The sequence below is a fragment of the Castanea sativa genome, chromosome 9, assembly GCF_040712315.1.
Source record: "Castanea sativa cultivar Marrone di Chiusa Pesio chromosome 9, ASM4071231v1".
In the NCBI taxonomy this organism is placed as follows: Eukaryota; Viridiplantae; Streptophyta; class Magnoliopsida; order Fagales; family Fagaceae; genus Castanea; species Castanea sativa.
In genome coordinates, this window is record NC_134021.1 from 45,364,865 (window position 1) to 45,436,953 (window position 72,089).

At 35.4% G+C, this 72,089-nt stretch overlaps 5 protein-coding genes and 1 pseudogene across 5 annotated transcripts; 4 read left to right on the forward strand and 2 right to left on the reverse strand.

Moving 5' to 3' along the window:
- The first annotated feature begins 5,239 nt into the window (after positions 1–5,239).
- LOC142609305 (rust resistance kinase Lr10-like) lies at positions 5,240–17,362 on the forward strand (annotated as a pseudogene).
- A 1,110-nt stretch (positions 17,363–18,472) lies between these two features.
- On the reverse strand, positions 18,473–22,027 carry LOC142610259 (rust resistance kinase Lr10-like). The gene is made up of 3 exons (XM_075782027.1): positions 21,250–22,027; positions 19,805–19,834; positions 18,473–19,722 (listed from the first exon to the last, which is right to left on the reverse strand). Exons 1-3 carry the CDS (start codon positions 21,941–21,943, stop codon positions 18,611–18,613), a joined length of 1,836 nt encoding a protein of 611 aa, XP_075638142.1. The 5' UTR covers positions 21,944–22,027; the 3' UTR covers positions 18,473–18,610.
- Positions 22,028–23,223: 1,196 nt separating this feature from the next.
- Positions 23,224–29,715, forward strand: LOC142610258 (LEAF RUST 10 DISEASE-RESISTANCE LOCUS RECEPTOR-LIKE PROTEIN KINASE-like 2.3). Its single transcript, XM_075782026.1, has 6 exons — positions 23,224–24,184; positions 24,441–24,482; positions 24,779–24,811; positions 25,116–25,175; positions 28,162–28,188; positions 28,467–29,715. Exons 1-6 carry the CDS (start codon positions 23,392–23,394, stop codon positions 29,582–29,584), a joined length of 2,073 nt encoding a protein of 690 aa, XP_075638141.1. The 5' UTR covers positions 23,224–23,391; the 3' UTR covers positions 29,585–29,715.
- Positions 29,716–54,805: 25,090 nt separating this feature from the next.
- LOC142609306 (uncharacterized) lies at positions 54,806–55,488 on the forward strand. The gene is made up of 2 exons (XM_075780881.1): positions 54,806–54,863; positions 55,175–55,488. The coding sequence occupies exons 1-2, from the start codon at positions 54,806–54,808 to the stop codon at positions 55,486–55,488; spliced, it is 372 nt and encodes a 123-aa protein (XP_075636996.1).
- Positions 55,489–58,002: 2,514 nt separating this feature from the next.
- LOC142609307 (uncharacterized) lies at positions 58,003–58,664 on the forward strand. Its single transcript, XM_075780882.1, has 2 exons — positions 58,003–58,060; positions 58,351–58,664. The coding sequence occupies exons 1-2, from the start codon at positions 58,003–58,005 to the stop codon at positions 58,662–58,664; spliced, it is 372 nt and encodes a 123-aa protein (XP_075636997.1).
- Positions 58,665–62,147: 3,483 nt separating this feature from the next.
- LOC142609308 (ribosomal RNA-processing protein 12-like) lies at positions 62,148–68,760 on the reverse strand. The gene is made up of 8 exons (XM_075780883.1): positions 68,752–68,760; positions 67,873–67,938; positions 65,722–65,832; positions 65,426–65,587; positions 65,214–65,342; positions 65,002–65,103; positions 63,189–63,280; positions 62,148–63,093 (listed from the first exon to the last, which is right to left on the reverse strand). The coding sequence occupies exons 1-8, from the start codon at positions 68,758–68,760 to the stop codon at positions 62,709–62,711; spliced, it is 1,056 nt and encodes a 351-aa protein (XP_075636998.1). The 3' UTR covers positions 62,148–62,708.
- Between the last annotated feature and the right edge of the window lie 3,329 nt (positions 68,761–72,089).

The following is a 72,089-nucleotide window of genomic DNA, read 5'->3' on the forward strand; positions in this document are numbered from 1 at the left end:
TATATATATAAATAAAATAAACTAAAAGGCAGCTTTGTAGCTCAGGATTTATTTTTCCCTATCTGCTGTAACTATCAAATTATCAAAATTAAAAAATTAAAAAAAAGTAAAAAAAAAAAATTAACTTTAAGGAAAACGCTTAAGTTAAAAACTTTTTTTTTTAAAGTTTACAAACTGATAATGTGATGATTGGTTATTCGAAAGTAAAAATAAAAAATAAAAAAATGGTCATTGGTGGACCAAATGAGAAAGAGTAAGAATCTGTTCCATCAATAGCTAGTTTGTTTTCTCAAAAAATAAAATAAAATAAGAAAAAGAAGAAGAAGAAGAAGCTAGTTTGTTCAAAATGTTATTAAAAGAACAGAAAATGCTAACGAATGCCCTTAGGGCATTGATTAATAATCTATTTAAAAAAAAGTTTTTATGAAAAAAAAAACAATTAATATTTTGACAGCTTTTTTCAATTCCCATAAAAGTAGTGTCAAAACTTTTTTAAAATCAATTGTTAACCAATACTCTTCGTTAGCATAACTCTAAAAAAATTAATTTGTGCCAAAATGTAAAAGAAAATTGTTTAGCAACTGTCCAAATCCAATAATTCAACAAGATGACGTATGTGCTTGTTAACATGTATAATGTTGTGGGCTTTAGGCCCAACTAGTTTACTTGTATAGCACTCTTACTTGTACTACACTCATATTTACTCGTACTGCACTCATATGCCTCCTATATAAAGGCATTCATGTATATTCTTTCAGTGAGAAATACAATACTATTGAATTCAGTATTTCTAACATGGTATCAGAGCTAGTGCTCTAACATTTTCTTAGTAGTCTTGTCTTTATTGGTGTAACTCCATTCTCAATATTGCTTCCGCTGTCACAACAACTGCCACAGCCTTTCGCCGTTGAACCTTCGAGTCTTCCAGACATCGTCCTCAGGTTCCAGACCTGTAGCAGCCGCCGTTGAGGAGTTCGAACACTGCAAAGACCATTGCCTTTTTCGGCACCGCCGTGAATATTGCTCTGAAATTTTTTTTGAATGTACCACGAAGATCGTCTTACTCCAATCTACCTTTTCGTGAAAACCTCACAGTCATCGGAGGCTCCACGCGCCCTCACGCGCCGCCCAAAGCTTCTGCACTGAAGATCACACACCCACGCGCCAAATCCCTGCCTCCACGCGCTGCTGACGTCACCGCCACATCACTGTTGACCGTTGACTGTTGACTTTTGACCGTTGACTTTTTTCGGAGTTGACTTTTTTGCAGTCCAAGTTCTCCTTACTTAGTTTTTCGCGTAGATTTCTTTTTTGCAATCCATTTTTGCATATTCTGCTTCTAAATGAAGCATAAGGACAGGTCTTCTTCCTTTTGTAACAATCGTCGCCGACAATCCAGCAAACATTTTTGCAGTTTTTGCAATTTTTGCAAACGTTTTGGCCATAATATTGAGACTTGCTTTCAGCGCAATAAATCAGCTGTTTCAATTTCAGCTGCCACTATTGCTAACATTGAGAGTGTCCAACCAATGGCTCCCGTCTCTGCACAGTGTAAGTCTTCAGGTCGCACTTTCACCATGACCACAGGTGACCTTAAAAACATCATCGCCAATGTCATTCGTATAGTTGATAATGCATCTTATTCCTCTTCTCTCTTAGCTTTATCTGGTATGTCTCCTTCCTCTTGGCTTATGGATTCTGCTTGTTGCAATCACATGACACCTCACTCGTCCTTATTTTCTGAACTTAAACCTGCACCACACCCTCTTACTATTCGCACAGCAAATGGTTCCACAATGTCTAGTCATAATATAGGTTCCGTTTCAACCTCTAACCTCTCCGTTTCTGGGGTCTTTAATGTTCCTGACCTTTCTTACAATTTGTTTTCTGTGGGACAATTAGCTGAGTTGGGTTATCGAATTATATTTGATTATTCTGGGTGTACTGTGCAGGATCCAAGGACGGGACAGGAGCTAGGGACCGGTCCTAGAGTTGGGCGTATGTTTCCCGTGGACAACCTTCGTCTTCCACTTGTTGCTCCTGTTTTTATTGCCGCAGCTGCTGCAGTTTCTTCTATTCCTTCTCTTGCTCTTTGGCATGCTCGACTTGGTCATGCATCTTCTTCCTGTGTACAACAATTGGCTTCTAGAGGTTTGTTAGGTTCAATGTCTACAGAAAATTTTGATTGTGTTTCATGTCAGTTAGGAAAACAACCAGCTTTGCCTTTCAATTCTAGTGAATCTATATCCACTTATATCTTTGACCTTATTCATTCTGATGTTTAGAGACCTTCCTCTATCTCTAGTATTGGTGGATCTCGATATTTTTTTGTCTTTGTTGATGATTACTCTCGCTATAGCTGGATCTTTAATATGAGACATCGTTCTGAATTATTGCAAGTGTATTCTAATTTTGCAAAAATGGTTGAAACTCAATTTTCTAAACGTATCAAAATTTTTCGATCTGATAATGCTCTTGAGTACACTCAATATGCTTTCCAATCTGTTTTGCATTCCTATGGCACTGTTCATCAACTAACTTGTCCAGGTACCTCTCAGCAAAATGGTAGAGCCGAACGAAAACTTCGTCACATTCTTGACACTGTTCGTACTCTTCTTCTCTCTGCCAAAGTTCCTGCTCCTTTTTGGGGTGAAGCTGCTATTCATGCTGTTCATACTATTAATCGCATTTCCAGTCCTGTCATCCAAAATCAAACTCCATATGAGCGCCTTTTTGGGTCACCTCCAGATTATCACCACCTACGCTCATTCGGCTTTGCTTGTTTCGTTCTTCTTCAATCACATGAGCATAACAAACTTGAGCCTAGGTCAAGACTTTGTTATTTTCTTGGCTATGATGAAACTCAAAAGGGTATCGGTGTTATGATCCTATTTCTCATCGTCTTCGTATCTCCCGCAATGTTGTCTTTTGGGAACATCGCCTCTTTGTCGAGCTCTCTCACTTCCATGCTTCTCTATCTTCCTCTTTTGTCTTAGATCTATTTCCAGATGAGACACATATTCCTTTTGTAGCTGCTCCTGGCCCTCCTATAGCTAATCCTGATCCTCCTATAGTTGCTCCTGATTTTCCTATTAACTTCTCTGCCCAACCACCAGAAATCCTTGATCCCTTTCCTAGTTCTCCCTTTAATGAACAGGTGGAAGATGAACAGATCGAAGACGAGCTACCCAACCCTGATCTTGGTTCCCCTGCTCCTGCTCTGCCTGAAGATCATGCACAAGACATTCCACCTCGTCACTCAACTCGGGTAAGGTCCATTCCTGCACATTTACTTGACTATCATTGTTACACTGCCCTTGCTGCACTACACAAGCCTCACACCTATCGTGAGGCTTCCACTGACCCTTTATGGCAGATTGCAATGAAAGAGAAACTTGATGCATTATCTAAAAACCATACTTAGGACTTGGTCACTCTCCCCCCTGGGAAATCTGTGGTTGGCTGTAAGTGGATCTACAAGATTAAGACTCGCTCTGATGGGTCCATTGAGCGCTACAAAGCTCGTCTTGTTGCAAAAGGTTTTACACAAGAGTATGGGATTGATTATGAAGAGACCTTTGCTCCGGTTGCTCGTATCTCTTCTGTTCGTGCCCTCTTAGCTGTTGCTGCTGCCAGTAAATGGGATCTTTTCCAGATGGATGTCAAAAATGCATTCCTTAATGGGGATTTAAGTGAAGAAGTTTATATGCAACCTCCTCCTAGTCTCTCTGTTGAATCAAACAAGGTTTGTCACCTTCGACGTGCACTTTATGGCCTTAAACAAGCTCCACGTGCTTGGTTTGCCATATTCAGCTTTACCATCTCTCGCTTGGGTTTCATGGCCAGTCATTATGATTCTGCCTTATTTCTTCATCGCACTAACAAATGCACTATTTTACTTGTCTTGTATATGGATGATATGATCATAACTGGTGATGACCTTAGTGGCATTCAAGAACTCAAGGATTTTCTCAGTCAGCAGTTTGAGATGAAAGATCTTGGACATCTCAGCTACTTCTTGAGTCTTGAAATCACTCATTCTACAGATGGACTTTACATTACTCAAGCCAAGTATGCCTCTGAACTCTTGTCTAGAGCTGGACTCACTGATAGCAAGACTGTTGACACTCCAGTCGAGCTTAATGCACATCTGACTCCCTCAGGGGGGAAACCATTGTCTAATCCCTCTCTTTAGAGACGCTTAGTTGGCAGCCTAGTTTATCTTACTGTTAGTCGTCCAGACATTTCCTATGCTGTTCACCAGATGAGCCAGTATCTGTCTGCTCCACGATCGACTCACTATGCTGCTGTTTTGCGCATTCTTCGGTACCTAAAGGGCACTCTCTTCCATGGTCTTTTCTACTCTGCTCAATCTCCTCTTGTTCTCCGTGCATTTTCTGATGCCGATTGGGCAGGAGATCCCACTGATCGCAGGTCCACCACTGGTTATTGCTTTCTTCTTGGTTCTTCTCTAATTTCTTGGCGAAGCAAGAAACAAACTCATGTGGCCCGTTCTAGTACTGAAGCAGAATATCGTGCCCTTGCTGATACCACATTTGAGCTTCTTTGGCTACGATAGCTTCTCAAAGACTTAGGTGTGTCTACATCCTCTGCTACTCCTCTTTATTGTGATAACAAGAGTGCCATTTATATTGCTCACAATGATGTCTTCCATGAACGGACTAAACACATCGAGATCAATTGTCATTTTATCCGTTATCATCTTGTCCATGGTACTCTCAAGCTAATCTCAGTCTCCTCTACAGATCAACTTGCATATTTTCACCAAGTCACATCCTAAGGGATGCCTTTGTACTTTGGTTGACAACCTCAAGTTGGTCTCACATCCACCTTGAGTTTGAGGGGGGCTGTTAACATGTATAATGTTGTGGGCTTTAGGCCCAACTAGTTTACTTGTATAGCACTCTTACTTGTACTACACTCATATTTACTCGTACTGCACTCATATGTCTCCTATATAAAGGCACTCATGTATATTTTTTCAGTGAGAAATACAATACTATTGAATTCAGTATTTCTAACAGTGCTAACGGAAGATATTTTGGTTATGATATTGATGTTATTGATAATGTTCCGCCACCACCACAAACTTGCGTTTCATCTTATATATCTTTCAGTAGAAAATTCTACATTTTACTTTTTCTATACACACAAAGAAGTTTTTATTATGTTTGTCTATGCTAGTTTGTACTAGCAGAAAAAAAATCCTCTCTACGATCAATGGCAAGAGGATTAACGTTGAGTGCAGGACTCACGGCCTTTATTGCTCTTGTTCTAGTCCATGAAACTTATTGTACTGCTACTGCAAATGTTACTGATCAATGTACCCCTTCTGTCTGTGGCAATATCAACATAAGCTATCCGTTTCGATTGATGACTGATCCTAAAAACTGCAGTGATTCAAGGTATGAACTGTGGCGTGAGAAGAATGATACGGCCGTGCTATCCATATTTGGAGGAAAACACTACGTAAAGGATATCAATTACAGTACGTACAGATTCCGGATTGTGGACTCGGGTATACGGAATTGAAATTACTTCTCCTCCCCAAAGTATTCTTTATATCAATTAATGCAATATTATTATGCACTGAACGATCTGTCGCTTTGGCTGCCTGATGGCAACAGCTACCTAAATCGGATTATGATTTTCATGAGTTGTGAAAAACCAGTGAATACTCCACTCTATTTGAATACTTCTACTTGCATTTACAATGGAGAGTATTCTTCCGACTCTTCAATTTCTCATTCCAAGAGGTATAAATATGTTACAATTAGAGAAGTAATATCGATGAAAGATGTGAAGGACTCGTGCAAAGTAGAGCAGATGGTTATGACATCGTGGCCGCCACAAAATGATAATCCAAATATTTCCTGTACAGAAGTCCATAATCAATTGGAATATGGTTTTCGGCTTTCATGGCACCCATTGATTTGTGAAAGAACTTGCGAAAGACTGCGCTTTTGCAGAATCGATGAATTGAAGGGTGTTCAATGTGGCGGCGGCAAGACAGGTGGGTAAAAAAAGAGAGGAAGGGCATGACACTACTTTCCATTCTCTAATTAAATATGTTGACCATTATATTTATATTCATCTCCTCTTACATATTTCTTTCTTTTCTACCCGAGTTTTGTTGTAGTTCTGATCCTGTCACTAACAATTCATGTATTAGTTCAATATATTGAACTTCTTGGTGATGTTATTGAAATTTACTAGATTTAATTGTAAGGCAAATGCTCATGTCATTCTTTTCTTTGTCAAAAATGTAGGATTGGGCCTGTTGGTTGAAAGAATATATTATATCTTGATGGGTGAGGTTTCTATCTCAAAAAGGTTGTTTGAAGGATAATATAGAATCGAGTATGAAACGAATCGTTCGAGTAATTGTACCTGATGATGACACACCATGTATTTGGGCAATAATTGGATGATATCACAATCTTTTAAGCTTGAGGAAATGAAAGTAAAAATGATCGAATTTTTTAAAGATACCCCATCAATGTAAAAGACATGCTAGAAAATATTTATTGGAGTTTCAGCATAATGACTAAATTAATTTTAAGGTTCCAAATGCTGATGTTATTCTTTTCTTTGTCAAAAATGCAGGATGGTTATTGCAACTAATTTATTTTTTCAAAGGTGAGGTTTTTTTCTCATCATAGTCGTTTGCAAGATGCTAAGTAATATAGAATGGAAAATTAAATAGAAATGCATGAGTAAATTGTGCCTGATCTGATAATGAGACAAGTAAAGGAAAAACCATGTACGTGGAAAATTGTTTGATCGAATTTCCTAAGAAGATAGCTTTTTGGTGCATTCTCCATCCATTCCAATGTAATAGACATGCTAAGTAATATTTGTTGTAGTTTTTGTATAATGACAACTAATTGCAAAGCTCCAAAACGCTGATGTTATAATTATTCTCTTCTTTGTGAAATGCAGTAAGGTGGACACCTGTGAATTATTTCTACAGCTACAAAAGTGAGTTTTCTTTCTCAGAAAAGTTGTTTGAGGGACAATGATAATACATAATGAAAAATGAAATACAATTGCATTAAGTAATTGTTGTTGGTGTATAATAGTGATAGGTGATCGATCACATCATAATATGGTGCACCCTCACTTATATAATGACCCCCACTTATGGTTGGTGTTGCTTCACCAACCTACAATAGAGAGTTAATTAAGTGTTAATGCTAGTTATTTACTGAAGAATCGTGTCTCTTAGATAAGATACAACTCTTGGTAAACAAACATATCTCTTCCCAAGAGGTATAAAAGAGTTTATAAAAACAGGGACTCCTCATTCATTGTTATGTTAGATTTTATTCTTTTTCTGTGATGATTCCCTCCCTAATAGGGTTATCATCCACTCTATAGGACCAATTGTGTCTGATGTGAAGATGACACTAGTAGAGGAATAACCACTCTATAGGACCAATTATCGAATTTCTTAAGAAATTAGGGTTGTTTGGTTGTTAGAGCATTCATATCAGTTAACGTATAATAGCATAATGGTTAATTTTGCACATCCAACTCCTAAACTCTCCCACATCAATCCATGAACACTTGCACAAACTTATATTATTACTATAGTAACCGTGTAAATATACACAGATACTATTTACATGCAAATATATAGAGAGAGAGAGAGAGTGAGAGTACTAAAAAATTGATAAAGAAATAATATCTTAATGAAATGTAATGTAAAATAAATAATTTGATGTATGTGTTTTTGAAAAATAATTGTGTAAAATAGAAAAAAATAGGTTTTTATGTTAAAATAGACAAAAATTTTTTGTACAGCTTGATACTGTGGGGAGTTAAAAGACCTGGGTAGGTATTTGGGCCTTTGGGCTCTGTTAAGAAGGGTCAGTTCGTTCTTGACTAAAGGCCTTTAGGACCGCAAGTCGGCCCTCAAGCCGAGGGTCCGAGGATTCATCCGAGAAGAATCTCTCCTCGGACAGACCCGTGATGGCTTGGAGATTCGCTAGAAAGATCAAGGCAGAGTTCTGAAAAAACTGTAGGTTAAAGAGGGGATCCAAGAACCCTCTGAACGCACCAGTGTGAGAGAAATATCTCAAAAAAAAGCTGCTACCTCCACATTAAAGACCCTGCACCTACCTCCCTGGACGCATTAATGGGGAAGTGACCCCTGAACAGTAGAATTGAACCTTCTGTCTATTATTTAAAGATTTCAAGAAGGTGGTGGAAGGGGATTGGAGGTGACGCGTGGACAAAGGAAAAAGAATAAGTATTTAAGAAGAGAAGAGAGCAAAGAGAGGGGGAGAAAGCAAAAAAAGGACCAAGAACTATAACCTTTAAGAGAGAAAGAGAGATAATAGAGAAATTGTCCTCGGCTTACGTCCGAGAAGGTTCATTTATTATAATCGTTTGTTGTTAGCAAATACTGTAACACTTAAGCCTATTTGTCAAGTATCCACCACCCCTACAGCTAGATTTCAAATCCACACTCTACAAATTTTATTGTTTAAGGCTCATTGGGCCTGAGCCCACTTTGTCTTTGGGTCCAGGTACAATTGTGCACTTACAATTGGCGCTGTCTGTGGGAATCTAGCGTGGAAAGGAGTTGGAACATAATGGCAGCCTTAGGCTCACACCATGCAGAATCTCAAGAATCGCAACCTGAGGACCTTTTCGAGCGTCTGGAGCACCGGAGGGATCGAGAGGTTAGCGTCCACACCGAGCATCCTATTGCGAGTCATACTCACGATGGCGGCAGTACCACCCATGAAGATGGTGCTAAAGCCATGCTGAAGGAGATTAGTCATCTTAAAAGGAAGCTACGCCGCGTTAGAAGGAGGTGTTCGCCATCCTCATCTAGTTCTTCTTCAGGGAGATCCTGGGGAGGTAGTTATAGTTCAAGGTCGCCAACTGAGAGGAGAGTCTCTCGTTTTCTGCTAAGGCCTGGCCTAGGGACTTCTTAGTCTCTAGACGAATTTCCTGCTCCATTCCGGCCTTCTTCCGAGAGTCCTCCACGAACTTCTCGGTAGCGAAAACCTCTTGGATGGCTTGTGACAAAGTTTCAGGGGGTTAAACGCAACAAAACATTTACAAATAGCCAGATATTTTAAAGAGCCAAGCGTACATACGGAGGAAAACTTACCAGCGCTAAGTCCGTTTTCAAAGAAAGGAACAGCTGAGGCTGGCTCATTTTTTCCAAAGCTTCCATATCCTTGGGCAGCAGAAGGGGACGTTCCAACGCATCGGCCAGGTGAAGGGGATGGCCTTGTTGGAACACCCTGATGTTGGACTGGAGGGGAATTGGTGCTCAATCCAGTCTCAGCTCGGGAGACCACATAGCCGGTGCTCGGCGCACTTCGGCCATGTCTCTAATCTCCCCGCTCTCAACTGAATGGGCACGTCCTTTACCCTTGTCCAGCTTCTGCTGCTGAGCTGGCTGTGGCTGCTGTTTCAGCTTCTTTTGTTTTTCGCCACCAGCCTCCTCGGCCTCGCCCTTTCTCTTCTTCTTGGGCTCCTCGACGGGAGGCTTAGGATCAGCTAGGGGAGGAGGTGGTGGCAAGGACGGGGGAACTTGAGACCCCCCCGCTCCTTTCTGGGTGACTTTCTCGCCTCTCTTATTTAGAAGGCCTTTAAGCTTGTCCATGTCTTCGTCCTCGAAACTGTCGGTGGGACGAGCAATCACTAAACCTGGAATCCCAGAGGCCTCGGCGGACTTTTCTTCCTCGTCAGAAAGGACGACAAACTGGTTTCCTCAAGGTTTTACGACGTCCTCGAGCTGAAACTGGTCTATCTCCTCGTCCAATGTGTGCAACGTGGACACCTGCTCCTCCGGGACAACGGTTGCCTGAGAGTGCGTTGAGAGAGGAATCGCCAAAATGGGTCACGCGTACAGGATGGTGTTGAGGTCGTCAGGGATATCGTGGTCGGCAGGGAAGTTAGGCCTCGCTACGTTTATCCTCCTACGCCTCCTGTCCCCCGCGATGATCACGTTCTCTATCTCCTGAAAATCCGAGGATATAGGGTCGTACCCTAGTATTAGGTGAGCCGCTCTAAGTTGCAAGTCTTCACTCACGAAAACTTCTGAGCAAAGTACACGGTTTAAGTCAACGACGTTGCAGTGGCTCAGGCGTGGATGAACGTGCTGTTTGTTTGTGAAAAAGACACCCAAAAAGGCAAATGTGGTCAGATTTGCAATGCATGTGACAAATCAGAGTTAGACAAGTTGTGAAAGTAAATAAACATTCAAGGAGTTTGAGATGGAATCACAGGGTTGGGAAATTAGATCCTAAGGAGTCACACCTGGATCTCCCCAGACGACTGGGCAGTGAGGGCCGTCGTGCCAGTTACCTGAGGCGATGAGGTAGTCCTCCTTCATGCCTTTATTAGACTTGGGCAGACAAGAAATTAATCTAACTACACTAGACCTGGATTTGATGTAATAGCCTACGCTTTTAAGCTTGTGGCATTCGTACATAAAGACAACGTCATGCCAAGTAAGGTTTAAGCCCATCTGCTCATTTAGAGCGTCGACACTTCCTAAAACCCTAAATACATTGGGTGCGCACTGGTCAGAGCACAACCTGTGGTTGCAAAGGTATTCCCTAGTTACACTTCTCATGGGGAGAGTCATTCCACCTTCTATGAAGGCAATCATAGGGATGATGACCTCTCCCATCTTCCTGGAACTACCTACGGCTTCCGCCAGACAATATTTCAGGCCTACGTCGCTAGGAATCTGGTATTTGGCCCTAAAGCCTTCCATCCCAGCGGCAGTGTCAACTAAACACTTAAATCTACCCATCTATGAGAAAGGGAAGGTTAAGTTTTAAGAAGGAAAGTGGTTAAGAAGGGAGCCACGGATAAAATCCGAGGAGAAAAGAGTAGAAGAAAAAGTAGGAACTTACGAGTTCGTAGTTATGCGAGTTTCCACAGGTTTCTGGAGAGAAAAGGCAATGACTGATGTTTTGATATGATTAGGTTCTGAAAAAATAAATGAAGGCGCATATTTTCAAAGCGTTATGACGTGCAGGAAGCGGCCTCCAAATTGGATTCATCCCGCCAAAATTTCAGGGGGCAACGCGGGCCGTTGGATGTTCATCTCACCGTTGAACGTGGGAAATAAGGTGTAACTTGCGGTCATAAATGTGAGCGTTTGGAAATTCGAAGCGCCAGACGACATCTTCTGGGGAACGAAACGATTTACACACGTGTGGTGAAGTACGAAATGTGTAGGGGAGATTATCGTTAGATCAAAACCCTATTTTTCTCCTCGGAAAGGGAAAAATAAAGTTTTGAGGGGCTATTGTGGGGAGTTAAAAGACCTGGGTAGGTATTTAGGCCTTTGGGCTCTGTTAAGAAGGGTCAGTTCGTTCTTGACTAAAGGCCTTTAGGACCGCAAGTCGGCTCGCAAGCCGAAGGTCCGAGGATTCATCCGAGAAGAATCTCTCCTCGGACAGACTCGTGATGGCTTGGAGATTTGCTAGAAAGATCAAGGCAGAGTTCTAAAAAAACTGTAGGTTAAAGAGGGGATCCAAGAACCCTCTGGACGCACCGGTGTGAGAGAAATATCTCAGAAAAAAGCTGCTACCTCCACATTAAAAACCCTGCACCTACCTCCCTGACCGCATTAATGGGAAAGTGACCCCTGAACAGTAGAATTGAACCTTCTGGCTATTATTTAAAGATTTCAAGGAGGTGGTGGAAGGGGATTGGAGGTGACGCATGGACAAAGGAAAAAGAAGAAGTATTTAAGAAGAGAAGAGAACAAAGAGAGGGGGGAAAAGCAAAAGAAGGACCAAGAACTATAACCTTTAAGAGAGAAAGAGAGATAATAGAGAAATTGTCCTCGACTTACGTCCGAGGAGGTTCATTTGTTATAATCGTTTGTTGTTAGCAAATACTGTAACACTTAAGCCTATTTGTCAAGTATCCACCACCCCTACAGCTAGATTTCAAATCCATACTCTACAAATTTTATTGTTTAAGGCTCATTGGGCCTGAGCCCACTTTGTCTTTGGGTCCAGGTGCAATTGTGCACTTACAGATACTAATACCAATAGTTTTTAGAACAATTTTCTTGATTTAAAAACAACTATTTTTTTATAAAAAAAAACTAGTAGGTACTACTAAAAATTCTTATTTGGCAAGCTGTTTTCAAAAACCCAACTTAAAAATTTTATTCTAAAATTCTCTCTCTCTTTCTCTCTCTCTCTCTCTCTCAATGACAGTGGTTGTTTGGTTTTTCGAAGCATGATTGTGGTGGCTGCAGAATGGGCCTCCGATGAGTGGGGAAAAGTTTGGGGAGTAAATCTTCAAACCTTACCAATATCTTTGTATTGGATGTGAATTTTGAAAATCTAACTATTGGATTACATATTCTTATTATACCCTCCATGCTTGCAAAATTTTAAGAAGATTAAAGACCAACAATTATGTCATCAATGAATATTTAAATTTCAAGTTTTTGTGATATAAAATTATGCATAGGAATAACTTGGAAATAACTTTATTGAAAAAATAGTAAATAACATTCCATTTGGAAAAAATTTGACATGTTTTTTAAGAACATAAAGAACAAGCAATCTAACAGTTATATTTTCAAATTTGACATTCAATAGAAAGATATATAAATCGTTTGAAAGGTTTTTCTTTAAACTAGTTTAATGTGAAATTTTGGTTTATAAGTGAAGTTTGTGAATATTGAGTATGGAATTAGATCTCCACAATTTGGACTGGTCTGGGTTTGGTGGGCATGCACGTTAGTGTTGAATTACTAATTGTCCCAAAAGTTTAAACTATTGGGATATAATCAATTTAATCATTTAACCACACAATTTTAACAGTTAGATTGTTGCGGTTCTGCTTTGTTTGGTCTTGGGTCCATGGTTGCCATTGTTGTTGTGGGCATGAGTTAGAGGTTGTGATGCTGTTGTTGGGGAAAAAATGAAAAAACTCAAAATAGAAATAAACGTTTGAACAAATTTTCAAGGTATAATAATAATAACAATAATAATAAGGCGTAAATGCACTTTTAGTCCCTACATTTTGGGGTCATTTCTATTTTGGTCCCTACATTTTTATTTTACTACTTTTAGTCCCTAAATCAATTAACGCATTCCATTTTGGTCCTTACCGTTACTCAGTTAACAGAAATTGCTGACGTGGCTGACGGCACAGTAAAATAGTAATTAAAAAATCTATTTTGGCATTAAAAAATTGCCACGTCAGCATTTAAATTTAAAAAATTAATTTATTAATTTTAATTAAATAAACAAAATTAAAAACAAAAAATCAAATTAATTGAGATCTAAGAGTGCCTTGAACAAGAACAACAAGAAGACAAACCCAGATCTAAGAACACAAACCCAGAAATTAAAATTAAAAAAAAAAATAACAACAACAACAAACAAACATTCAAGATCTTCAAAAACGCAGATCAAAAACCACAGATCAAAAGCCAGATCAAGCCCACCTGACACAAATCAAAAACCACACATCAAATCAAATCAAATAAAAAGTCTGTATGATAGTCAAGAAAATGAATAAATCTCTTTTATTCAGCTAAACCAACATTCATCATCTGCTTCCAATACCCAAGAATTCATTTTTCCATTTCTTTTCATTGTTCTTCAGAACCAAACAAAACACAACTAGATCAGCACAAAAAAAAAATCATTTTTTTGAAAACCAAATAAACCCCAACAATTAATTTTCTTTCTAATCATTCTATTTCCCCAGCAAACAAACAGAAAACAAGAAACTCAACAAAACCAAAACTTTAGCTAAAAAAGAAGAAACCCAGATCAGAAAGAAAAACCCAAGAGGGATTGCAAACCCACCACCACGACACCAAATTTGAGCAGAGAAGATTGAAATGTTGCCGGACGTCACCGAATCTGAGCGGAGGAAAGTGGCCGAAACACACACCCATAACAATGGTGGTGACGAACGTGAAATCGAAGACAATAGCTCTGATGGACGAGGAGCACCTTGGAGGCCAAGATGAATGCCATCATCGACCCCCTCCTCACGTCCCCCTCCTCCTCCACCACGTCAGCATTTAATGTACCAACAGTGGATGCCGTTTGCCACATCAGCAATTTCTGTTAAATGAGTAACGGTAAGAACCAAAATGGAACGTGTTAATTGATTTAGGGACTAAAAGTGGTAAAATAAAAATGTAGTGACCAAAATAGAAATGACCCCAAAATGTAGGAACCAAAAGTGCATATACGCCTAATAATAATAATAATAATAATAATTCTAAGAATTACTTCTCAAACAAGTTTTTTTGTTGGGTTTGAAAACACAAAACACAAAAATAAGAACCAAACAACAGAAAACCATTTCTCTTGATTAAAAAAAATTTTGATAACAGAGTTGGGTTAGTATTCAAAGAACAATGCATGTCTTGAACATTTATTTTGTTGTGACCTAATTAAAATGTCGTTGGCTTGACTTAGTGGGCAAACTCTTCGCCCCTGGCGGTAGGTTAACTAAAGCACATTGAGAAGGCATTTAATTGTGTTAAATTAGTAATAAAAAAAGGAAATAAAATAGAGAAATAAAGCGGAAGTAAGAAAGAGAGGGAATTAATGTAGTTCATACTAATGGCATATGTCTATAATAGAAAATTCTTGATGACTACAACTTTACTAGTAAATTCATGTTACGTGAACCTATTAATGAGTATTTTTAGTAGGCTAAACCCTACTAACCATACATTAGACCAAGGTTACAACACATACAACTCAAGTAGAATTATGATTTTTTGCTTGCACACCAAGTAGGATTAGGTCTAGATCTCTTTAGTATCCTCCTTCAAACTCAATGTGGAAGTTTGGCTACAACTTGAATTTGAAGCAAAGTAAGACCTTGAAATCACAATTGAAATGAATGCGGAGTGTACCAAGTGGGACCAAATGAAGTGTAGATGACAAGCATGAACAAACGTCAAATGCATGTGGCTAAAAAGACTGATTCAAAAAGATACACCATGCCTGCATTAAGATTTAAAACTTGTCGTGCTTCATGTTTTAGGCTTGAGTGTTGAATGTGGTGCATGCCATATATATGGTGACTACAGTGTAGAGGCATGGTTTGAATATTCTGGTTGAAGATAACGGAGACACATGACCAGAAAGAATGCCAATAAAAACCATTGATCAGAGGTGTGGTTTGAGCAACTTCGCCTAAAGATTATAAAGATGCATGAGTAGAAAGAAAGCAAAAAGAGGCTATCTTGATGGGGCAGCTTGATCTTTTAAGCTAGTGGTCCAATTTTACACTCAAAGCATCATTTTGACCATTAATAAATCTAATGATGTTGCATTAAGTTTTTGCTCTTCTAATAGCAAAATGATGTTTTAACCCTTTCTTACCAAAATTACTATTTTACCTTTGTATGAACTAATCCCCAATTGCAAAATTGGGTGGTTACATCTTTATTATTAATCACTTGTGTTATAATGAATCCTTGATTGGTATTTATATTAAGTCAAACCTTAAACTAACCATACATTAAATTATGGTTAAAACATTTGCAATTCATGTAGAATCTTTTTGGTATTATTTGATAGTCTCAACAATAGGAAGGGAAGATTTGAACCCCGGTTTTCCTAATAATAAAGATCAAGCTATACCACTGAGCTCTAATGCTCTTTGGCTATTTAAGTAGAATTATAATTTCTTTACTTGCACTCAAAGTAAAATTAGAATTAGGCCTTGAGTATGATTGGATTTTGACATATAAAGCCAACCAGTTTCTACGGTTGTTTATACTCTTGTTAAGCATGGGTCGATGAGAATATTTTATTTTTTATCTTTAGATAAGCCTTAATCCTTAGAGATTTCAAGTTATTTCGGTCACTCGTTTCACTGATTAGTAGTTCATCTTTTGTTAGTAAAAATAATTACAACTTCTTTTTTTGGTTGCAGATTGGTATTACTTATTAATGTACTTCAGTAAGAACCCGAATCTCTCCTTTGATCTTCTTCAACTTTTTTAGCAGATCATTCCTTAAGATTGTGCTTGAAAATAGTTTACCATGAAAACAATTAAGACATAAATATTGGTGACATTTAAAAGGAAAGAACAAATTTTCTGCTTAATTACTTTACTAGAATTAGGAAGGCACTTAGTTGTAAGTTTAATTATTTTCAACTAAAAATTGAAAAAGCTGACACTAGTACAACAAATTTGTTTTCTCATAGTTATTTCGGTGATGTGCCCTGTACAGTATTCATACATGCAGCAACAATGTCCTTGGGAGCTCCATATGTGGTTGCTTTTTTGATATATAAGTGGCATAGGAGGCATTTCTCAATGTATGACGTTGTTGAAGAATTTCTACAAAGTCAAAATAATCTCATTCCGATTGGGTACTCTTACTCACAAATTAGGAAGATGACCAAAGGTTTCAAGGACAAATTGGGTGAAGGTGGCTATGGCTCTGTATTTAAAGGAAAGCTCCAAAGTGGCCATCTTGTAGCTATAAAGATGTTGGGCAAGTCCAAAGCCAAAGGGCAAGACTTTATTTGCGAAATTGCAACAATTGGAAGGATTCACCACACTAATGTAGTGCAACTCATTGGCTTTTGTGCTGAGGGACCAAGGCATGCCCTCATCTACAAATTCATGCCTAATAGTTCTCTTGACAAATATATTTTTCTTAGAGAAGGAGGAATACCCTTAAGTATTGAGAAAACATATGAGATTTCTCTTGGAGTGGCTCGTGGTATTGAATATCTACATAGAGGATGTGACATGCAAATTCTACATTTTGATATCAAGCCTCATAACATTCTTCTTGATGAAAAATTTACCCCAAAAGTTTCTGATTTCGGTCTTGCAAAACTTTATCCTACAGATGATAGCATAGTGTCTTTGACTGCTGCAAAAGGAACACTAGGATATATTGCTCCAGAGTTGTTCTATAAGAACATTGGAGGCGTCTCGTATAAAGCTGATGTTTATAGTTTCAGCATGTTATTGTTGGAAATGGCAAGCAAAAGAAAGAACTTTAATACATTTGTAGACCATTCAAGCCAAATTTACTTCCCAACTTGGGTCTATGACCAAGTTAGCTAGGGAAATGAGATAGTCATGGAACATGCCATGGAGGAGGAGAAGACAACAGTTAAGAAGATGATCATGATTGCATTATGGTGCATACAAATGAAGCCTAGTGATTGTCCTTCAATGAACAAAGTAGTAGAAATGCTTGAAGGAGAAGTTGAATGCTTACAAATGCCCTCCAAGCCTTTCCTATCATCACTAAGAGATGTAGGAGACAACTTAAATCCAACTTCCTCATCAATTCAATCAGGTGAATCAAGTCAATCAACTCAAGTTTAATTGCAGACAGCTAATATGTCAAGTAGACTAATTTACTTGGCAAAGTATTATGTATTTTAGGTGTTGGTTAATTTTATAATAAATTTGGTTGTAATCTCTACTAAAGTTTACTTGTAATGAAAAGGTTTCAATATAATTGGTTTCAATATAAAAATAGAATCAAAATAGGAAATTATGTAAAAACTAGCTGACTTTAAAAGGCCAACCCTCAAAGTCAAGGTAAACGGCCAAAATCAGGTCCTGGGCAACGGTCAATAGTCCTAACTCTTGACTGGTTTAATTAGTGCTATGGAATATGGATCCATTTGACCCAATTCACAGTTCATATCATTGGTTGGATCGAGTCCGGTAACCCGATTCAAGTTTAACTACTGAGATGAGTTCAAGTTAAATTGGTGCAACTCCATAAGAGTTACATCTTTTTAAGCCATAGATATCTAAGAGATCTGACAGTTAAAAAAACATCATTAAATGTTAATACTTTCCACCTTATTACCTAATTAATACTAACATTTTTTTTTCTCTTTCCTAATTTATTGTGTACCCTTCATTTTCAATAACCTGCCAAACATACTAATCTACTAATTAAGGAGCACCTCACCATAGCCAAATCTCCCCTTTTGCATAGAAGCAATATAGCAATTAAATATTATGTTAATTGAATAATTCCTATATCACCTAAACATAGGTCATATATCTCCAGCACCTCCAAGTTTTTTTTTATATATATAACAAGCACCTCCCAATTAAAGCTCCTTGAGAGCTAGTCAAAATATCGTTACAAGATATTGCAAATCATTCCTTGTTTGGTTATGTAATAGTTATTCCTATAGTTTAACTATTCAATAGTTTGGTTATGTTTTTATTACAAAGAATTGTCATTCCTTATGAATAGTTATTCTTTAAAATGAGGAATAACTATTCATCTCTTAAAAGGTTGTAATAGCTATTCCATATGCACATAACAATTATAAAATAAATAAAAAATCATAAAAAATAACTAATCTCTCTTTCAAATTAAAAAAAATATTATTTTTTTAGAAAATATAATTATATGAGTAAGATATTTCCCAAAATATACTTAAGTTTGATTTAAAATACTTTCATTCCATTGTCTTTGAAGTTCTATTATTGTGTTGTCACCAAACAAGTGAATAATAATAATTATTACATTACAACATATTGTATTCCTTGTAATATTTATTCCTATTCTTATGTAATTACCGTTACAGTCTATCAAACGTGCCCTTACTTTGATTTTGGGATGACTTCTAACTCTTGGTTTAGATGCCTTATAGGCATACTTGCATTAGTTCTTGTAGGGGCTGTAGAGGCAAAGGGATTAGGACACATGGCTAACTTATCTCCTTCTCCCTCCAACATTTGAATCACAATTTTCATAGAAGGACGATCCATTGGGTGCCACTGGATGCACCAAAGTCCCACAATTGCAAGTTTCTTTGCAATTTTAGCATCTCCATTATCCACAACATAGAATCGTAGATCTTCCTTTTCCTCCAAAAAATTGTAGATCCATTCTGGGAAATATATTTGGTTAGTGTTCTCCATGGTTACATCAACATTTTTCCTACCTCCAACCATTTCAAGCAACAATATTCCAAAACTGTAAACATCTGACTTGTAAGACACGCTCCCAAAGTTCCTAGAGAACACTTCGGGTGCAATGTAACCCATGGTCCCCCTAGCTGTGGTCATGGACACTGCACTCTGATCCTTTGCACACAACTTGGCTAAACCAAAATCAGAAATTTTTGGATTGAAATTTTGGTCTAGCAAAATATTATGAGGTTTAATATCAAAATGAAGGATTCGTTGATCGCATCCTTGGTGAAGATATTCAATTCCTTTTGCTATGCCGAGAGCAATGCCTTCTAGCTTTTTCCAACCAAGGAAACGGTTAGAATCTACTAAGGAAATGAACTTCTCTAATGAATCATTTGGTAAAAACTCATAAACTAGAGCCCTTCTAAATCCATCAGCGCAGAAGCCAACTAAGCGAACCACATTAACATGGTGAATCATACCCATTGTTCCCACTTCATTTATGAATTCTTCCCCATTGCCCTTGGAACTGTTCAAGATCTTCACAGCAACATGGATTTCGTTTGAAAGCTTTCCTTTGAACACTGTTCCATAGGCTCCTTGTCCTAATTTCTCTATAAATTGATTTGTAATCCTTTTAACATCGTTATATGAGTACCTTGTAGGCTTGAGAGCTCTGTAATCCTCCAAAAACTTTTCAATCCTTGCTTGATTTTCTTTTTCTGTTTTATCATAGTGATAGGCACAGTAGAGTAAATAGACCACTAGTGCCAGAAGAAATGACCCCAAGGTGGAAACTACATGTTAAACGTATTCGTGAGTCAAGACAACAAATAAATAATTTATTGCGAATTTTCAATTGGCCAACGAAAAACTTACCAGTAATTACCATTATTGTTGTTGATTTACCTGTAAAATATTTTAATATGATCAGCTTTTTATTACACCTATAAAAATAAAATAAAATAAATTAAAAAAGATAATTGTTTGAATTTTTTTCACTATAAGCAAAAAAATGATAAGGTTCTCCCATAGTATAGCAACATGATACTCCATTTTCTCATATGAATGATGGATTCCATTATGAATTTAATAAGTAAGATAAGTTATTTATTTTTTAGATAATTTCAACCTATGGTGTCTAGTCCTGATGATAGCTTTTTATCATCAGACCAAAATATCAATCGGTTTTTTGTATAGGCGGGAATTAAACCCCAGATCTCTTATTCAACCATCAGAGATTTACTAGTTAAGCTAACTAAAACCCACTAAAATAAGCTGTTATGTAAGATGAGATGGTACCAAGTCAATGTACTCCTAAAACATTGAATAATTACTCTTATTAGTGAGGTAATATTGTGTTCAGACTTTTGAGTTCATGTTTAGGCATTTAAATGTGCTAAGAAATGAGTTTTACTCAATTAATCAATTGCCACACTTATGCTAATCTTTTAGCTAATTAAGTTTTATGTTGATACCGCAAGGTTTGGTTACAAGTTCCAACTGATGGGCTGGGCTTATTCAAATTCTTTCGAGACACGAGTAATTTAGTAAAGTACCACGCTGTCATACTCCTAAAACTTTAAATTCTCTTATTAGCAGGGTAACATTGCATTCAGACTTTTTGTTCATATTTCGGCTATTAAGGGGTCTAATGTGCTAAGCAGTGGGTTTTCCTCAATTAATAAATTACCACAGTTGCAATAATCTTTTTAGCTAAATTTTGAGCTGATACCGTGAGGTTTGGTATCAACTGATGAGTTACTAGCCTATTTAAGTTCTTTGAAGACTCGAGTAATTGTTCAATATTATGAAAGTATAGTTTATATTTTATAATCTCTTTTATCATATTATAGTAAGTTTTACTAATAAAATTTACCATTCATGTAAATAAGAGAATGGTGCACCAGATTGCTTTACAAATAATTTTCCTTGTGAGACAAGCAGACTTCTAGAATAATGTTCTTTTGGTTGGAAATAACTCCTCATGACTGGTTACAATAAATAAAGGGAAATAATATGTCCACAACATTTTCACAATATTTTTACAACAAATCCTAAGTGGCAGAATGTTACTGGTTGTTATTGTTGGGGCAAAAAAGTAATCTTAGTGTTAGGTTCAAATTTGAACCAATAACAACTAACCACCTATGATTTGTTGTAAAAATATTGTAAAAAAGTTGTGGACGTAACACCTCTCATAAATAAATTACCGTCGCAGAGCATTTATAAAATGAGCTTGATAAAATAAATAAATGTTGGCTTGAAACGTGAAGAACTTGTGTGATTATAGGAGTGGAAATTGGGCAGAGATAATACAATACCTTTGTCGGGGTTGAAGCACTCAGTTTTCTTCTCAGTGCTATTATTCTTGAATCTACATTTCTTGCCTATCCCTTCACAGAGTCCGCACTTAGCCGGTTCAGACCACGTCAATTCAAGAAAAGAAAAATTTATATCATCAGTAAACGGAACTGAAACGCTATACATCTTTGTACATGATACTATGGGATACCAGTCGACGGTAGCGTCCGAAGGAAAAGCATAAACTGGATGGCTATTGCTACTAAGACAATCTATCCGAAAATAAGTTTCCTTATATATTTCTGGCGCCGTACAATTGAAAAGGGCATAGACATAGTCAAAGTAATCTTGAGAATTTTTGACTTTGAAAGTAAGGGAAGATAAATTGAGTCCCGGAATTTTCCAAGGAAAGCAATTACCTGGGTCAGCTACCCGAATTAACCGAGATTTGTAATCGATGCTTTGGACAAAGGCTTTTACTGAAGTATTCAGGTTGAGCACCGTATCATTATTATGAGAGCAGTAGAGATCAAAGCCAGGATAGCCACAGTGGGGGTCTGGCTGCCTGTCTTTGAGTCGGAAAGGAAATCGGATGGCTGGACCATCTGCTCTACACCGTGATTCGGGACACCTATTGTAGCCTTCTCCAAGGTCTACGATGAAAACCACAAACAACAGTAAGGATGGGATAACTATTCTAAGGGAAATATCCATATCTGTGTTGTCTGGAAAAGCTTTACCAACTTAGATGGTAGTATGTATATGGATTATTATTGAATGAGGACCTATTCCTATGCAACAAGTAATATATATTTGGGTGGGTGAGAATTTATAGACTTGGGTCAACCGTTGCTTCGGGTGGACTTCATAATAAGACCATTCATTTTTTCTTTTTCTTGGATTCATTGATTCAACAAGGGGTGTTATCCTCTAAAAAAAAAATTGTCAAATAAATTCTTGGATATATACATATGAGTGAAGTCTTACACTCCTATATTAAATAAATATTGAGAATAGTAGGTGGTTAATATAATATAATTAGACTTTTTTTCTAGAAAGTAATATAATTAGACTTAAACTAATAAACTTAATCTTTTGAGTTGAATAATGTCTCTATTTGTTATATCATGACTTTTGAGTGTAGTTATGATGTGTCTTGTATTAGAATCTCTCCCCATTTCCCTTGTGTGTACGTGTTTGTTTCTCCAAAAAAAAAACATTTATATTTAATTTACCTTAAATAACTTGATTTGTAAACTTTTATGTTTATACAGCTATTGTTATATTTTAATATGTAAAATTTAATTTATTTAATAAAGATATTGATTTAAAATGTTTAAATAATGTGGAATCCAATTAGAACATATAACAGGTCAATAATATATGCATTTTTTTTTTTGGAAGAATATATGTATATTATTTTATTTATTTAGAAATTATTGATCAATTTAACTTAGTCTCCCTTGAAAAAAATTCTAGCTTCGCCACCAAATTCAAGCGAATAATCAACATTCAACAGCCTGCATCCCTGCATCGAGCGAGTAGACATGCAAGAGAATAAAAACAAAATAATGTTCAAAGAGCCAAAGCTATTTTGTGGAATTAACCAACCAACCATTCATTGTTTCACATAACGTAGATTTTTCCAAGTTGTTATGAGACCGGCTCTTCCATCCTAATAATACATTCAATCTTTAACGCCCTTTGTGTTTCCATTTTCGTCTTGCATGTTTCAAGAATTAATTGATTAAAGCTATTGGTTACTCAGTTGTAGGATTGATTGAAATTCGAGCAACCTGCTGCAAAATAAAAATAAATAAAAGAAAATTTGGTTTGAGTAACTGTCAAATTATTGATGAAGGTGACGTAAGTGCTGACGGCAAATATTTTGGTTGTAATATTGATGTTATTCATTAACCACTACCCAAGCAAAACGTGGCAACTCAATAAATTCTCCCACCTACTACCTTGACCTCTTATCTTTTTTTTTTTTTTTTTTTTTTGCCGCTGAAGCAGTGAAGCCATAATTCATTATTCAATTCTTATCTTTCTTTATCTTTCCGCAGAAAATTCTACATTTTTCTTTTTCAATTCACACAGAAGTTTTTGTTATATTTGTCTATGCTAGTTTGTACTAGCAGAAAAACTCCTCTCTACGATCAATGGCAAGAGGATTAACGTTGAGTGCAGGACTCACGGTCTTTATTGCTCTTGTTCTAGTCCATGAAACTTATTGTGCTGCTACTGCAAATGTTACTGATCAATGTACCCCTTCTGTCTGTGGCAATATCAACATAAGCTATCCGTTTCGATTGATGACTGATCCTAAAAACTGCGGTGACTCAAGGTATGAACTGTGGTGTGAGAAGAATGATACGGCCGTGCTATCCATATTTGGAGGAAAATACTACGTAAAGGAAATCAATTACAGTGCGTACACATTCCGGATTGTGGACTCGGGTATACAGAATGAAAATTACTTCTCCTCCCCAAGGTATTCTTTATATCGATTAAATCGATATTATTATCCACAGAGCGATCTGTCGCTTTGGCTGCCTGATGGCAACACCTACCTAAATCGGATTATGATTTTCATGAGCTGTGAAAAACCAGTGAATACTCCACTCTATTTGAATACTTCTACTTGCATTTACAATGGAGAGTATTCTTCCAACTCTTCAATTTCTCATTCCAAGAGGTATAAATATGTTAAAATTAGAGAAGAAATGTCGCTGAAAGATGTGAAGGACTCGTGCAAAGTAGAGCAGATGGTTATGACATCGTGGCCGCCACAAAATGATAATCCAAATATTTCCTGTACAGAAGTCCACAATCAATTGGCATATGGTTTTCGGCTTTCATTCCACCAATTGATTTGTGAAAGAAATTGCGGAAGACAGCGCTCTTGCACAATCGATGAATTGAATCGTGTTCAATGTGACGGCAAGAGTACAGGTGGGTAAAAAAAGCGAGGAAGGGCATAACACTACTTTCCATTCTCTAATTAAATATGTTGACCATTATATATATATTCATCTCCTCTTACATATTTCTTTCTTTTCTACCCGAGTTTTGTTGCATTTCTGATCCTGTCACTAACAATTCATGTATTAGTTCATTATATTGAACTTCTTGGTGATGTTATTGAAATTTACTAGATTTAATTGTAAGGCAAATGCTCATGTTATTCTTTTCTTTGTCAAAAATGCAGGATTGGGCCTATTGGTTGAAAGAATATATGGTCACTTGATGGGTGAGGTTTCTATCTCAAAAAGGTTGTTTGAAGGATAATATAGAATCGAGTATGAAATAGAATTGCCTGAGTAATTGTACCTGATGATGACACACCATGTATTTGGGCAATAATTGGATGATATCACAATCTTTTAAGCTTGAGAAAATGAAAGTAAAAATGATCGAATTTTTTAAAGATACCCCATCAATGTAAAAGACATGCTAGAAAATATTTATTGGAGTTTCAGCATAATGACTAAATTAATTTTAAGGTTCCAAATGCTGATGTTATTCTTTTCTTTGTCAAAAATGCAGGATGGGTATTGCGACTATATTCTGTTTTCAAAGGTGAGGTTTTTTTCTCAATATAGTCGTTTACAAGATGCTAAGTAATATAGAATGGAAAATTAAATAGAAATGCATGAGTAAATTGTGCCTGATCTGATAATGAGACAAGTAAAGGAATAACCATGTACGCGGAAAATTGGTTGATGGAATTTCCTAAGAAGATAGCTTTTTGGTGCATTATCCATCCATTCCAACGTAATAGACATGCTAAGAAATATTTGTTGTATTTTTTGTATAATGACAAAATTAATTGTAAAGCTCCATACGCCGATGCTATAATTATTCTCTTCTTTGTGAAATGCAGGGCAGAGACATGACTATGGAATTTATCGTCCCAATAATCCCTACCATAATCCCTACCAAGGTGAGTTTTCTTTCTCAAAAAAGTTGTTTGAAGGATAATGATAATACATAATGAAAAATGACATACAATTGTATTGAGTAATTGTGCCTGATGTGAAGATGACACTAGCAGAGTAATAACCATGTACTCGGGCAATCGATTGATATTTTAGGCTTAAGAAAATGAAAAGTAATAATTATTGAATTTGTTAAGAAATTAGGGTTGTTTGGTAGTTAGAGTATTCACATCGTTTCATGTATAATAGCATAATAGCATAATAGGTAAATTTTACACATCTAACTCCAGAATTCACTTGTATTAGTCCATGTAAACTTGTGCAAATTTAAATTATTATTATAGTAACCTTGTAAAGAAATAATATTTTAATGAAATGTAATGTAAAATAGGTAATTTGATGTGGGTGTTTTTAAAAAGTAATTGTGTAAAATAGAAAATATGGGTTCTTATGCTAAAATAGACAATTTTTTGCATGAATTGATATAAATACTCTTAGTTTTTAAAACAATTTTCTCGATTTAAAAACAAAATTAGAACTAATTTTTTTTTTTTTTAAAAAAAAACAAAACTAGTAGGTACTACTAAAAATTATTATATGGCAAGCTGTTTTTAGAACCCCAACCTAAAAATTTTATTCTAAAAACCTCTCTCTCTCTCTCTCTCTCTCTCTCTCTCTCTCTCTCTCTCTCTCGTTTGCGGTGGCGGTGGCGGTGGCAGTGGCTGTTTAGTTTTGGCGCCATGATTTTGTTGGCTATGAAACAAGCCTCTGATAAGTGGAGGAAAGTTTGGAGAGAACACAATCAAACTATATCAATATATTTTTATTGGATGTGAATTTTAAAAATCTAACTGTTGGATTACATATTCTTATTATACGCTCCATGTTTACAAAATTTTAAAAAGATTAAAAACTAATAGCTATATCATCAATCAAATTTTTAAATTTAAAATTTTTGTGATATAAAATTATACATAAAAATAAGTTTATTTGTCAAATAATAACTAACACTCAATTTGAACTAAATTTGACGTGTAAGTTAAGAACATAAAGAATATAATCTAATGATTAGATTTTGAAAAATTCATATTCAATAAAAAGCAATGTGGTTGATACAGTACCGATACCGATATCAAAACATCAACGTTTCGTACCGGTTTAAATATTGGCCGTACCGGCCATACTGGACAATTTCGGGCAATACTGGCCGATACATTAAAAAAAAAAAAATTTAGTTTTGTAATTTTTGTAAGGACGAAATGGTAACTTACTTACATGAACTTATTAGTATTATTTGTTTTCTTAGTATGCAATGAATAATTAAGTTTTCTATTTTTTATATTATGTTTTTTTTTTCTTTTAATTGATGTTAAAATCTAAAATCATAAATAATTTGTTTTGAATTGAAGTAATATTTTATGGTAAACTTTTATATTTAAAATATATATATGTGTGTGTGTACACACACACACACATATATTTATTAATATAAAAAATAACGGTACACCAATATTGACCGGTATCAAAATATATCATTCAACTGGTTTAACCAATACAACGTCTAATACAAGATTGACTCCCTTGATAAAAAGATATATGAAAAGTTTAAAAGATAAATCACTAAGGAGTGGGACTCGTGAATATTGAGTATAGGATTAGAACTACAAAGTTTGGACTGGTCTAGGTTTGATGGGCACGTCTTAGATTGTTGTGGGTCTGCTTTGTGGGTTGACATTGTTTGGTCTTGGGTCCATGGTTGCCGCTGTAGTTTGTGGGCATGAGTTAGAGGTTGTGATGCTTTAGTAGGTAAAAAACGAAAAAACTCAGATTAAAAATACCTCGCCAGACAAGTTTTCAAGGTAAAAAAATAAAATAATAATAATAATAATGATTTCTAAGAACTACTTCTCAAAACAAGTTTTTTTTTTTTTTGGGGGGGGGGGGGGGTTGAAAACACAAAACAACTACGATACAATAGAAAACCATTCTCTTGATTACCTTTTTTTTTATTTTTTTTATTTTATATAAGAGGGTTAGTATTCAAAGAACAATGCATGTCTTGAACATTTATTCTATTGTAACCTAATTCAAATGTCGTTGGCTTGACTCAGTGGACAAATTCTTCGCCCCTAGCTGTAGATTAACTAAAGCACATTGAAGGCGTTTAATTGTTTTAAATTAGGAATAAAAAAAGAAAATAACATAGAGAAACAAAGTGAAAGCAAGAAAGAGGGGGAATTAATGTAGTTCATCTTGATGGCATACGTCCACAACAGAAAGTTCTTGATGACTACAACTTTACTAGTAAACTCGTGTTACGCAAACCTATTAACAAGTATTTCTAGTAGGCTAAACCCTACTAATCATACATTAGACCAAGGCTACAACACATACAACTCAGGTAGAATTATGATTCTTTGCTTGCACACTAAGTAGGATTGGGTCTAGATATCTTTAGTATCTCTCTTAGTGCGGTAGTCACTCTATAAGTATAAATATTTGTGGGGTGTGGGGGGCAAGAGTCGGAGTTCAAGTCTTCAGGATTCACACACATATATACTTAGATTAAGCTAGAGTAGAAATTCTCTCTTGTATAAAAAAAAAATGTTGAATCTTTTTGGTATTATTTAATAATTTCAACAATAGGAAGGGAAGATTTGAACCCCGGTTTTCCTAGTAATTGAGAGAAAGTTATACCATTGAGTTCTAATGCTCTTGGCTATTCAAGTAGAATAATTTCTTTACTTGCACTCAAGGTAAAATTAGAATTAGGCCTTGAGTATGATTGGATTTTGACATATATATAAAGCCAACCAGTTTCTACGGTTGTTTATAATTCTTGTTAAGCATGGGTCAATGAGAGTATTTTATTTTTTATTTTTAGATAAGCCTTAATCCTTAGAGATTTCAAGTTATTCCGGTCACTCATTTCACTGATTAGTAGTTCATCTTTTGTTAGCAAAAAGTAATTACAACTTTTTTTTGTTGCAGATTGGTATTTCTTATTAATGTACTTCGGTAAGAACCTGAATCTCTCCTTTGATCTTCTTCAACTTTTTTAGCAGATCATTCCTTAAGATTGTGCTTGAAAACAGTTTACCATGCAAACAATTAAGACATAAATATTGGTGACATTTAAAAGGAAAGAACAAATTTTCTGCTTAATTACTTTACTAGAATTAGGAAGGCACTTAGTTGTAAGTTTAATTATTTTCAACTAAAAATTGAAAAAGCTGACACTAGTGCAACAACAAAAATTTTTTCTCATAGTTATTTCGGTGATGTGTCCTGTACAGTATTCATACATGCAGCAAAAATGTCCTTGGGAGCTCCATTTGTGGTTGCTTTTTTGATATATAAGTGGCGTAGGAGGCATTTGTCAATGTATGACGCTGTTGAAGAATTTCTACAAAGTCAAAATAACCTCATGCCAATTAGGTACTCTTACTCACAAATTAAGAAGATGACCAAAGGTTTCAAGGACAAATTGGGTGAAGGTGGGTATGGCTCTGTATTTAAAGGAAAGCTCCAAAGTGGCCATCTTGTAGCTATAAAGATGTTGGGTGAGTCCAAAGCCAATGGTCAAGACTTTATCAGCGAAGTTGCAACAATTGGAAGGATTCACCATTCTAATGTAGTGCAACTCATTGGCTTTTGTGCAGAGGGACCAAGGCGTGCCCTTATCTACGAATTCATGCCTAATAGTTCTCTTGACAAATACATTTTTCTTAGAGAAGGAGGAATCCCCTTAAGTATTGAGAAAACATATGAGATTTCTCTTGGAGTGGCTCGTGGGATTGAATATCTACATAGAGGATGTGACATGCAAATTCTACATTTTGATATCAAGCCTCATAACATTCTTCTTGATGAAAAATTTACCCCAAAAGTTTCTGATTTCGGTCTTGCAAAACTTTATCCTACAGATGATAGCATAGTGTCTTTGACTGCTGCAAGAGGAACACTAGGATATATTGCTCCAGAGTTGTTCTATAAAAACATTGGAGGCGTCTCGTATAAAGCTGATGTTTATAGTTTCGGCATGTTATTGTTGGAAATGGCAAGCAAAAGAAAGAACTTTAATACATTTGTAGACCATTCAAGCCAAATTTACTTCCCAACTTGGGTCTATGACCAAGTTAGCAAGGGAAATGAGATAGTAATGGAAGATGCCATGGCGGAAGAGAAGAAAACAGTTAAGAAGATGATCATGATTGCCTTATGGTGCATACAAATGAAGCCTAGTGATCGTCCTTCAATGAACAAAGTAGTAGAAATGCTTGAAGGAGAAGTTGAATGCTTACAAATGCCTTCCAAGCCTTTCCTATCATCACTAGGAGATGTAGGAGACAACTTAAATCCAACTTCCTCATCAATTCAATCAGGTGAATCAAGTCAATCAACTCAAGTTTAATTGCAGACTGCTGATATGTCAAGTAGACTAATTTACTTGGCAAAGTATTATGTATTTTAGGTGTTGGTTAATTTTATAATAAATTTGGTTGTAATCTCTACTAAAGTTTACTTGTAATGAAAAGGTTTCAATATAATTGATTTCAATATAAAAATAGAATCAAAATAGAAAATTATGTAAAAACTAGCTGACTTTAAAAAGGCCAACCCTCAAAGTGTAAACGGTCAAAATCAGGTCCTGGACAATGGTCAGTAGTCCTAACTCTTGACTGGTTTAATTAGTGCTATGGAATATGGATCCATTTGACCCAATTTACGGTTCATGTCATTGGTTGGATCGAGTCCGATAACCCAATTCAAGTTTAACTATTGAGATGAGTTCAAGTTACATTTGGTGCAACTCCATAAGAGTTACGTCTTTTTTAAGCCATAAATATCTAAGAGATCTAATGGTTAAAAAAACATCATTAAATGTTAATACTTTCCACCTTATAACCTAATTAATACTAGCATTTTTTTTTCTCTTTCCTTATTTATTGTGTTCCCTTCATTTTCAATAACCTGCCAAACATACTGCGGGGAGTAAAAAGATCCTGATGGGAACGTGGGCCTTTTGGGCCGTGTTAAGGAAGGCCGACCTGACCCTGGGTTTAGGAGTTGTTAGTACTATGGGTCGGCCCATACGCCGAGGATCCGAGGATCCAGCCGAGGGTGAACTTACCCTCGGATGAGCACCGAAGAACTCGGGATTTCATAGTAAAGGTTAGGGGATGACACAGTTAAGGCCAATGGTTAAAAGGGGTGAACCCTAGAACGCCCCAGAAGCACCGGTGTTGAAGAAATGTCAAAGATAAAGGCTGCTACCTCCACATTAAAGACCCTGCACCTACCACCCTGGCCGCATTTATGGGGAAGTGACACCTGAACAGTGGAAGAGAAACTTCTGGTTACTATTCAAAGGCACTGAGAAAAGAAATATCTAGTCTAAGGGGGAGGTGAGGCAACACGTGTACAAAGCATTCAAAAGAGTAATATATAAGGAGCAATTTAAGACAGAAAGGGGGGACGGACTTTTTTGTAACCTAAAAAGAAAAGAAACAAAGAAAGATATAATATAAGAACAGCCCTTGGCTTACGTCCGAGGAGGCCAATTTGCAATATTCCTTTTTGTTTTCCAAGTATTTACAATCCTTAGTTTGTTATTTAATTCCCATACACTTCTAACCTGGGTTTCAAGCCCACACTCTACAAATTCATATTGTTTAAGGCTCATTGGGCCTGAGCCCATAACTGTTCTTGGGATCAGGTACAGTGTGCGCTTACACATACTAATCTACTAATTAAGGAGCACCTCACCATAGCCAAATCTCCCCTTTTGCATAGAAGCAATATAGCAATTAAATATTATGTTAATTGAATAATTTCTATATCACCTAAACATAGGTCATATATCTCCAGCACCTCCCAAGTTTTTTTTTTTTTTTTGATAACAAGCACCTCCAAGTTAAAGCTCCTTGAGAGCTAGTCAAAATGCCGTTACAAGATATTGCAAATCAATAGTCAATATAGCAATTTGCTCCTATTCCAAATGGGTATGAAATGCTTTTTTTCCTATAATATGTTTGACACAAAGTCTTTGCTAAACTTGCTGGTTGTACAAATGTAGTAATTGGGTAATTTATCCAATAATTGGGAGGCTACATAGGATGCGCACTATAAAACTTAACAAATGCATCATTTGAGAATTCTGCAAAATAATATTTCTTTATTAGTAATTATTTAAATTGCATTATTTAGAATTTTTTTGGGAATGAATTAAATCCTAAAATTGTTTTTTACAAATAGGATTTTAAATATTTAATTTACGTTTTCAAAACAAGATTTCTATTAATGTCTAAAGGCTAAAGGCTAGTTCAGAAGTTGCCACAGCAGCAAAGAGCTCCGACAAAACGTCTATTCCTTCTATTGGGATCTAGTAAGTTTTTTTTTTTTTTTTGAGAGGCGGATCTAGTAAGTTAGTATATATTGTAACAATCTTTATAGTGGACTTGGTGAGTTAGGCTTGACCTTGGAGTGTTTTTCTCTACTAGGTTTTTCAATTCATTGATAAATCTCGTCTTAGTGTGCGTGTATATTTATTCTTTATTACTTTATATGTTTTTATATTTGTTGTGCTTGAATATTGACTAATTAATTACCTGGTCGAATTATTTATTTAATTATTATAATTGATAGTAAGCCATATAGGGGTCTAAACAATAATTTTTCAATTGGTATAACAGCATAGGTTCACTATTATAGGATTAATTTCCTTATATGGTCCTTAACCCCGTTTGTCATGAATATAGTTAAAAGTCATTATACTCATGATTGTGATAATGTACATAGTTCTTCTTCTTCTTTTTTCTTCTTTTTTTTCTTTTTTTTGATACTAGTGATAATGTAGTTCAAAACAATTTGATAGAAGATCTTATAATTGTTGGTAACCAAGGTCTTTAGGGAATCAACAAAATCCAAGAAACGCTCTACAAAATCCATAGCAAAATTGAGCAAGAGTGAACTTGAAAAAGAATCTTTAATCCATAAAGCTCAAAGAATCGAATTACTTGGTTGAAAAATATAGAAAAAGTGATGAATATTACTTGGATAAATTAAAGGAGTTTGAATGTAAGAAGACTTAGATGCCAAACTTGAAGAAACCAACATGTTGCTAGATGAAGTTGAGAGTGAGAATTTCTTCCATTGGGTTAAGGTCAAGAGCTTGGAAGACGAAAAAGTTGAATGTAATGCTAAATTGAAAACGGTATGTAGTGCCAAGATTGATGTCAAATTTGGGGTCTAAATATTCAGCGTGTGTTTGGATTGGGAGGCTGCATCCAGCGTCCTGCGTCCAGCGTCCAGCCTTCAGTTTTTTTTTTTTTTTTTTCTTTTCCTTCCCAGCCGCAGTTGTTGACCAAGTCTTCCATGAACAGTGCATTCGTGCACTGTTCACGGACCCACAAAATTTACTTTTCAGCCACTTTTTCATTAAAAATTGGTCTCGCGGTACTATTCACACATTTTAAAATTATTTTGCTACAGCGTTTTCAGTTTTCAGTTTTCAGCAATAAGTTCTATCCAAACGGACCCTCAATTGGAATTAGAGCATAGGTTCATTGTTGCAAGTTAATATGGAGGCATCTCCTCTATAACGCGATTTTTCAATTGGTATCAAAACATAAGTTCACTACAGTCGGATTAATATGGAGACATCTCCTCTAAACAAAGATTTTGGTACAACAAGTTTCATTATTATTTCTCCTTAGATTCCATTACTTAAATACTTCTATATTATTTTTTTGTTTCTTTATGATTTACGAATTTTATTTTATTTTACTCTTTTAAGAATTCCCAAACGCAGTGTTAATGGATTATTGTGAATTTATGATGCAAGTGTATCTTTGTGGAATTTAGCTACTAAACAGAGACACCTCTTGTGTCCTGTTTTTCTGTGCATAACACGTAAGCTAAATCTAACTGATCACTTCCATAAAGAGTTGCCATATAATTTTATAGACTATCATAGAGGCTTCCATGAAAATTCCATGGACCACAACTGTGTTTTGTTTAGGTTGGTGACAGTGGGTCATCATGCTGAACAGTACCCTCCAATATGGAAACATGAATCTCCATTACATGATTACATTAAAAAATACGAATAGAATCTCAAATGTGAAAGAAACAAAAAAAAAAATGACACAACTCGCAAAAGTCTATTCAAATTTGTAATTGTATGGAACCGCAGTTTCATGAAGCTTTTTTTTTTTTTTTTACTTTTACATCGCTGGTTTCAATCGAATATGAAGGTGCATGGAAAAATCATGCACAAGCACCCACATTATTATACAAATATCGGTGACACTTTTTAGCGTAAGTTTAGTGGAATAGCACAGTACTGATTATTTTTCATGAAGCTATTTTTTTTGACTCGTACATAGCTGGGTTCAATTGAATATGAAGGTGCATGGAAAATCATGCACAGCACCCACATTATCATACAAATATCGGTAAGACTTTTTAGCGTAATTTTAGTGGAATAACACAGTACTGATTGTTTTTCATAAGCTATTTTTTTGACTCGTACATAGCTGGGTTCAATTGAATATGAAGGTGCATGGAAAATCATGCACAGCACCCACATTATCATACAAATATCGGTGAGACTTTTTAGCGTAATTTTAGTGGAATAGTACAGTATTGATTGTTTTTTATGAAGCTATTTTTTTTTACTCGTACATAGCTGGGTTCAATTGAATATAAAGGTGCATGGAAAATCATGCACAACACCCACATTATCTACAAATATCAGTGAGACTTTTTAGCGTAATTTTAGTGGAATAGCACAGTACTGATTGTTTTACCCAACAAATATCATTCTCCCCCTAATTGGACTGTGGTCCTTTCTAATCAATCAGTGTTTTGTGTGTGCACTTAATTAATTATTGGATACATGATTGCTTATAAGATAGATTTTTTTTTTTTTTCCTTTTTATCATTGCCGTCAATAAGGACCATATAATCTTCTTCTTCAGTCAACTAGCAGGTGAAACTTCTCATCGTCTTCGCAGTTGGACGAAATAATAAGGCCAGTTTACCGAGATCGTTTGTCCTACTTTAAGTTGCGTGTTTTAGTTATCTACCATTTTGTTTTGGTTATTAGTGCGAAAATGAGATGCCAGATAAATTGTATACCTTGTTTTTGAAGTCTTGGTCAACTGGAACATAAATCTTGTTTCCCATATACTTTTATCTTTTCTGAAATCCAAATATTGCAATTGGACACTGTGCTTGATTTAGCCGCTACAAGTAACATGGGTAGAGTGAGAATCTTAATATGAACCTTTTTTTTTTTTTTTGAGAAGATAATATGAACCATTTAAACACAAAATATGCACCAATCTTTATAATTATATATAAGAGTTGAAACATAATATTTATTGTTGATACATTTTTGTATATTAGTGGTCATGTCATCATTTTCTTTTCATATATATATTTTTTAAATATTATGTTAATAAGTGTCTTTAGAGCAATTGTTATTAAATCATTTTAGGAAAATATTCTTACCACTTATGAAAAATTGAAAAAGTTGTCAAAATATTATTTTCTTTTTTTCTTTATCCATAAAAACTTTCCTAAAATGCTTCACTAACAAAGACTCTTAGGAAGTATGTTCTAGTTAACTCAACTAGCAAAGTTTCTAATGGTTGAATAAGAGATTTATGGTTCAATCTTCACCTACACAGTATACATGGAATACAAACAACAAAGAAAGAAACACCATTTATTTATTTTTAATCTATACCAATGTAATTTTTTTTTTTTTTTTTTTGGAGGAACAAGACAGTTTTACTTTATTATTCAAAACTGGCTAAATCAGCCAAGAAAACAGAAGAAACTGGTAGTGGAATATCCTCCATCTACACAACAAAATTTGAGATATGCACAGCATATCGAGCAAAACTATGAACAACCTTATTACCTTCTTTCTTAGTGTGAGAGTAACGTAATTGTGTAAAAAGCATGGAACAGAGATGGACATCTTCAACAATCAAATCACCATTTAAAAGTTCATGTTCATTTTGTAGAGCGGATATTAGGACCTGGGCATCTCCCTCCAACACGACCTGACCAAATCCCAGCTCTAACGCCAATTGAAGACCTCTATGGGCAGCTAAAGCTTCTATTCCACTTGGACTAAACACCTAATCTAGCTGCTGGGATAAAGATGACAGCACCAAGGCTTCACTATTCCAAATAACTACACTAATGTAATTTGATGATGGATTTATCAAAATTCACATCCAATAAAAAGATATTAAATAGAGTTTTAATCATTGACTACAGTCAAGTTTGTAGCCATACTGTCTCTAATTAAACTCATGGTAAATTTAACATTAGTGTGAGAGAAATGAGCTTCACGTCTCTACACTTCACATGAATACTAAACCTTTATTGTAGGGTTAGAAGCACCCCATATTGAAATCACAGCTATTATTCTTAAATCTGGCATTTCTTGCCTTTATCCTCGCAGTATCCCATTACTGATGAAATGCTATACATCTTTGTACATGATAATATGAGAATTTGATTTTTGGATGTTTTTGACACACTAAGAGGTGTCAACCAATTAAATTATAAAGTTCTTGATAAACTTTCAAAATCAAGACGAATGTCCTTACATTGATAACTTGTTTTCAGTCATAGTGATACTGCAAAAATTCAAAGACCACATTAAAAATCACAACTTTTGTCACAACTGTTCATGTTGCAAACTGTAAGTGATGGAGAAAAAGGAACAAGCTCAAATAAAAATGACAGACAATTAATCATAGTCTATCACATAAAATAATTGTAATAAAAATTGTGATTTTTTATGTGATACTAGAATTACTCGTGATATGTCTTTGTTGTCCTGAAACTTTTTTTTGGTTTTCTTTCTACAAAAACAAGAAAACTCTTTTCTTTTCTTTTCTTTTTTTTACCTTTAATTACTTTCGTCAATTTTATTTTACAACTATTTTATTGATGATACTCTGATGTCTGATAGGTCATAAAAAATAGGTTATCTTTGTCTACAAACTGTGCTAGTTGTAACTTGTACTAGGTGAAAATTTTCACTCTCTCATAATGGTGAGAGGATTACGTACCTTTCACTGCAGGACACGCGATCCTTTTCTTGTATTAGTCCATAAAGCTTGTGTAGAGAGGGAAAATTCCTGACCTATCACAAGCTGACACATCATACTATGAAGTCCACAAAATACAACCAATTACAAAGCGCCACATACGGCTGCTAGGTTTTGCTATCACCATTTAGAAACCAATGGAAACTTGCCAAGTGTCATTGAAATAAGGTCATAAAACGCATCAGCATGGGTAAGCGATGACATAAGCAGTCCTGCACGTGTAAGCAGTCCTGCACGTGTAAGCGATGACACAAGCAATCCAGCATGTGTAAACGATGACATAAGCGAACCAATCGAGTTGTGACATGTGTCACCAACCAGACTCCACTATGTGTCACTCACCCACCCCCAAACTCCTATAAATAGAAGTCTTCCTAAGACATTTGAAGGGACACCAAGCCATCTAGATCACAAGCAACATCAAAGAAGATTCAGAATTACAAAAGCTCTGCCGGAATCAAGCCCCAAAGCCTCCAAGAACTTCAACTTCAAAACCGAAGAACATTCGAAGTAAAATCATCCAAGCTGTCAACCTAGATCTCAAAGTTCATTGGAATCACGCTCAAAAGCCTCCAGAAACCTCAACAAACCACAAATCAACAAAGCTCTATGGATTCAAGCCTTTAAAGCACCGAAGAACTTCCACTACAAACCTTCGAAAACAAAGAACGCCAAGAACATGAAGAACGTATCAAGAACGCGAAGAACACAAAGAACACATAATTTCTAACAAGCTCGTAGCCAGAGATTTATTGTAATTCCGTTTCAAATATTTTCGATCCATTCCTTAGCCAAATTGAAGGATATTTTATGTTCAAATCAAAATCACATTACCACAATTCCAATCAACTAATCTTTCAAGGAGATCGAATCAAAGGATCACCCTTTTGTAATCATAGAGAATTGTATCACACATTCATCAATACAAATTCGCATTTGTGAAACTATTTTACTTGTTTGATTTATTTTGAACTAAGAAATTTAGTTGTCTACAAATTCTGGCACGCCCTGTGGGACATCTCTGCCTCTCATCTCCTTCTCCTACAAAGAAAGAAATCTTCGTCATCTTACTACCAACTTCAATGGCCTCCTGCAAGAACATTCAAGCTTCAACAATAGCTACTTCAATTAGACTTGATACGGCTACCACCAACAATTGCATTGGTGCAATCAATCTTAGCCAACCTAAAGCTCACAATCAACTTCGAGCTCAATCAACCAAGGGAGCCAAGGTTCAAACAATCAACTCCTTAGACCCTCTTACAAGAAACAAGGTCATCAACAAGGACATCTCCACCTTGGAACACCTCAAGTATGGGGGCAAATCCCCTTCTTCCTTCACAAGAAGTTGGTTGCACATTTTCTCTCCCACCAAAGGGAACCCAAAAGATGAGATTTCACGTGCTCACTCCAATTCACTTCCTTCTCCATCATCTTGAGAAGTTGTTTCAGTCATGATGACTAACACCTCTACCATGGAAGAAAAGATGGTTGTAATGGAACAAAGGGTTGTCCTTCTCACAAAAGTACTTGAAGATAAGGACCTCGAAATTGCAACTTTAATGAACAAACTCGAAGTACAAGATCTTGGAGAATCAAGTCATGGTCATAAATTCACATCTACAAAGGATAATGAAGGGAGAGAAATTGAAAACACTTCCCAACAAGAACAATCTGCTTGGCTTCATTGTTAGTCCAACAATTACAGGATATGATAACGAATACCATACGAGCACAATATGGAGGTTCTTCTACAAATTCTCTCATATATTCAAAACCTTATACGAAGCGCATTGACAATATGAGAATGCCAAATGGGTATCAACCCCCCAAGTTCTTGCAATTTGATGGCAAGGGAAGCCCTAAGCAACACGTTGCTCACTTTGTTGAAACTTGTGAGAACGCAAGGACTTAAGGAGACCTCTTTGTAAAGCAGTTTGTTCGTTCACTAAAAGTGAATGTCTTTGATTGGTATACAGACTTAGAACCTGAGTCAATCAATCGTTGGGAACAGCTTGAAAGGGAGTTTCTTAACTAGTTCTACAGCACACACTGCACGGTAAGCATGATGGAGCTTACCAATACTAAGCAGTGGAAAGACGAACCCATTGTTTACTATATCAATCGGTGGCATTCTTTGAGTCTAGACTGTAAGGATAGACTTTCTAAAATATCTGTTATAGAAATGTGCATCCAAGGCATACACTGGGAACTTCTGTACATCTTGCAAGGGATAAAGCCCCGAACATTCGAAGAATTGGCAACTTGTGCGCACGACATGAAATTGAGTATCTCTAGCCACGGAAATAAAAAACCTCCCATACCTGAGGAAAGCAGAAAGGAAGTGAGGAGGAATGATAGGAATGCAAAAGGCAATCTCAAAGACCCACTTTTTTTTTTTTAGTAAACAGTAATACTTATTAAAACACATACGAAAAATATAACAAATAAAATATTGTAAGTACTTTTAATTAATATTTACAATTTTTTTTAACGAGAAAATCTAGTATTACAAAATATTTCACAACTTTTTTGTTACAATTATCATGTAGCAAAGTTTGAAGGGTCAAAACTCAGAACAACTCTGTTATTATTAGCCATCTTGTGCACTGTGCAGTAATGTCCACAGTGTACCAGACCTACAGCATCAAAAAAAAAAAAAAAAAAAGCATGCTCTCTCTGTTCATTGTACCATTACAAGGAAAAATACAAAGAAGTGGCTAGTGCCACATCACGGGCTCAAAGATCTAACGGTTGAAACTAATTCAAAAATCAAAAGTTTCCATCTTTCCCAAAGCAAGTCACGTGAAAGGGATTTGGAAACATAAATAATAAAAAAAATCAAAACAAGCACAAACACCAAACAGAGAGAAGGTGAGAAACTCAAAAACCATAGCAGTGGAGATGGAAAGAAGAAGGAGAAAAAGAAGAAAAAGAAGAAATAGAAGCAGAAGATGAAGATGAAGGCCATGACAAACTCTTCTCCCCCTCTTCCAAAACTGATCCGAGCAAAATTTCCCCCAAAACATCAATTTAGCAAACAAGATCTACTACTTTCGGCTTCTAGCGAACAAGATGACCCTCTCGATGATGAAAGATTGCTTTGCCCATGAGAACGATCTTCTCCTCCCACTTTAGCTGATAATGATCTGAAGTCCTATGGCAGTGTCAGAATTTAAATCTTGCTTTGCCCAAGAGAAGAGTTCTGAAGAGAGGGAGTTGCGTGATGTACTCTGAAGGGAGCAGAATTTAAAGCTTGTTTTTCTTTTCTTTTTTTCTTTTTTTTTTTTTGGTTCAGATTCAAAGGGGAAGTAGAGAACCATGAGAAGTAGTCTGATCACGATTCTTAGAACCGTGAGCTCCGACCGCAGTTCGCATGGGTCCCTTCTTTTTTCCCATAGAGTGGTTCTTGAGGCTAAAAGAATAGTAAAAATGAATGGTTCAAGGTTTTCCCGATCGGACCGTACGGTCCAGTCCGGGTTTCAAAACCTTGCTTATGGGTAGATTCACTTTAGATCATTTTTTGTCAAAATAATTAAGAGCTCTATTTATGTACCGGGTTTAATTAATTTATCCATTTAATATCATGGGCAGCATGAAATTTCAATTTTCGAATCTTCATATTTCGTGTTACAGGAAATGTTTTGGTTATTGGAATTTATTTTGGCTTGATTTTTTCCATATAACCCATTAGATCAAGTTGTCATGCGTGAATTCAATATAAGGAAAATGTTTTTCTCAAAACCAATTTTGATAGAAACCCTTCAAACTTCGCCTATATCTTTTTATTGTATGTATAATTTGAAATTTTAACTGTTTGGATTGCATATTTTTATTATATCATCCATACTTGCAAATTTTAAGAATATCAAAGATTAATAGCTATGTTATCAATCAAATGTTTAAATTTTAAGTTTTTGTGGTATAAAATAATGTATAAAAAATAAGTTTAGTGATCAAATAATAAATAACATTTGATTTGAACTAAATTTGACATGCGTGTTAAAAATATATAGAAAATGTAATAAAACAGTTGGATTTTCAAAACTCTCATCCACTGAAAAATATAGGGGGATTTTGAAATGTTGCTCTCCAAAAACCCTTGTCCTCAATATTATCAACTCTAGCTTGTAAAAAGTGCAAGAAAAAAATTATTAAAAAAAAAAAAAAAAAAAACTGGTGCAATCTACAGGATTTTCCTTTCAATAAATTTTATGATTCTATATCTTAAAGTAGTATTCAAAATTAACAAATTAAAAATTTTAAAAAAAAAAAACTTTAAATCACAAACAAAAAAGTTAAATGTATAGCATTGAAAAAAATAAGTGTCTTTAATTAACTTATTAAATATCTTTCATAAGGGTAAATGTCTTCACTAACTTATAAAAATTTAAATTCATAACTAAAAATATAATCTATTTCCAAGACAAAATAACATAGGGAGGAAATTTTTGTTCATAAAATACATTTTAACAAATAAAATAACTCGTTTCTTTTACCCAATATTTCAAATAGGTTCAAAATAGCAATTATAACAAAAATAGAAACGAATCCATTGTATTTAATTTCATTTTTTACAACAAACCATGGAATGCTAGAGATATATCTAAAAAAGAGTAATGCTAGAGATACAAATTTTTTTACAAATAATTTTACAAACTACTGATCTGGTGAATGATTATTAAAAAATGAAAATTTGATGTTAATGGTGTGCCTAGATTAAAACCAATAAAAAGTTGGTCACATCAATAGTTTATAAAAATATTGTAAAATAGTTTGTGACTGTAACATTACTTATCTAAAAAAATGATAACAAAAGAAAAAACCAAAATTAAAGAGTAATAGAGTTCTAGGAAAAACCTTCTCAAAAAAAAAAAAAAAAAACTAATAAAACAAAACAAAACAGATCTTCGTGTTTTTTCCAATAGCAAAACCAAGTACAAACCCAATTGTTGTGAATTTCAACTTCTAAAAGAATTGTTCCTCAAAATTAAAAAATTCTTAAGATATTTTCTATTTGCAGAAGAGGAAGGGAGGGGGTAACATTATTTCTCTAACAGTTTTTTTTTTTTTTAAATTCCCTATAATAGTATTAGTGTAAAGGAGTTTTGGGGAGGGGAGGTACATTCATTTAAAACTTTGCTTAGATAGAAGGTTAAATAGTTATACATTCATTTAGATAAAGGAGTTTTGGTAAGGAAATAAAATTATTTATTGTGTAATATAAATAAATAATAAAAATTAAATAATTATTAAAATCTTTTCTTAGATAGAAGGTTAAATAGTTATACATTCATTTAAAACTTTGCTTTAGTTGAAACTAAGAGTGAAATATGATGGTAATTAAGAGATGATGAGGTGGTAAGCTAAATGAAAGAGTTCTCTTATTCATTGTAAATAGAAATAAATAACAAAAATAAAATAAATCATTAAAAATCTTTACTTAGCTAGAAAGTTAAATTGATATACATTTATTCAAAGTTTTGCTTACATGAAAAATTATATCTTCACTTTTCTTATTTAGCTGGATAAGGGATATAATTGTTTTTTACTAAAATTGTCTTGAAAACAATTTTATGTCATACTAAGCTAAAAAAATGAAAGTCAAAAAATAATTTTTCAACTCATTTAAGGTTGTTGTCAAACATAGGAAAATAAGTTTTTTTTTTTTTTTTTTTGTTATTCTTTTTGCCAAATTAATAAATATTATGGAATTCTATCCTATCAAAATTTATAGGTCTTTCTAATTAAATAGGTAGTAAAGTTTTGTATGAATAGCTAGCTTTAAAGTAAAAGATCACGCCAATTAATTCATTTGATTCGAAAATCACTATAAATTACACATGACCTAGTTGCATTCCATTCAGGAAAAAAGCAGAGAAACTAAGTAGCAGTAGTATTGATTTTAGCAATGGCAGCTTTCATCAAACTTCTTTGTGTATTTTTCTTCCTGAGTCTTGTTAGCGAAGGTACGTAAAAGATTCATGCAGTGCATGCAATATATCCCTGAAATACATGGCTTTCTTACTACCATGCATATATATTCATTTGGAAGAATTTGTCGCTGCTCTTGATTTTACACACTAGCTAGCTAGAGTCACTCCTTCATATATGTCTGTCTTCATTAAATATTTTGATAGTTTTTTTTTTTTTACCAAATTAAAATAAATTTGAAATTTGTCAATACATTTGTTAGTGTTTGTGTTGATGCTTCCTACGGAGTAATAGATTAGATTAATTTCGGTGTTACTAATTATTTTGTATTTCTGAAATTACAGGAAATTGTCAATGCTCCTTAGACAACGTATCAGTTGTTTAATCAAAAAGCAAATTAGTTGTACAACAAAAACCAGTGTGGAATGTGACAATCAATCTTGACTGCCCATGTACTCTCACAGATTTGGTATTAAGCAGCAATGGGTTTCAAACTGTATTACCTCTTGACCCTACCGTCATAGTTCAAAACGGAAACCAATTACAAGTCGCTGCTAATGGTGGTACGATTGCACCACACTCTAACACTGCCTTCGCCTACGCTTGGGACACTTCATTTTCATTCAATCCAGTTTCTGGCCAACCAAATTGTTCTGGATAAAAGTGTTAAGGAGGTTTCGTTTCACTGAGTTTATGATGTTCTTGGTAGATTCATTTTACATGATTTCTGGTTATGGTCAAAACCAGAGCTTGATTTTTACATGTATGAGATTTTAATTATGTGATCTACATTAATAATTTGTAATAAACATATCTTGGATTACATTGACTTGCAGCTTTCTAACAATTTCACCATGGCCAAGTTCTTTCGTAGCATTTATCTCTCCTTTCATTTTTATGTTGCAGTAGTGTTTTTTTTTTTTTTCCCCCCATTTTTGGGATCTTAAGTAGTTAACTAGCAATGTATGGGATGGAAAAAGTGCATTGAGCCAGCAAGACTTAAGGTATTGGGTTTGAGTCACCCCAATCCCCACTAGTGAGCGCGTTAGTGCCAGTTTCCTTTGCACTTTCTCCTCTTACAAGTTTTTTTATTTGCCTATTTACTGTGAAAAAAAAATGTGTGGGACGGAAGATGTATAGTGTGATGTATGTATGAAATAGGTACACATTTCATTCGGATTAAATTTTTTTATAAAAAATAATACCGCATAAAAAACGGAATTGATAAAACTGTAAGTAAATGTAATTATGGGTATACTATATATGAATATAATTTAATTGCATACTTATATAATTTTATAAGATTTTATAAAAATTGAACTAAATAAACATTTAATAAATTTAGTAGTGTATCTTTTTTCCAAAATTTTAGTTGCGATTTTAAGGAATATACATCACGAATGAATAAAAATGTTTAATATATTCTTTCATTCACTTTCTTACCAAAAAGCCAAAGAATAAGAAAAAAAAAATTGTTCAACTTTAATGTGTTGTTGTGAATACATACGTCCCATGCACATTCTTCCAAACGGTACATAATTCATGTTGTATTTAATACAAAATACATTTTCCGTCCAATAAATTAAGTCGCTAATTTTATGCATTATTTCAAACAGGTTCAAAATAGACAATGATAACTTAAATAAGAGCATTGCATTTTCATATGTTTTCGTATAATAAACCGTGGAAAATAAGCCATTGCAAGAGAGAGACCTAAACAAAAGGTATAACAACAGAAAAAACAAGAACCAAAATGAAGTAACAGAATTCTGACAAATTGAAATAAAAACAAAACGAAATACCTAGGTCTTCTCTAGCCACAAAATCAAGTACATAAAATTAATACTAGCATGTAAGTCAAAATGTTTATTGATTTTCAATGGTCTATGGCTAATGCACATTGTCTTCCCTTTATAACATCACCTCTCAATTGTATTTTACGTAATCCAGTTTTCCAACACATAAAATTCGAAGGGCAAATTACTTTGTTCCTTTCAACGCCTCTACCTGAATAAGTGAATAAATACATGAATTATCCTAGAAGAAAAAGAAGAAGAAGAATGAATTAATCCAGGTGTCCATCTTCAAAGAGATTCAAGAATTATATCAATCTCTTTAAACTCGACAAACACATCTACCACCAATTTCTTGATCTCTAGTTCTCTAAAGTTCCTACGAAGACAACACTTTGGTGAAATGTAAGAAGATCACTCTCTTGATATCTCATCTTTCATGAATATCTCCACTTGGGTAGTACAAGAAAAGTTTACCAAATTCCTTCCACCTTTCAGGGTGGAAGTAATTTTTATTCAGCGATATGGTTTAAAAAAGATAGACTCTTATCAGTTCTTACCATCCGAAGGGTCACCAAACAGCCTATTGCCTATAGCTCGACCCAGTAGTTCGACGGCCCACCAGGCTAATTGTAGTCCAACTTGTTGTTATTAAGGCCCATGGGTAGCCCAATGGGTTAGTCTAAGTGCTAGGTTTTATGCTCATGTGGGCCCGATAGGCTAACCCATTAGCCCAGCATGTTGGCCCAACCTGCTACAAAGCTCAATAACTCAGCATTCATAACAAAAATAAATAGGGGAAGTATGAGGAATTGGGGATTAATCTTGAGACATTATAAAATATTATTTTTAAAAGCAATTCCCTAATCACTAAGATACTTAAAGTGATCATGATAAACTTAATTTAGTAAATATATATTTTTCTAGTAGTCTAGCAACTTTGCATGAACCATTTGGACATTTATATTATTAAAAGATTTTAAAAAATCCATTTAAAACCTTAATAAAAAAAAATTAAATAGGTTTCCATCAACAAAACAAAAAATTAAATAGATTTTACCATAAAAAATTTTAAGTAAGTTTTAAATTCTTTGATTCTTCCCAATGTTGGATACAATGCAATGACAGGTAGATATGAAGATCTCAGTGCTGTAGTTGCAGGTCCTTGTCATGTTTCAAGGTGTGCACGTGAAAATGCTGTGTCAATTGCGGGTGTAGTTCTAGCCACTCAGGCTGTGTTGGTGGAAAAGATAAAGAAGCCTAAGCCAGCCATCCATCATGCTATAGGCATAACTTCTTAAAGAAAAGATAGGAAAAGATTACTTGGAAAGCTAGTTGAAAGCTGGGAAAGGCCTGTGTGTGTCACATTGTTTTGAAACAAAAAATTTGAATTACAGTTCCATTTTGTCCACTAAAGTTCTATTCAGTCCAATTTAGTCCATTCTGTCTTGTTTAGTCCACTTTAGTCCATTTAATCCACATTTGCCCTATTCGGTCCATAGGTCCTATTTTGTCCACTTCAGTTCTATTCAGTCCATTCTATCCACTTTGGTCCTATTTGGTCTATTTTGTCCACTTTGATCTTATTCAGTCCATTCTGTCTACTTTTGTTCTAATTAGTCCTATTCGATCCACATTGCTACTATTCGGTCTATTCTAACTACTTCAGTCCTATTTAGGCCATTCAGTTCACTTTGGTCTTATTCGGTCCAATTTTTCCACTTTAGATATATTCAGTCCATTCTGTTCATTTTGGTCCTATGTCATCCACTTCGGTCCTATTTGGTCTAATTTGGTCCCGTTCGGTCAATTATATCCACTTCGGTCCATTCATTCTTATCTAGTCCATATGGTTGTGATATTGATGTTAAATATTGATAATGTTCCACAACCACGAACTTGCGCTTCTTCTTGTTGGTGCAAACACAATGATAATGGAAATAACACGAAGAAAAACTGAATAATACTTCTAAATTTTTATTAGTTTAAAGAAAAAGATTACACAACACTATTTGGACTGAGACGCGGCACTCGCTCTCTTTAAGGAGATTCAAGCCCTTGGTTGGCTAAACTTTGTAACCAGTGCAGACCGTCTCTGACTTGTCTCCCCCACGATACAACAGCCGAACAAGTGTCATATGGCTAGAACAACCTCTGCACAAAGTGTTCAAACCCAAAGCTCCACCAGAAAGAACACCCTTCCTTGTCAAGAATCTCTCTATTATCCCCCACTCATTTTAATATTAAATTTTAGTTAAAGAGAGATTGCCAAGCAAAGATGGGTCACTATGCATCACGAAGGTGTGCTCTGCATTGAACCTTTACCTAGTAAAACAGCAATCTCAACTCCAGAGTCGTAGTGGTCTCCGACTTGAACTAGGACTGCTTTAGGGAAAATAAGCGTCACTGCTTACACATAACAACCCAGGTGTTGACATGAGCTTTTATAGCTAGCACTTTACGGCCATGTGCTGATCTCGGTTTCATGAGTGTATTTGAGATTAAGACCAAATCTCATAGGGAGCGGCCCCACCCCCACACTCACATAGGTGAAATTTTGTCAAGGGTGCTCCTGTAATTCTGACACCCTACTCATACGAGTTACAAATTTCATTAAGAGTTTTTTACTCAACCTCTCCACATTATAGGATAAATGTACTTACATCATAGAGATGAACAATTAAAAAATTATTTACAAAATAAATAATTAAAAAAATAAATTGTGCATTTCTTACGACCATCGTATGATTCATTTTTTCCATTGAACCTAATTCTCAGGATCTCTGGTCTTTGGGTTGGGTTTCCTCATACATGGCTCATGATTCTATGGACTTTAGTCTCATCCCCCTCGATGTATTCCAGACTCTATCTTTTGCCAAGGCCTTGGTAAATGGATCTGCAAGATTATCATTAGATTTAATATAATCCACAATTATGATGCCACTACTCAAATAAGATCGCACGGTATTGTGCTTTCTTCTTATAGGTCTGGATTTACCATTGTAATAACGGTTTCTAACTCTACCAATTGCAGCAGTGCTATCACAGTGAATTAATATAAGTGGAATTGGCTTTTCTCAAAGTGGAATTTCATATAACAAATCTCTAAGCCAATTTGCCTCTTCACTAACTAAAGCTAATGCTATAAATTCAGCTTCCATTGTTGAATTAGCAATTATTGTTTGCTTTTTAGATTTCCAACAAATGGCACCACTACCTAAGGTAAAAATATAACCAGTGGTAGAGAGAGAATCACCTGACAAAGTATTCCAATCGGCATCACTAAAACCTGCAATTACAGCAGGTTATTTTTTATAAAACAAGCCATAACATTTGGTACCAATTAAATATCTCATGACTCGCTCAATAGCTAGTCAATGATCTTTACTAGGCTTGCTAGTAAACCTGCTTAGCACTCCTACTACATATGCAATGTCAGGTCTAGTACAATCAGTAGCATAACGCAAACTACTAATGATGCTAGCATAATCCTTTTGATTAAAAATCTCATCATCATTATTCACAGGAAATAAATGAACACTAGAATCAAAAGGAGTAGCTACACTTTTGTGATCATGAAAATTATATTTTCTCAATATTTTATCAACATAATGTGATTGATCAAGATATATTCCATCACATGTTTTTGTAATTTTCATGCCCAAAATAAAATTAGCCTCACCAAGATCTTTCATATCAAAATGGCTTTTAAGTATATTTTTTGTCTCATTTATAATATGCATATTTGAGCCAAAAATCAACATATCATCCATATAGAGGCTAATAATAACATGTAAATTATTCCATGATTTAAAATAAATACATTTATCATATTCATTTGATTTATAACCATTCTCAATCATGCAGGAATCAAACTTTTCATGTCACTGTTTAGGTGTTTGTTTTAAGCCATATAGGGATTTAGTTAGCTTACATACCTTGCTTTCTTATCCAGACTCTACAAAGCCTTCGGGTTGATCCATATAAATCTCTTCCTCTAGGTCCCCATTTAGAAAAGCAGTTTTTACATCCATTTGATGAATTTTCAAATCAAAGATTGCAGCAATAGCAATTAACAATCTAATAGATGTAATTCTCGTTACTAGAGAAAAAAATAGCAAAGAAATCAAGATCAGCTTTTTGTTTAAAGCCTTTTGCAACAAGTCTTGCTTTAAACTTATCTATTGATCCATCCGGTTTCAACTTTTTTCTAAGGACCCATTTACAACCTATGGTCTTACAACCCGATGGAAGATCTATTAATTTCCAAGTTTTATTAGAAATTAGAGATTCCATCTCATCATTTATAACCTCTTTCCAAAATATAGCATCACGTGATGTTAAGACCTCTTTTAAATTTTGGGGATTTTCCTCAATGTTAAAAACATAATAATCAAGACCAAAATCCTTTTCAACTCTAGCTCTTTTACTCCTTCTAGGTTCCATTTCAAAATTTTCTTGATTTTGTAAATGTGAAGTAGAAGAACTAGGTTGTGACAAAATATTTTCTTTACCCCCACTATTTTTCAATTTAAAAGGAAATTTTTCTTCATGAAAAATTGCATCACCGGATTCAAAAATTATTTTGTTTTCAAGATCAAAAAATCTATAGGCTACACTATTAAATGCATAACCAAGAAAAGCACAGGTAGTAACTCTTATACCTAATTTAGGTATTTTAGGGTCAGTAAGCCTTACATAAGCAAGACAACCTCATACTCTCAAATATCCCAAATTTGGCTTATGTCCTTTCCACATCTCAAAAGGTGTGGTGTGTGACTTTTTATGTGGCACCCTATTCAAAACATGACATGCAGTTGAAATAGCTTCACCCCAAAAATGTAAAGGTGCACCAGATTCAATTAACATGGCATTTGTTAACTCAATTAAAGTTCTATTTTTTCTTTCAGCCACACCATTAGAAGCAGGTGAATATGGTGCAGTAGTTTCATGGATAATTCACAAAGACTAAACAAATGAGTTGAATGCACTTGATTCATACTCACGGCCTCTATCACTTCTTATTTTTTTTATTTTTCTACCGAATTGATTTTCAACTTCTTTTAAAAAATCTTGAAATTTTTCAAAAGCATCACTTTTATTTTTCAATAAATAAATAGTTGTATATTTTGAGAAATTATCAATAAAAGTGATAATATATCTATTTCCTCCATGAGTTAAAATTCCATCAAATTCACATAAATCGGAGTGAATTAACTCAAGCAATTCGGTATTTCTTACAACACTTTTATGAGACATTTTTGTAATCTTAGCTTGACTACAAGTTTCACATTTTTCAAAATCTTTTGACAGTCTTGGAATTAATCCTAAACTACTCATGATTCCCACATATCTACTATTTATATGACACAAACGAGCATACCAAAAATTAACAGAAGAAAGCATATAAACTGAACTGGTAGATGCTTTATTATTCTCAACATTCAATTTAAACATTTCATCACAAGCATAACCCTTGCCCACAAATAATCCATTTTTAGTGATTACATAATTATCAGATTCCATAGTTTGCTTGAAGCCAGCCTTGTTAAGCAAAAAACTTGACATCAAATTCTTCCTTATGGACGGAGTGTAAAGTACATCTTTCAATGTTAGCATACGTCCAGAAGTAAATTTCAACTCAACCTCACCACTCCCAAGAACCTTGGTTTTGCTAGAGTCACCAAGCATAACAGTTTTTTCTTCTTCAAAAGGAGTGTACAACTTAAACCTATTTTGGTCATAGCAGACATGACTATTAGCACCAGAATCTGCCCACCACCCTTCAACATATTGCACCATATTGATGTTTGTAATCATAGCCACTAAAGGCTCTTCGGTTACGTTAGCCTACGGGACAAATTCACGTTTCCGAAATTTGCAAAATCGAGCAATATGCCCACTCTTACCTCAGACAAAACAGGATCTATTAAATTGATCTTGTGAAGGGGTCCTTGGTTCTTATTGTAATTTTTATTCGGGTTTCCCCTTCCTTGAGGTGATCTATTATTGTTTTTCAAGGCTTTCTTTTTTTGCTTCAATTGACCATTTCTAGGAAAATGATTTTTTGGCATATTATTATTGGATGAAATAAGGTTTACCTTTGTGGTGGAATTACCATTGCTTTCTTGTGTTATGAGTGAACTCCCTCCAAGATTGTGGTAGTTTGTCAATTATGCCAGCTACCACCAAATTGTCTTCGATCTTTATGCCTTCGAATCTCAACTCTGCTACAATCATTTGAAAGTCTTGTACTTGATCCATCACCGATTTTCCATCCACCATTTGGTAACGGAAAAATCTACTAGCAGCATACTTCTTTGCACCTGCCTCCTCGGTATCATAATAACACGAATAAAAACACCTCCACCCTTCACCTCCCCCTTGCGCACATATCTGGCACAATATTTGAGACAATTCATGTTAGCCCATTAATCACTATAATTAAAAAGAACAAAATAGTCTCTCTCCTTTTCAATGTGGGATTAAACATTTTCACTAACTCTTCATCTTCCACATTCACTCCTACATCTTTACATTAATGTTATAAAATTTATTCATTTTAATTATTTAATATTAAAATGCTCCAACACTTCTTATTATCTTTTCAGTGGAAAATTCTTACATTCCACTGTGCCCCTTCTAATCTTCCCGTGCCTATATCCAAAACATAAGCTTTCCGTTTCTATTGAATACCGATAATATATCCGCAAAACTGCGGGAACTCATGAAGCTATATATGAACTATCCTGTGAGAACAATCATACATACGGTGCTATATATACTTATTTAAATAAATTACTAAGTAGAGTAAAAATCCCATAAAAGCAAACATTTAAATTTGCAGACACATAAAAAATGAAAGAGTTTTATAGAAAGGCTGGGCTCTGATAGTGATCATAACCATCCAATTAAGATTTAAGAAGTCAATTATTGCAACTCAATTCCCCTCTATCATGTCCCACATTTCTCCAAGCATGACTCGAGAGCTTGTCTAGCACTGCAGTTTGAACATATCTGCTAAATATGTTTTCAACATTCACCATTCACTCTCCACCAAAACGTGAAGCAGATTGGGGATGGGGGCGTGATTTTGATCCCAACGTGAGACCTTCATTTAGCTTCTTCTTCTTTTTTTTAATTTTAATATCAGGCAGCAGTACACGTGATAACTGAGTTGATATAAAAATCATTTTTTATATAACGATGACACATTTGATATTAAGAACCAAATTAATATAGCAAAAATCATAGGAACTAAATTTGTAATTAACCCTTTAAGAAAAGGGGGGGGGGGGGGGTTATGCATGGCAATACAGCTTTTTTCATACAAAAAATTACTATAGGGATGCTCTCTAAAAAAAAACTATATATATGGGTGACACATATTGTATGCATATTCAGCACGACATATTACTGTTTGGCATTAGGGCCATTTTTACACGTGTCTTTATTGTATTAGAAATTTGAAGGAAGAACAAAGGCCAACTCAACAAATGAACAACTCGCCAAGCTCAAACTAGCACTATACTATCTTGTAATGATTCTTCTTTTCTCTAAAACACTTGAATAGCAATGACTCGAGGTATGCTTGGGACACTTCATTTTTATTTCAGCCACGTTCTTCCCAAATAAATTGTTCTTAAGGAGGTTTCACAGAGTTTCTGACATTCTTATTTGTAGATTTAGATCATTTTTTGGTCAAAATAAGAGCTCTATTTATGTACCGGGTTTAATTAATTGCTCCATTTATTATCATGGGAAGCATGAAATTTTGATTTTCAAATCTTCATATTTCGTGTTATAGGAAATGTTTTGGTTATTATAATTTATTTTGGCTTGATTTTTTCCATATAACCCGTTAGATCAAGATGTCATGCGTGAATTCAATATAAGGAAAATGTTTCGCTCTAAAACAATTTTGAGGGAAACCCTTCAAATTTCTCCTATATCTTTTTATTGTATGTAAATTTTGAAATTTTAACTTTTTGGATTACATATTTTTATTATATCCTCCATACTTGCAAAAGTTTAAGAATATCAAAGATCAAAAGCTATGTTATAAATCAAATGTTTAAATTTAAAATTTTTGTGGTATAAATTATGTATAAAAAATAAGTTTATTGATCAAATAATAAATAATATTAGATTTGAACGAAATTTGACATGCATGTCAAAAATGTATTGAAAATGTAATATAACAGTTGGATTTTCAAAATTCTCATCCACTAAAAAATATAGGGGGAGTTTGAAATGTTGCTCTCCAAAATACCTTGTCCTCAATATTATCTGTAAAAAGTGCGAGAAAAAAATTATTTAAAAAAAAAAAAAACTGGTGCTATCTAAAGGATTTTTCTTTCAATAAATTTTATGATTCTATATCTTAAAGTAATATTCAAAATTAACAAATTAAAATTTAAAAAAAAAAAAAAAAACTTTAAATCACAACCGAAAAAAGTTAAATGTATAGCATTGGAAAAAAATAAAAAATAAGTGTCTTTAATTAACTTATTAAATTTCTTTTGTGGGGACCCGAGGACCAAAGATTGGAAGCACCATTGTAACCTTCAGTTGTTCTTTACGAAAAAACATCCATAGCCTGAGGAGTGAGGTTGCCCGAGGAGAGAATGAGAAGTGACAAGGTGTCCTTGGGGATTATAAGAGATGAAGGTGGGCCGCCTCAGGGGATAAACAAGATATTTGTGGGAGGTTTCTTGTAAAGTCTCGCCTATTCCTCCGCATTAAATGGCTAGCAAGATCCACAGCTCAGCAACTCCTTCCACCACCTTCACCAAAAGTCTAATGGAACAAGTGTTCATAGGAGATTTAGGAGGATTGAAGATGGAGGGCTAAGATGCAAGTGGCCATGAAGTATATAAAGGAAAAAGACTCTCAAATAAAGGGGGATCCAAAGAGAATCAAGAAAAAGAGATCATAGCCAAAACAGTAATTGAGAAAAAGAGAGTGAACAGTACTTGCAACAATCAAGAACATTGTCCTCAGGTAAGCTTGTAAAGATCCATTTATACATTTAAATCTTAGATTTCTGATTCCTCCTACTCTATTTGTGCCCTCGGGCTAAGCCCAAACTTATTCATCCCACTCTCTTCACAAATATTTATTGATTTTGGCCGAGATTTGGAACATCATTCTCACTATTCTAAGTGGGCTTAGGTAAGCCAGATTTCGTGCCCTTACATCTTTCATAAGGGTAAATGTCTTCACTAACTTATAAAAATTTAAATTCACAACTAAAAATAACATAGGGTGAAAAAAATTTCACAAAATACTTTTTAACTAATAAAATTACTCATTGCTCTTACCCAATATTTCAAATAGGTTCAAAATAGCAATTATAACAAAAATAGAAACGAGTCCATTGAATTTCATTTCATTTTTAACAACAAACCATGGAATATATAAAGTAAGTGAGAGATATATCTAAAAAAGAATAATGCTAGAGATACAAATAATTTTACAAACGGCTAATATGGTAAATGGTTATTGAAAAATGAAAAAGTGATGTTAATGGTAAGTCTAAATTAAAACCAATAAGAACTTAGCCACATCAAAATATTGTAAAATAATTTATAACTGTAACATTATTCGCCTAAGAAAAATGACAACAAAAGAAGAAACCAGAACTAAAGAGTAATAGAATTCTAGGAAAAACCTTCTCAAAAAAAATAAATAATAATAAAACAAAACAACAGATCTTCGTGTTTTTTCCAATAGCAAAACCAAGTACAAACCTGAATGTTGTGAATTTCAACTTTTAAAAGAATTGTTCCTCAAAAATTAAAAAATTCTTAAGATATTTTCTATTTGCAGAAGAGGGGGGGGGGGGGGTAACATTATTTCTCTAGCAGTTTTTTTTTTTTTTTTAATTCCCTATAACAGTATTAGTGTAAAGGAGTTTTGGGGAGGGGAGGTACTTTGACTCCACTTATGTGTGTGTGTGTGGGTATATATATATATATATATATATATATATATATATATACATATATATATATAATGCTAAGTGGTTCCAATAAATTTTATTAAATTTAAATGGTAAGGAAATAAAATTATTTATTGTGTAATATAAATAAATAATAAAAATTAAATAATTATTAAAATCTTTGCTTAGATAGAAGGTTAAATAGTTATAAATTCATTTAAAACTTTGCTTTGGTTGAAAACTAAGAGTGAAATATGATAGTAATTAAGAGATGATGAGGTGGTAAGCTAAATGAAAGAGTTCTCTTATTCATTGTAGAATAGAAATAAATAACAAAAATTAAATAATTCATTAAAAATCTTTACTTAGTTAGAAGGTAAAATTGATATACATTTATTCAAAGCTTTGCTTAGATGAAAAATTATCTCTTCACTTTTCTTATTTACCTTGGTAAGAGATAGAATTTTTTTTTACTAAAATTGTCTTGAAAACAATTTTATCTCACACTAAGTTAAAAAATGATATTCAAAAAATAATTTTTCAACACATTTAAGGTTGTTGTCAAACATAGGAGAATAAGATAGATTTTTTTATTATTCTTTTTTCCAAATAAATAAATATTATGGAATTCTATCCTATCAAAATTTAAAGGTCTTTCTAATTAAATAGGTAGTAAAGTTTTGTATGAATAGCTAGATTTAAGTAAAAGATCACGCCAATTAATTCATTTGATTCGAAAATCACTATAAATTACACATGACCTAGTTACATTCCATTCAGGAAAAAAGCAGAGAAACGAAGTAGCAGTAGTATTGATTTTAGCAATGGCAGCTTTCATCAAACTTCTTTGTGTATTTTTCTTCCTGAGTCTTGTTCGCGATGGTACGTAAAAGATTCATGCAGTGCATGCAATATATCCCTGAAATACATGGCCTTCTTACTACCATGCATATATATTCATTTGGAAGAATTTGTCGCTGCTCTTGATTTTACACACTAGCTAGCTAGAGTCACTCCTACATATATGTCTGTCTTCATTAAATATTTTGATAGTTATATATTTTGTTTACCAACTTAAAATAAATTTGAAATTTGTCAATACATTTATTAGTGTTTGTGTTGATGCTTCCTACGGAGTAATAGATTAGATTAATTTCGGTGTTACTGATTATTTCGTATTTCTTAAATTACAGGAAATGGTCAATGCTCCTTAGACAACGTATCAGTTGTTCAATCAAAAAGCAAATTAGTTGTACAACAAAAACCAGTGTGGAATGTGACAATCAATCTTGACTGCCCATGTACTCTCACAGATTTGGTATTAAGCAGCAATGGGTTTCAAACTGTATTACCTCTTGACCCTACCGTCATAGTTCAAAGCGGAAACCAATTACAAGTCACTGCTGATGGTGGAACGATTGCACCACACTCTAACACTGCCTTCGCCTACGCTTGGGACACTTCATTTTCATTCAATCCAGTTTCTGGCCAACCAAATTGTTCTTAACTAAGGAGGTTTCGTTTCACAGAGTTTATGATATTCTTTGTGGATTCACATTACATGATTTTTGTTGGTCATAGTCAAAATAAGAGCTTGAATTTTATTTGTATGGGATTTTATTTATGCGATCTACCTTAATAATATATATGATAAAAATTTCGTTGGATATATTATTGAATTTCAACTTTCTAACAATTTTACCGTGGCCATGTTCTTTCATAGCAGCATTTATCTCTCCTTTCATTTTTTATGTTGCAGCAAGTGAGTGAGCGTGTGTTTTTTTTTTTTTTCTTTTTTCCATTTTTGGGATCTTAAGCAGTTAACTAGTAATGTATGGGACGGAAAAAGTGCATTAAGCCCATTAGTGAGCGCATTAGTGCCAATTTCTTTTGCACTTTCTCCTCTTACAAGTTTTTTTATTTACCTATTTACCAAGAAAAAAAAATGTGTGGGACGGAAAGCCAACTATCCCTCGTGTTCTAGGCATAACTTCTTAAAGAAAAGATGGGAAAAGATTAGTTGGAAAGCTAGTTGAAAGCTGAGAAAGGCCCGTGTGTGTCACATTGGTTTGAAACAAACAATTTGAATTACAGTTCCCTTTTGTCCACTGAAGTTCTATTCGGTCCAATTTAGTCCATTATGTCTTATTCAGTCCACTTTGGTGAATTCAATCCACATTTTCCCTATTCGGTTCATTCAATCCACTTTCGTCCTATTCGGTCCATTTTGTCCTCTTTGATCCTATTCAGTCCATTCTGCTTACTTTAGTTTTAATTTTATTCGGTCCATATTTCTTCTATTTCGTCCATTCTATTTACTTCGGTCCTATTTGAGCCATTCAATCCACTTTGGCTCTATTCGATCCATATTGTCCACTTTAGATCTATTTGGTCCGTTCTGTCCATTTTGGTCCTATTAGGTCCATTTCGTTCTAATCTGTCCGCTTCGGTTCTATTTAGTCTAATTTAGTCCCGTTCGGTCCTATCTATCTACTTCGGTCCTATTCATTCCATTCATTCTTATCTGGTTCATGTGGTCCTATTCGGTCCACATTTTTCATATTCAGTCCTATTCTATCCATTTAGTCCACTTTGTTTCATTTGGTCCAATTCAGTCCATTCCAACCACTTTGGTTCTTTTTGATCCGCTTCAATCTTTTATTGTACACTTACATAATGGGGAAAGGCATGTTTGGGTTGAAAGCACCTAATCTAAATTCAAATTTATTAAAATATATATATATATATATATATATATATAAATCTCAAACTCGTAATATCTAAAATCTTCAATATAGCATTTATTGTTGTGAGGATACTTCCCCAATTAATCGGATTTATCCGCTTTGGGGAGCCAGTCCCTCACGGTTTATCGGCTCGTCCCCGAGTGCAGGCAGGATTTTCACCAGGAGCAAGGGCTAGACCTTGGACTCGCAGGCTTGACACCAAGTCCCACATCGGTTAGAGTTCCCTCCCACATATGGTTTATAAGCTTCTGGAGCGACCATATGTGTACCATTACTAGCACTCACATGTGTAGGAGTGGTACACATATGGTCGCTCCAGAAGCTTATAAACCATATGTGGGAGGGAACTCTAACCGATGTGGGACTTGGTGTCAAGCCTGCGAGTCCAAGGTCTAGCCCTTGCTCCTGGTGAAAATCCTGCCTGCACTCGGGGACGAGCCGATAAACCGTGAGGGACTGGCTCCCCAAAGCGGATAAATCCGATTAATTGGGGAAGTATCCTCACAATTGTTACTACGTTTTTGTTAAGCTATTTTAATATAGCATTTCAGTCCACTTGAATATGGCTAAATTTAAGTAAAAGTATTTCTAAATATAAAGGTTATAAATATACAAATGTAATCTTTAGGGCATTTATTCATTTGTTTTAACGTCGTTACTTTCATACGAATTGCATAAGGTTGAATATACATTTAAGCAAAATAAATAAATATTTACATATATATGTATGTATGTATAGTGAGAGAGAGAGAGAGAGAGAGAGAAAGAGAGAGAAATAACCTTTTGTGTGTAAAAATACTATGAATAGAATGGAAAAGAAAATTGTAAATTTATAGTAAGAGGAGGGGAATAAGAAAAGTAAAAAATAAAGGAAGATAAAGAGATAAAGGAAGAGTGAATTTTTTTTTTTTTATATACAAGATAAAATTTCTACTCTAGCCTAATTCAAATGTATATGTATATGAAGCTTCCTTCTGAAAAAGTGATATTAAACTAGAGAGAATGTTAAAAATTGGTAAACGATATGGCCGTTAATTAATGTGGCTCAACAGAAGCATAGCAACAATAAATGATATTCTTCAGCTTTTAGATATGCATAGTTACAAAGGTTTTTAGATATATATAGTTCAATTTTTGTAAGATTAGCTAGCTTTAAAGTAAAAGATCACGGAAATTAATTCATTTGATTCTCATTATAAATTACACAAGGCCCTATTACGTTTCCATTAAAGAAAAAGGAGAGAAACTAAGTAGCGGTATTATTGGTTTCGGCAATGGCAGCTTTCATCAAATTTCTGTGTGTATTTTTCTTCCTGAGACTTGTTAGCGAAGGTAAAAGATTCATGCAGTGCATGCAATCCCTGAAATGCATGGCTTTCTTACAATACCATGTATACATATTCATTTGGAAGAATTTGTCGCTGTTCTTGATTTTACACACTAGCTAGCTAGAGTCACTCCAACATGTCTGTCTTCATTAAATATTTTGATAGTTATTTACGTTTAGAACTCAAAACAGATTTGAAATTTGTTAATACATTTGTTTGTGTTTGCGTTCATGCTTCTCAATTAATTAGATTAATTTCGGTGTTACTAATTATTTTGTATTTCTTAAATTACAGGAAATTGTCAATGCTCCTTAGACAACGTATCAGTTGTTCAATCAAAAAGCAAATTAGTTGTACAACAAAAACCAGTATGGAATGTGACAATCAATCTTGACTGCCCATGTACTCTCACAGATTTGGTATTAAGCAGCAATGGGTTTCAAACTGTATTATCTCTTGACCCTACCGTCATAGTTCAAAGCGGAAACCAATCACAAGTCACTGCTAATGGTGGTACGATTGCACCACACTCTAACACTGCCTTCGCCTACGCTTGGGACACTTCATTTTCATTCAATCCAGTTTCTGGCCAACCACATTGTTCTTAACTAAGGAGGTTTCGTTTCACAGAGTTTATGATATTCTTGGTGGATTCACATTACATGATTTTTGTTGGTCATAGTCAAAATAAGAGCTTGAATTTTATTTGTATGGGATTTTATTTATGCGATCTACCTTAATAATATATATGATAAAAATTTCGTTGGATATATTATTGAATTTCAACTTTCTAACAATTTTACCGTGGCCATGTTCTTTCATAGCAGCATTTATCTCTCCTTTCATTTTTTGTGTTACAGCTTGTGTGCGTGTGTTTTATTTTGTATTTTTGTTGGGATATTAATGTTGGGAAATTGCCTCAAATTCCAATTGTGACTTGGAAAGTCAATTAGGTTTCTTAGTTCAAGAAGGAAAAATTAATTTGGGTTTTCTTTATATAGAAAGAAAGACTATTCTTTAGTGTGGAAAGAAAATTTATTTCTTAGTATGGAAGAAAAGACTATTCTTTGTTAGAGAAGTAATGCATTCCTAGTTTAAGAGTGAATAGGAAAAGAGTCTTATAAATAGACAATGTTGCAATGAATTTGTTGACTTTGGCCCAAGGGTCCTCTTTATCGGGGGAGGGAAAATTGAGCGTGAAACCAAAAGAGAAAAAAGAGATTTTCGCTTGGGAGAAATGTGAGGAGAGAGAAAAATTTGTCTCCTTTGAGAAGATAGCCAAGAAGGAAAGAGTAAAGAGTTACCGCCTTCGAAAAAATAACCAAGGAAGAGAGAGCCAAGGAGAAGAGAGCAAAGTATTGTTGCCTTGGAAAAGACAGCTAAGGGAGGAGAGAGCAAAGGGTTTCTGATATTAAGAAGATAGCTAAGGAGGAGAGAGCAACATGTTACCAAATTCGAGAAGATAGCCAAAGAGAGCTATGTGGAAAAGAGAAAAAATAAGGGAAAAAAAAGAAAAACTAAAAAGGAGAGAGCAAATTATTGCTGCCCTATAGATAAATAATTAGTGTGTGTGAGAACAAAGAAAAACAATGAGATTTTTCTTTAGCCATGAGACACAGAAAGTGTATGTGAGAGCAAAGAAAAATTTAAAAAAAAAAATTTCTCTAAACGTGAGACATACACAAGAGGTATTATAATTGATTTGAAAATAGTGAAATTGATTTGGAATTTGTGATCACATGGTTTTTCCCTTTAAAGAGAAAGGATTTTTCACGTTAATATTTGTGTTTTTGTGTGTGATTGCTATTTAGGATTAATAATATTGGTGGTAATACTATTCGGGACCCAACACTTAAAGTGTAGCAATGTATGGGACGAAAAAAGTGAATTGGGCCAACAAGACTTAGATATTGGATCCGACTCCCCCTAAGCCCCAATAGTGAGTGTGTTAGTGCCAATCTTCCTCCATGGTACCTTCAGCATGCAAGGATTGCCACCATCTCCTCTTATGCATTTTTTTTATTTACCCAAAAAAAAAAAAATGTATGGGACAGAAGATATACCGTGTGACATAGGTATGAAATATGTACATGTTTCAATTGAATCAAGATCTAAATTTTTTTATTGAAAAAATAAGGTATAAAAAACAGAAATGAAAAAACTGTAAATAAACGTACTTATAGGTATACTCTGTATATAATTTAATTGCATATTTATATTATCTTATTAATATAAATTTATATGATGTTATAAAAATTGAACTAAATAAGATTTTTTAATACATTTAGTATTTTTTTTTTCCCAAATTTTCTTCGTGATTTCAAGGAAAATACATCACAAATGAATAAAAATGTTTAATATATTCTTTCATTCACTTTCTTACCAAAAGGTCAAAGATTAAGAAAAAAAAATTGTTCACTTTGATGTGTTGTTGTGAATAGTGAATACATAAGGTCAAAGATTAAGAAAAAAAAATTGTTCACTTTGATGTGTTGTTGTGAATAGTGAATACATACGTCTCAAGCACATTCTTCCAAATGGTACAAAATTCATGTTGTATCTATAAAAAATGTTGTGTGAAGATAGTCTTCCAATCGCATACTTTCATACATTAACACAAAATACTTTTCCAACCAATAAATTAAATCTCCTACTTTATGCATTATTTCAAACAGGTTCAAAACAGACAACTTCCAACGAATAAATTAAATCGCCTATTTTATGCATTATTTCAAACAGGTTCAAAATAGATAATGAAAACAAAAATAGGAGCATTGCATTTTCATTTTCGTATAATAAACCATGGAAAATAAGCCATTGCAAGGGAGAGAGACCTAAACAAAAAGCATAACAACAGAAAAAACAAGAACCAAAATGAAGTAATAGAATTCTAACAAATTAAAAATAAAAACAATACAAAATACCTAGGTCTTTTCCAGCCACAAAATCAAGTACATAAAATTAATACTAGCATTAAGTCAAAATGTTTATTGATTTTCTATGGTCTATGGCTAATGCACATTGTCTTTCCTTCACCTCTCAATTGTATTTTACGTAAGTAAATCCAGTTTTCGAACATATAATATTCAAAGGGAACATATAAAAACAATCCAGTTTGCTCCTTTCAACATCTCTACCTGAATAAGTGAATAAAGACATGAACTATCCCAAAAGTAAAAGAAGAAGAAGACGAAATTAATGCATATGTCCATCTTCAAAGAGATTCAAGAATTCTACCAATCTCTTTATACTCAACGAACACATCTACAAATTTCTTGATCTCTAGTTCTCTAAAGTTCCTAAGAAGACAATGCTTTGGTGAAATATAAGAAGCTCACTCTCTTGATTATCTTATCTTTCATGAACATCACTGCTTGGAAAGTTACTTATCAGTTCTTACCATCTAAAGGGTCACCAAATGGCTCATTGCCCACGGCCAAACCCAGTAGCTCAACAGCCCATCGGGCTAATGGGCAGCCTAACCCGTTGTTAAGGCCCATGGGTAGCCCACTACCCCAATGGGTCAAGCTATGTGCTAGTTTTATGCCCAATGGGCTAGCCCATTAGCCAGGCATGTTGGCCCAACTTGCTGCCAAGCCCGATAACTTAGCATTTATAACAAAAATAAGTGAGGGGAGTATGGGAGAATGATCTTGAGACATTATAGAAAAAATTTTAGAAGCAATCATCTAACCATTAAGATATTTAAAGTGATCGTGATAAACTTCGTTTAGTAAATATATATTTTCTAGTAGTGTGACAACTTTAATTTAACCATTGGACATTTTTTATTTATTAAAAGCTTTACAAATAACCATTTAAAACCTTAATAAAAAAAAATTTAAATAAATTTCCAACCCTACCTGCTAGAGACAAAATGAGTATCACCCATAAGTAGGATCATAGGCTGAGATTTTTTCTTTAGACCCAACCTAGCCTGGCTTGTTAACTAATCAACAACCTACTATACCCCGCCTATTGTGCCTATGAGCCAAGTTAAAATAGCCCATTGACGACAGATTCACGACAGTCCTAAAGGACAAAGTACTTCATTCAATTAACACTAATGAGATTGATGTCATTAAAAATTATTCAACAAAATAACATATTTCTCTGTTTGGATAATTTTGATAACAAATAGTAAGAATGATTTGGAGTATGTTGTAGCCAAAAATAAAATATTAAAAAAAAATTGCGCTTTTTAAGACTAATAAACAAAATATGTATCCCATCAAAAAACAAAGACAAAAAAAAAAAAACAAAATAAAATATGTATACAAATGCCCTCAAGTCACATGGCTGAACAGTTCAGCGGCTTCAGACTTGTAGCCAACCATGGCAACACCCACTAGTAAGTATTAAGCTGGACCAAAACTGGTGACTTTTTGCACTGCTCAGCACCCTCCAAGTGAATAAAGCCAGAATCCAATCTTTAGAGAGATTCCAGAATTCTCACTCTTTAAACTAGACCAACACAGCTCATAGATTCCTTGATCTCTGCAATTCCAGAGGAAATAACTCCCCGATGAAAATGTGAGAAGCTTGCTCTCATCCTACATGAACATCTTCAGTAGGGCAGTACAAGGAGAGTGCCAACTTCTTCTCATGCTTCAAGGAAGCAATTGCTATTCAGACTTAGTGCACATCGTTACTCATTTATTAATCTTCTGTCTTTTCCCCCCAACCTTGTGTTTGCTTAAATTGGAAGCATTAGGTATATGAGTTGCTTCACCTTTCTTGCTTGTGTTAGTTGGCTCCTTTCTCTTTTCATGATTTGTCATAATTTGGTCGTGATTCCTCTTGCTCTTCTTTTGTCTTCCTTCCAACCGACCCTTTATTGATTTTGCATTATGAGAATGCCTAGCACTTTGAACTGCTCTTAAACCACCACCACTACCAGATGACGAGTGATGCTCATTTGAGCTAGGGATGGAGGCATAGGCATTGTTTTTCTTCTCTCTCTTTCTTTTCCTTTGTTCTACTGAACCATTCTCCTCAGGTATAGAACTCATTGCTTTGTGTTTCCTCTTCTCCAGCCTAAAAACAATAAAGCAAAATAAGAGATGGAAAGAAATAATAGAGCAAGATTTATCAAAAGAACAGAGCAGCATAAAAAATGTGATCAGTTGTACATGGATCCAGAAGCCTTCATAGATGAATCTGCAAGCATCATTTCTGTATCACCAGCATCAGATTCTTTGGAACTCGTTTTGCCATGGCGGTTCTGCAATAAGATACATGAGGACAACATAAGCTTCCATCATATATGTTTTTTTTTTATAAGTAATGGAAAATTTATTCAAATCATAAAAAAAAATCACCCAAGTATACACAACATACACAGCAGGGGATCATAACAATCAAGTACATAAGTTACAAACATCCATCATATCATAGATTGTAAAAGATGGAATGGCTTCCAACAATGGACATCCAATCAGTCAGCGTTCTAAAGAAGAAAAGTTTAAGATCAGCTACTGTCTTGTCTTTTATGAATCCTCAAAGCACCAATTGTTTCGCTCCCACAAAATGCGCCACATCAAGCAATGAGGAACAGTCATCCAAATTATCTTCCATCATATATATATATATGATGGAAGATATTATTAATAAAAAAAGCCAACCCAATTACATTGAGGATGTACTATGGGAGCACATATCAAGAACCAAAATTACAACGATCAAGTAATACAAGAGGGGAAAAACAAGAAGAATAAGACAAAACCACACTCCATTCAAGGAGAGTGCCAAAAAAAAAAAGATTTAATCTCTAGCGTAGAATGTTCACATCCCTCAAAGCTTCTAACATTCCTCTCACGTCAAATACACCATATTAAGCAATGAGGCACAAGTCTCCAAAAATCTATATTGCGATGTCACCCAAACTTACCCTACCAAGACTCAAACAACTCAATAACCTTACGAGGCCTAACCCAATGGATTCCAAATGAAATGATACTTCATCAAACACACTTCAAATGAACTCCCACCAAAAGAAAAACGGCTGCAGGAGGTACCTTAGATCCCTATGTTTAAACTGATAACGCTCATTCAGTAAGGGGGGCAAGAAAGTCTTTATGTGTCTTTAACTAGAGGACTTCATCTAATGAATGGCTGAGGACACACTATGAGACCAAATTGATAGTAGAGAATATAGGAAAAGGGTAAAATAAGAAAAGAATGCAAGGAAAACAATCAAACAACAGCCAATAGCTGGTCTATGTAACATTTTAATAACAAAATCAGAATATCTTACCCTCCCCCCCTAAAAAGAAAACAAAGCTTTCAGCGTTGGTGGTTTCATTCTGGTTTGTGACACTTGTGGTTGGGCCATTCCTAGCATTCTCTTACAAATGCATAAGGCGTTCCAGGCAATACAAGTGCAGGACCATACAAAGACACAGCCAGATACCTAGTTTCGAATACAAGCTTGTGTTTATTTCATGCACAATGTCTGTCAAACTCCTCCAGAATTCTAATCCCACTGAACTATCCCCCATCTCCGTATTTGCCATCCACCTAGTTGAGCTCACAGGATGTGCCTCTACCATGCTAATTGTGCATGACAAGTACAGCTACTCTTCAGAAAACTATCTTAAGACATGCTGCAACATTATATTGCTAATGTTTTTCTTAAGATTATAAAATAATTGCGAAGCCACATAAGCATGTGGCTTATTAATGCCTTGTGCCAGTCCTTTGACATTTAAAACAAGGCCTCGATGGAGAGGAACCTATGATCTGGCTATGCATCACCAATGATTTTTAGTAGAGATTACACTATTTAAAAATAATTCATTATGGTATAAAAAAGATCAAACTTGAGAGCCTAAACAGCTCAAAGGAGTTCTCAACCAATTGGATGATCAAGTCCCTCTCTTAAATTAAAATAAAATTAATAAACTATATTTAAAAATGAGCTTAAACGGGAAATGTAAGAATCACCTCAAAAACTGTCTTCAGAAAACTCTTATATTTCTCTGGAGTGACTGACTCAACTACTGCAGAACCACACTTCCGTATTATTATCTCCATTATGACAATGACCTGTGAATAAAGATGCACATACATATGTTTGAAAATTTCCAACACCAATATAATTTCATTTATTTATGTAAATAAGGCAATTAAGTGCTTAATGTCAAATTTGCAAGTGCCTTTGATCTAAAATGATGTCTGGAGACAGATGACCATGGTAAAACTTCATAGACAACATCAGACAGAAGCCTGTGTAGGTCTTTGGCTTGTAAGCATGACACTAGTACTTTCACGAAGCCCAAAACAGCCTGTTAAATATGCAATCAACTAATTAGCATCAAAAGCAGAATCGTACCAACACTGAATTTGGAGCAACTAAGAGAACACTCACTTTTATAACTTCCACCACTTTGGTATGCAGCAAAGATAAAAGTGAGGGGACAATATCAGGCATTGAAAGACAGATATCTGCATCCTGATAAACCAATACTGACAGGGCAGACACAGCCCCACTCTTTATATGAGGAGATGAACCAGAAAGATAGCCCATTATCTGATTATTGTAAAATCAATAGATATTAAAGATGAAAGCAGATGGGGAAGCGGTAACTCATCCAATAATCAAGTAATTAAAAAGTACCATCTGTATTAAATCAGATGTTAAAGTAGAATCATTAATATACTTACCATGCCAATCAGTTTGTGATAAGGTGCATCAGAAATAGCTGATGAGTCTTTCAAGCTGGCACTTATCTTAAGGAGAATATCATAAGCAGCTTTCCTGAATTCTTCGTTTCCCTACATATAAAAAAAATTTATAAAAAAAAACACATTAGCAGTGCAGAAATCTCTCTTATCGCAAAATTGGCAACTTTTTTATAGGTAGATAGATGGGGAGGTGGGGTTTGGACGAACATGGGGCACCACAAAGGATGCCATTACCATTGGCTGTCTCTTGAACCCAGAAATGGTAACTCTGGTTCAATAGCAAATAAGAGTTATAAAAAGGGTGTGAATACAATGGAACTTAAGTAATGTTGACACAAGAAGCTTCAAAAGGCTCAAGTACTAAGCTTACTTCAAAAAGTTGACAACAGAAATGTATATTCATCAAAAGGAAAGATAGAATTAGATCACAGCCCCCCGCTACAACATACATACAAAGAAAATTAAGAAAACATAAAACTATTAAAAAGGGAGAAGGAAATACTGGCATACAACTGCCAACTTATACAACCTAGTTTCCCAGAAGTTGCAAGACAGTAGAGCTCTTAAGGGCCTCTCCATGCTTTCAGATGATCCACTAAATGTACATACAGTCAAGTATCCTCATTATTCATGGATGCATTGACTCCCGAACTGGAAATCATAATTGACTTCAAATGAATATTCAATTTATCGGAAAAAGACTTAACGTGGATAGATATATCTACCTCGAATGCTACTTTAGTGGCAGCTAGCTATGTTGCACGGACATGGACACGGCGATACGGCAATTTTTGAAAAAGAAGGACTCGACACGGCATGAACACGGTAATTAAATAATTAATTAAATTTTATATTTAGGCATATTTTTTAATATTTTTAGATATAAAATTCGTTTATGTCTAAAATTTAAATTAAAACTACAAAATTAACACCCAAAGTAATACAACAATATACATATAATGTTTAGAGTACAAACCAAAAGTTTAAATAAACTACATTCAACATCAAACTAGAAACATAAAAGTGATCGTGAGAGTGGGATGAAAAAAAAAAACATTATATTATATGGCACATAATATTAATGTAACAACATTACATTATATGGCACATAATATTAATGTAACAACATTATATAATATATATCCCACTCTCACGGTCACACAGTGACCGTGAGAGTTGGATTAAAAAAAAAATGCGTTATAAGTTAAATACTTAAATAAGCAACCCGTCCCATTCACCCAACCAAATGGCCAACAAATATTTGAAAGAAAAAAAAAAACAAAGAGAAGCTTAAGCCAAGAGGTCGGACCTGAGATGTCCACGCCGAGAGAGAGAGAGATCGGAAGGGACAGGGACGGAGCGACATCTATGGAGCTCGCCAATCGGCCCAATCTAGCTCCAGCGAGGGACAGAGGGCAGCGGCACAGCAGGCAGAGGTCAGAGGGAGGGTGGGTGAGAGCTTGAGAGGTGGGTTTCGGGCTAATGAGTTCTCACTTCTCAGACTTTGTTTTAGGGTATATCATGAAATCAACGGTATTGATAAGTCCATCTGTCAAAATCTGTGATTTTCCTCCTTTTTTTTTCTTTTTTTTTTTTTCATTGCTAGCATGTCGGATGTGTCGAAGCCGCATCGGTGCCGTGTCGGAGACTTGTTGGAGAAGTGAAAAAAAAAAATAGACACTGCTCGGACATCGGAGTCCGGCGAATCGTACCAATTCCGGTGTCCGACACGTGTCGGACACGGACAGGTCGCCAAAAATGGCGTGTCCGTGCAACCTAGGCAGCTAGCCTTCCACTATCAAGCCTTATTGTGAATCATGTCACAATCCATCAATAGTAGGTTAATGGAAGTGAACAGCCATTGTCTAATTAAGAGGTTTAAGCTACAAGCTTCTTGGCCTAAAAAAATTAAAGGATAGAACTGAGTGACACGTATAGGATAAAGATCTCATTATTCCCAGTTACAAGGTCAAGTCTAAAATTCAGTCAGAGCTTCAAAGATGTACGCTTAAGAAACTAACAAGCTTGAGAGAAAGAGAGAGAGAGAGAGAGAGAGAGAGAGGCAACGGGCTAAACAAAAATGGGGTAAAGCATTTACAACATCATACTTCTGGAAATAATAGCTTTTACCTCCTTTAATGTGAGTATAATCTCATTGAGAATAAGAAAAGCCTTTGTGTTCTCCTCCAACCTCATCTGCACAGAGCATACAAAGATTTAACAAAAATTCAGCAAAAGAAATTGAACTGCCTTTTTAAAACTGTATAGAAAAGGTTGCTGCTTCACAAATAAGGCAAAAAAGTGTAGATGTCTGTAGGGAACCAACTAAACTACAAGTAATGTGCCAAATGAGTTCAAAGCATGTAATTATGAATGAGCCAGTTAAGCATAGGTCTTCACCCCCCCCCCCCCAAACACACACCCTAGACCATGATTAAAAACTAAGAGCATTGGTCCATGACATATGTTTGCAATACCTTTTTTTTAATAAGTAATAAGATTTATTGATATCAAAAGAGAGACACCCAAGTACAAAGAAGTGTATAGGTTCGCATCATGCAGAATCTCAAGGATCACAACCCGAAGATTTTTTTGAGCGTCTTGGTGCCGGAAAGATCGAGAGGGAAGTGTTCATATCGTATATCCTGGCGCGAGTCATACACGTGGAGGAGGCAGTGCCACCCATGAGGATGATGCCAAGGCCATGCAGAGGGAGATTGACCACCTCAAGAAGAAGCTAGGCCGTGTCAGACGAAGGCGGGCTTCACCCCCATCCAATCCTTCTTTAGGGGATTCCCGGGGAAGCTGTTACAGTTCAAGGTCCAGGACTCCCCCTAGCGAAACCTTCTCTTGCGAAGGGGATGACCTACCAGGTCGTAAGCATAGGAAGCTTCCCTCCAGGGGCTTGGGGAATGATGCTATGAGCCGAGCGTTACACCAACTCTCCAAATCGCCCTTCTCACGCAGGATTGAGAAAGGAAGGCTCCCTAGATGATTCACCCAGCCTACCTTCACCATTTATAATAGCCGGACAAACCCAGTGGAACATATGAGCCACTTTAATCAGAGGACGGTGGTGCATTCTCAGAACGAAACCTTGATGTGCAAAGTCTTTACTTCTAGCCTGGGACCTGTTGCTATGAGATGGTTCAATAGACTAAAGTCGGGGTCTGTCAGTTCGTTCAGGGAACTTGCTAGGGCATTCGCGTCTCGGTTCATTACATGCAGTAGAGTTCCTCGACCGTTAGACTCGCTATTATCTATGGCCATGAGGGAGGGTGAGACATTGAAAGCATACTCCGACAAGTTTTGGGAGATATTCAATGAGATAGATGGAGATTTTGACGAGGTGGCGATTAATACTTTTAAAGTGAGCCTTCCCACTGATCATGATTTAAGGAAATCCCTGACCAAAAAGCCCGTACGAAGTGTACGTCGCCTCATGGACCGTATTGACGAGTACAAAAGGGTTGAGGAAGATCAACAACAGCGTAAGGGTAAGGTGAAAGTTATCCTGCAGGAGAGAAGGGATTTCAGGTCGGACAGATACCATAACAACAAGCCGAGGAGAGACTACTCTGGGCAATCTGGTCCAGCCACTCCTCAAGCAGTTAACACTGTAATCTGAGAACCAGTGCACCAACTGTTGGAGAAGGTCCGAAAGGAGCCCTACTTCAAGTGGCCCAGTAAGATGGTCGGGGATCCAATGAAGCGAAATCAGAACCTCTTTTGTCAATATCATCAGGATGTAGGTTATACTACCAAGAATTGTCAGACCCTCTGGAACCATCTGGAGCAGCTTGTTAGCGAGGGAAAATTGAAGCAAGACTTGTATCAACCAAACGGGCAAGACAGTCAGTCAGGTTCAAATAATCAGAAGAACAACTTATCTCAGCCGCCCTTGGGAACGATTAATGTCATCTTCGCTGCACCTGGCAGGACCGGTTCCTGTCCTACCAGGGTGATGGAGATGTCACACTCCCAGGCCGAGGAGTCAGGCTCGAAGCCGAAGAGAATTAGAAGGAATGTGCCTATCTTGGGATTCTCTGAGGAGGATAAGGTTAGGACCATCCAACCCCATGATGATGCCCTAGTGGTCACTTTGAGGATAGGGAATTACGATGTCAAAAGGGTGATGATCGATCAAGGCAACGGCGCGGATATTATGTACCCTGACTTATTCAAGGGGCTAAGGTTAAAACTAGAGGATCTCACTCCTTATGACTCGCCATTGATAAGTTTTGAAGGGAAGGCTGTCATTCCGAAGGAACAGATTCGATTGCTTGTACAGTCGGGCTCGAAAACAATCGAGGTGGATTTTATTGTGGTTGACGCATATTCCCAATACACGGCCATCCTTGCCAGGCCTTGGCTGCATGCTTTGGGTGTCATCTCCTCAACTTTACATGTTAAAGTAAAATTCCCTTCGGGGCGATTCATCGAAGAAATTCTTGGCAGCCAATCAGTGGCAAGACAATGCATATCGGCTGCAATACTGCATCAAGCCAAATCAGAGTCCTCGACCTCGGCTATGAAGGACTTATAGCAATTAATAACTCTGGATGCGCCCGATGCGGTGACAGCAGAGAAAGCCATGTGTGAAGATTTGGAGAGGTTTCTAATAGCTGACGACCCCGAAAGGTTCTTTCAAGTTGGGATACGATTACCACACCAAGAGAAGATGGAATTAGTCAAGTTTTTGAAAGACAATATTGATGTCTTTGCCTGGGATCCCTATGAGGCCCTAGGGGTTGACCCAAGCTTCATTTGCCATCATTTGAACATCAACCATGCCGTTGTTCCTAGGAGGCAACCACCTCGGCGTTCCTCCAAAGAGCATTCAGAGGCTGTCAAAGAAGAGGTGCTTAAGCTCAAAAGGGCTGGTGCTATTAAAGAAGTTTTCTACCCAGAGTGGTTGGTGCACACAATTGTGGTGAAAAAGAAGAGCAAAAAGTGGAGAGTATGCATGGACTTTACAGACCTAAACAAAGCCTGCCCAAAAGGACTCGTTCCCGATGCCACGCATCGATTAGCTTGTGGATGCTACGGTCGGGCATCCTCGGATGAGCTTTTTAGATGCTTTCCAGGGTTATCACCAAATACCATTGGCGTTGGGTGATCAGGAGAAGACTGCTTTCATTACTCCAACAGGGAACTATCACTATAAAGTGATGTCATTCGAGTTGAAAAATGTCGGGGCTACTTACCAAAGGATGATGACTAGAATGTTTGAATCACAACTTGGAAAGACCATTGAGGTATATGTGGATGATATGGTAGTAAAGAGTAAGGTAGTGCCTATGCATGTAAAAAATCTCGATGACACCTTTCAAATACTTAGGAAGTGCAAGCTGCGTGTTAACGCCTCAAAGTGTTCTTTTGGGGTGGGTTCCGGAATGTTTTTGGGCTACATGGTAACTCATAGAGGAATAAAGGTGAATCCAGCACAGGTTAGAGCCATTCAGGGCTTGCAACCACCTCGGAATCCAAAGGAAGTTCATAAATTGACCGGGATGATGGCTGCTCTCAGCAAATTTATCTCTCGGTCAACTGACTAGTGTAGACCTTTTTTCCAACTATTAAATAAATGGAAAAGATTCCAATGGTCCGAGGAGTGTGCTTTAGCTTTCCAACAGCTTAAGGAATATCTTTCCTGACCGCCCATTATGTCTCGTCCAGAGGTCGATGAAATTTTGCTTGCATACCTAGCCGTGGCCGTCTATGCAGTCAGCCTAGTTCTTATAAGGGACGACGGCAGGGTACAAAGACCGGTCTATTATGTCAGCAAATCCTTGAATGAAGCTGAGGTGCGTTATTTACCTTTAAATAAGGCAATTCTGGCTATAGTCCATGCCACACAGAAGCTTCCTCACTATTCCCAGTCCCACACCGTTGTGGTTTTGACCCAACTGCCTTTCAAGTCAGTGTTACGGAGTGCCGACTACTCGGGAAGGGTAGCCAAGTGAGGAACTATTCTGAGAGCTTTTGATATTAAATACATACCACGCACCTCGGTGAAGGGCCAGGTTTTCGCGGATTTGGTGGCAGAGTTCGCTGAACCATCGTTAGAAGAAACTGCGAAGGAATCACACATGGATGAAAAATCAGTTGGCATGATCACGAGCAAAGGACCTCCGATTTGGAAAGTGTATGTTGATGGGGCAGCCAACCAGAGGAGGTCTGGTGCTGGGCTTGTTTTGGTATCCCCTGAGGGAATTGTCTTTGAAAAATCATTGAGATTAGCGTTCTCGGCTACTAATAACGAGGCCGAGTACGAAGCGGTCTTGGTTGGTATGAGTATGGTACGTAGAATGGGGGGAAAGAAAGTTCATATGTTCTCGGACTCT

Excerpts from the sequence above, each read along its gene's own strand:
- LOC142610259 (XM_075782027.1), bottom strand. The coding sequence starts at position 21,943 with ATGGATATTTCCCTTAGAATAGTTATCCCATCCTTACTGTTGTTTGTG. Across the intron at positions 19,835-21,249 it reads GTGCTTCAACCCCGACAAAG|GTAAATCAACAACAATAATG; the intron begins GTATTGTATTAT and ends AATATTTTACAG. Across the intron at positions 19,723-19,804 it reads AACAATAATGGTAATTACTG|TTTCCACCTTGGGGTCATTT; the intron begins GTAAGTTTTTCG and ends TTTAACATGTAG.
- LOC142610258 (XM_075782026.1), top strand. The coding sequence starts at position 23,392 with ATGGCAAGAGGATTAACGTTGAGTGCAGGACTCACGGTCTTTATTGCT. Across the intron at positions 24,185-24,440 it reads ATGTGACGGCAAGAGTACAG|GATTGGGCCTATTGGTTGAA; the intron begins GTGGGTAAAAAA and ends TCAAAAATGCAG. Across the intron at positions 24,483-24,778 it reads AATATATGGTCACTTGATGG|GATGGGTATTGCGACTATAT; the intron begins GTGAGGTTTCTA and ends TCAAAAATGCAG.
- LOC142609306 (XM_075780881.1), top strand. The coding sequence starts at position 54,806 with ATGGCAGCTTTCATCAAACTTCTTTGTGTATTTTTCTTCCTGAGTCTT. Across the intron at positions 54,864-55,174 it reads CCTGAGTCTTGTTCGCGATG|GAAATGGTCAATGCTCCTTA; the intron begins GTACGTAAAAGA and ends CTTAAATTACAG.
- LOC142609307 (XM_075780882.1), top strand. The coding sequence starts at position 58,003 with ATGGCAGCTTTCATCAAATTTCTGTGTGTATTTTTCTTCCTGAGACTT. Across the intron at positions 58,061-58,350 it reads CCTGAGACTTGTTAGCGAAG|GAAATTGTCAATGCTCCTTA; the intron begins GTAAAAGATTCA and ends CTTAAATTACAG.
- LOC142609308 (XM_075780883.1), bottom strand. Across the intron at positions 65,343-65,425 it reads AAGTGGTGGAAGTTATAAAA|GCTGTTTTGGGCTTCGTGAA; the intron begins GTGAGTGTTCTC and ends CATATTTAACAG. Across the intron at positions 63,281-65,001 it reads TTCTGAAGACAGTTTTTGAG|AACCGCCATGGCAAAACGAG; the intron begins GTGATTCTTACA and ends ATCTTATTGCAG.